The 61,820-nt window shown below is 39.4% G+C and overlaps 1 pseudogene; it reads left to right on the top strand.

Annotated features, from left to right (window-relative positions):
* Nucleotides 1-35,375: 35,375 nt before the first annotated feature.
* LOC127667416 (vomeronasal type-2 receptor 116-like) lies at nucleotides 35,376-59,013 on the top strand (annotated as a pseudogene).
* Nucleotides 59,014-61,820: the final 2,807 nt, after the last annotated feature.

Genomic DNA, 61,820 nt, shown 5'->3' with positions numbered 1-61,820 from the left:
CTGCATCCCTGGATCCTGAGGGTCCCAGTTAAGCCAGGTGTTGGGGCAGGTGTTGTGGCCATACCTGTGATCCTGGGTATCATGGAGCACCTGGGACTTGAGCATTCTCTGGGTGTTGTACCAGTGAGTGTACCAGGTGTGCTCTTGACACAGGTCCCTGTATATTCACTTTTTGATTACTACATCAGGCAAGAACTAATCTTCTGTCTAGATCTCAGTATTTCTGATTCTATATTACTTCACCAGTCTCATATTTTGTAAATGTTTGTCCTTCCTGCATTGTATATTGGATGCTATAAAGACCTGAGAGCAAAGAGATGGACAGAAAGTGGAGGGTGATATTTCAAGGAAAGAGAGGGGAATGCTTGGAAGAAAAGACAGGAGATTCATCAGTGGGACATAAGTGAATGCATGTATGTGAACAGAAATAGAGGTAGAGCTGACCACATGGCAGGACATAGTGCTAGGTTTAATCAGATTAAGCTAGAAAGGTGACTGGGATTCTGCTCATGTAAAATGTAATATAAAGAAAAAGGAGTCAAAATAGCAGGTCTTCACTATTAAAGAGGAAAGATCTGTGAGTCGGGATGATGTATGACATCGGCATACATTAGAATCATGTGATTCTTTATGGAGCCATGAGAAACATGCAGTGGGGAGAGCAGATTTTTTTCCATGAGATGTTGGGAAATACAGAATGTCACACATAAAAAACTGTTGTTTTTAAATGTTTTTCTTACAGAATGTAAAGTCTTCCAAATTTATCTCAAATAGCTAAAAGAAAAACATGAAGAAATGCAGCATATGCAGGATATTTATGGAGTCAGAGTTTGCTATTTGATTCATATTTAAAGAAGAAGCAATTCTGGGTACATAGTAAGACAGCAAACTAGAACCCTGTGTCTAGTCACAGAAGAAGTCACACCTGCTAGATATGAAAGACCACAGCTCATTATTCACCTACTAAATAATTAATACACAAAGTACAGTTACAGGAGCCAGTTACCAGATTCACAAAATAATGCAAATAAAAGCAGAGTTTATTCTAAAATATCAGTATTAGATTTCCATTTGTGCTTCTATGAGAAATTCCATAAAGTGAGTAACAGATGAAAAATACGTTATTTCATCTTACAATTTACATTTAATGACTGAAGGAAGTCTAAGCAGGAACTCAAGGTAGAATTTTGGAAGAAGAGACTGAAATATAAAGCACAAAGAAATGCTGATTGCCAGCTTGCTTTCCAGGCCTTGCTTTGCTTTCTTTCTTATATAACCCAAGACTACCTACCCAGACGTGGCAATAAACACATTAGGCAATTTCTCAGTTGGGTTTTCCTCTCCTCAGTTCACTCCAATTTCTGGGAAGTTGACAGAAACCAAAAGCACTGTTGCATATTAAAAAAAAAAATTCCAATATTCAAAATCTTTTAGAATATTTGCCCAATTTCTTTGTCAGGGAAACACATTTCATAACCACAGTGAGCAATCATATGTCCTGGGATAGAGCGATCTGAATGGACTGACTATTTCTGGATGGGAGGGATTGTTAAGACTGAAGTGATGGCACTTGGTCTCCAGGAAGTGCGGGAGACCTGGTGTGCACCCAGAGGCAGTCTGGGAGCTCACAGCACAGCTCGTTCCTGTGGCACAGAACTTAGGCTTCAGTCCTGAGGCCTCTGGCGGAAGCCCTCAGACCTCTCCACTTCCAGATCCAGATCAGCCTGGGTGGCAACACCACATCTCCAGGTCCTGAAAGAGGCAAGAGGGGCTTCCGGGCGGCCAGCAGGGGGAAGTCAGTGTGCTCCAGTGAATCCAGCGGGCCCCAGCAGGAGCCTTCAGGTGTCTGCTTCGGCATCTGAACAGCCTGGGCAACAGCACCCTGTCTCCAGGCAGTGCAGGAGGTAAGCTGTGAACCAGATGCCACCTGGGAAGGGGCAGCTTGCATTGGTGAGTCCAGTATTGACTAGACCAACTAACACCAGTGAGAACTAGATGGCAAAAGGCAAACGCAGGAATGTCACTAACAGAAATCAAGGCAATATGGCAACATCTGAACCCAATTCTCCTTTACCAGCATGTCCTGGATACCCCCATCACACCAGTAAAACAAGATTTGGATTTAAAATCACTGGTCATGATGTTGGTACAGGAACACATGAAGGACATACTTAAAGAAATTCAGGAGAAAATGGATCAAAAGTAAGAAGCCCTTGCAAGGGAAACACAAAAATCATTGAAAGAAATCCAGGAGAATACAAAAGCCAATAATGAGGAAACGCAAAAAAAAACACTTAAAGAAATACAGGAGAACTTTGGTCAACAGGCTGAGGTCATGAAAGAGGAAACACAAGGTTAGCCTGGCCGCCCAAGCCCTGAGTCCAGGCAAAAGCCTGGGAGGCCAAGGTCCGAGCAAAGTTCCCCTAGGGCAATGACTGTTAATTGGGTCTGCCAGGTGACCAGGATGGCGGGCATGCGTGCTTGCGCTCCCCGAAAGTGCAGGGAGAGTGTGCTGTGCTAACAACCTCCTGGGCAGGTTGACACACAGATGGCCCACCAAGCCGCCCAGTTCTTGGGGTCAGTCCTGGGCCTTTTGGGGCCTAGATCCCCACTTTGTTAGCCTCAGGCTGTGCCTGTTACAGCTGTGCCCGCCAGAGCTCTCTGTCATCCTGTAGGCAAAATGGCAGCACGTGCGCAGGCCAGGGCAAAAAACCTCCTGGCTGGGTTGGCACCCCGATGGCCCCTCGAACAGCCCAGGGCCTGGGTGCAGGCCAACGCCCGTAGGGCTCAGACCCCCGTGGTGTTGGCCTCAGATTATGTTTGTGTACCTCAGTCTGTCTGATATCTCTGGAGTCTGAAACCAAGATGGAGGTGAGCCTCTCCTGACTGGTGGGAGGCCGAGTTCTGAAGTTGCTTCCGTGCACTGAAAGGCGCCGCAAAACTGCAGCTGCTTGTAGCCCGGCTGGTCAGTGAAGGTCAGTTGTCATGGGCGCAGGGCCTAGGACCCTGTGTCGCCTTGGTTCCACTGCTGATGGCCCTTCAGCTGGACCAGCCACTACTACACTGACGCCGCCGACGCCGCCTGGGTGCTCCTCAGATTAATTTTTGTAGTTGTTATCCATCTAGGAAATTGTCCATTTCATCCAGATTTTCCAGTTTTGTTGACTATAGCCTTTTGTAGTAGGATATGAAAATTTTTTAGATTTCCTCAGTTTCTGTTGTTATTTCACCCTTTTCATTTCTGATTTTGTTAATTTGGGTACTGTCTCTCTGCCCTCTGGTTAATCTGGCTAAAGGTTTATCTATCTTGTTGATTTTCTCAAAGAACCAGCTCCTACATTTGTTGATTCTTTGTATAGCTCTTTTTGTTTCAACTTGGTTAATTTCAGCCCTTGGTTTGATGATTTCCTGCCTTCTACCCCTCTTGGAGTATTAGCTTCTTTCTGTTCTAGAACATTCAGGTGTGCTGTTAAACTGCTAGTGTATGCTCTCCCAGCTTCTTTTTGTAGGCACTGAGAGCTATGAGTTTTCCTCTTAGCACTGCTTTCATTGTGTCCCATAAATTCGGGTATGTTGTGCCTTCATTTTCATTAAATTCTAAAAAGTCTTTTGTAGGGAGCTGCTTGCCAGTTAACTGTCGTTAACTGTCATTAACTGTTAACAAGTCCTTATTTGGGTGGAGCCTGTTGAGTCTTGTGCCTTCCACGTGGATACAACCTATCAGCAATGCCCACGTGGCTAAGCCTGATTGGCTGGCTATTAGTATTTAAGGGCTGGGCTGATTCTCTCGGGGTCAGAAGAAGAAGAGGGAGAAGAAGGAGAAGAAGTACAAGGGTCCCGAGTAAACTGCTTGAAGAAGATCTTCCTGTATTGCGTCATTCCTTGCCGGCGAGGGTGGACGCGACAACTGGCGCCGAAACCCGGGAAAAGAAACTCTCCTCGTTTGTGGGTATTGAAGATCAGAACTTCTCGCAGTCAGGGTAGCGCGCTGGTAAGTTCCCGGTTAAATGGGACAATAAAGTTCTTGGTGAGAGACAATAAAGTTCCCAGGCAAGGTGGGACAAAAGGGACCGTTAAAACTGGCAGCCTGTTCCTCTCTGTAAACAAAGAGGGAGGGAAAAGTTTGCGGAAGGCAAACCGAAAGTGAAAGTAAAGTCAGTGGAGGTTTTAGTTCTCAGATTAGCAACCTAGTGAAAAGTAAAGAGTTACAATTTATGGACCCTGCTCTGATAGCAGTGTCCTACATTTTTTTCTGCTTTCTTTTTGTAAAAGGACTTAGAGCCTTAATTTTGAAAATGTGGACCTCACAGACAGTCTCATCCAATTTTTCTGGCTCTTCAGGAGCTGCTTTTATCAAAGAATTTAAAGATCAAGAAATCGACCTTAGAGAGATTTCTTAATGAATGTAATACCGTGGCACCCTGGTTCACTGTTTATGGCAGCCTAACGGTCGACTGCTGGGATAGGTTAGGGAAGGATCTGGACTTAGCCTGGGATCAGGGCACACTCAAAGGAGGAGTAAAACCTATTTGGAAGCTTGTTAGGGGCTGTTTAGAAGATAAAAAATGCTGTAAGGCCGTAGAGGATGGACAAACTGCTTTAGAAATCTTACAAGAAGAAAGATCAGAAAAGGCAGAGAGTGTTAAGGAAAAAGGGGCAAAGTCTCTCTACCCTGCCTCAGAAGGGTTAGGAGATTTCAGTTCGGAAGATTCTGATCTTGAGGAGGAGGAGATACATGCTCTGGTTAAACAGTTGGAGGGAGCGAGCCTAAAACAGAGGAAGAAACTTAGAGATAAATCAGGGGTGGCAGCGCCATCAATGGGTGTGGCCGTCTCCACCCTGCTAGCACCTTCCACTTCTACACCTAATCTAGAGACTACCCAGTATACAGGGAGTTCCTTTTGTCCACAAGTTTGGTCACAGGTTCGCACCGAGCTCTCTTTAGCTTATCCAGTGTTTCAGAATCCACAAGGGCAAAGGAGTCATGAGCCTTTAGACTTTAAAGTTATTAAATTTCTGGCCGAATCAGTTCGAAATTATGGAACATCCACTGCCTTCTCGGTGGCTCAAGTTGAGGCTCTCACTAGGCACTGTATGACTCCTGGGGATTGGAGTTCATTGGTTCATGCCTGCCTAAGCCCAGGACAATACCTTGATTGGAGAGCATTCCTTATAGAATTTGTAACTGAGCAGGAGGCAGTTAACATAGCGGCGGGCAACCCACAATGGGATAGGGATATGCTCCTGGGTCAAGGAAGGTATGCCAACCAACAGACTGGTTATCCGGTGCAAGTACACAATCAAGTCAATGATATTTCTATAAAAGCTGGGAAGTCCCTCCCCAATGAAGGGGAGGTAACAGGAAATCTTACTAAGGTTATTCAAGGGCCTATGGAGCCTTTCTCTGATTTTGTTGCTCGACTCCTCGAGACTGCCACCAGAATTTTTGGCAATGTGGATTTGGCAGGGCCCCTAATAAAGCAGCTTGCTTTTGAACAATGCACAAAGGAGTGCCGTGTAGCTATAACCCCGTTCAAAAACAAGGGGATAGAGGAATGGATGAAAGCGTGCAGAGAGTTAGGAGGGCCGCTGACTAATGCAGGTCTTGCTGCGGCTGTGGTGCAATTAACAAATTTTTCTACACCCTAGACAACCTGGGTTGTGTCCCAAGTGCAAAAAGGGAAATCATTGGGCTAATGAGTGTAGGTCCTTTAAGGACATACATGGACAGCCCCTTCTGTCTGGCTATCGAGGTGCTCGGCCAAAAAACGGCCAGCGGGGCCCTTGTTCCCAGGGCCCACAAATATATGGGGCAATAGAGGAACAAACCACCAGTCCCACATCAGAGAGATGGCCGTCCCTTCGCCATCCAAGGGACCGCGGAGAGCCACTGCTGGTTCTGCAGGATTGGACCTCCGCTCCACCTCCAGGCTCGTATTAACTCCTCAAATGGGAGTCCAAATAATTGATACTGATTTTAAAGGACCCCTTGACCCTGATACCGTGGGCCTACTCATTGGTAGATCATCCACTGCTTTGAGAGGCTTAATAGTGCACCCTGGGATTATTGATCCAGATTTCAAAGGAATAGTCAAGATAATGGTAGAGTCCCCAAAAGGAATTACAGTTATTTCCCCAGGAGATAGAATAGCTCAGCTCATTGTGCTTCCTAGTTTGCATGCAAAGTTTCCAGCTCATAAAATAAATTGGGGGAAAAAAGGGTTCAGATCCACTGGCAATGACCTTACATTTTTGGCACTGGATTTAGACCAGCACCCCATTGTAGAATTGAAAATTGAAAATAGACAAATTCAGGGACTACTGGACACTGGAGCTGACAAAAGCATAATAGCTAAAAAGGATTGGCCGGCAAGCTGGCCAATCCAGATCTCCTCTCAAACATTACAGGGCTTGGGTTATGCAAAGGCCCTGGATATTAGTGCAAGACAGCTCAAGTGGCAAGATCAGGAAGGACACTCTGGCGTGATACAGCCCTATGTCCTAGATTTGCCAATCACCCTATGGGGGAGGGATTTGCTGAAGAATATGGGCTATAAATTAACCCATGAATATTCGGAAGTCTCGCAACAACTCATGAAGCAGATGGGGCATTACCCCGGAAGGGGCATTGGGAAATTTTTACAAGGAAGAACTAGCCCAGTTGTTGCTCAACAAAGACCCGATTGGCAAGGTCTGGGTTTTTCCTAGGGGCCATTGAGGAGGGTATTCCCATCACATGGAAGACAGAGGAACCGGTGTGGTTTCCTCAATGGCCCCTTTCCTCTGAAAAGCTTGCAGCAGCTCATTCCTTAGTAAGTGAACAGCTCTCCCTTGGGCACATTCAAACCTCAGTATCTCCTTGGAAAACACCCGTTTTCGTTATAAAAAAGAAAACGGGAAAATGGAGGCTGCTTCATGACCTCCGCGCTATTAATCAACAAATGCAAGTGATGGGTCCAGTGCAGCGAAGCCTTCCCTTGTTGTCTGCCTTACCTAGCCCTTGGCCAGTCATAGTAATCGATATAAAAGACTGCTTCTTTTCAATCCCCCTCTGCATTAAAGACAGGGAGCAGTTTGCATTTACCATCCCTTCCTGTAATCACGAGGAACCTGATAAGAGGTATGAATGGAAAGTGTTACCCCAAGGCATGGCTAATAGCCCCACTATGTGTCAAGTATTTGTGAGTGCTGTCATCGCTCCTCTAAGAGAGCAATATTCCAGAGTAAGATGCATCCACTACATGGATGATATCCTTCTGAGTAATAAAGATGAGACGGTTTTGGATCAGGCCTATGAAGAGCTAATAAGATTATTGAGAAGAAAGCAATTGTTTGTTGCCCCTGATAAGGTTCAAAAAACCAGTGTAGTCTCTTATTTAGGAGCAAGATTGGATCCTCTTACAGTAGTTCCACAAAAGATTGAAATTAGAAAGGATAATCTCAAGAGACTTAATGACTTTCAGAAGTTGTTGGGTGATATTAACTGGATCCGAAGCTATTTGAAAATACCTAATTATGAATTAAAGCCATTATTCAATCTTTTGGCCGGTGACTCAGCCCTGGATTCTCCTAGACAATTAACTAAGGAGGCTCGAGTGGCCTTGAGGAAGGTAGAGCAAGGACTACAGGATGCAGTACTATATCGTTGCATAGAGGACTTGGATATTATCCTGTGCATTCTGCCTACCTTTTTGCAGCCTACAGGGCTGTTATGGCAGGCAGGACGCTTATTATGGATTCATCCTAAAGCTGCACCAGCAAAATACATAGAGCATTACCCCACTGCTGTTGCAAAATTGGCCTTTAATGGAATACAACAGTGTGTGCAGTTTTTTGGGAGATATCCAGCCTCCCTGATTATTCCATATACTACTTTTCAAGTGCAAATATTATGTGGAGCAATTGATGACTGGGCCATATTGTGCTGTAGTTTCCATGGTATTATAGATAATCATTATCCCAAGCACCCTTTGCTTTCCTTTTTAAAAGAACATCCTGTAGTGTTTCCAAAAGTAACTGCACAAAATCCTTTGCCAGATGCTCCCAATATATTTACAGATGGATCAAAAACTGGATGTGGGGTGTATATGGTAGAACATCAGAAACCAGTCCTGTATCAATTCCAGCCAAATTCTCCACAGGTGGTTGAGTTGCAAATTGTCTTGGAAGTCTTTAAAAAATGCCTTTTTCCCTTTAATTTGCTTTCCGATTCGGCATATGTGGTAAATGCTGTAAAAATTCTAGAGGTGGCCGGACCTATAAAACAAAGCAGTACTGTTTGTCAATTACTGAGAGAGTTACAAAAGATCATTTGGCTGAGAGAGTAAAAAATTTTTATACAACATATTCGAGCTCATACAGGCTTACCTGGCCCATTAAGTGAAGGAAATGATCTGGTTGATCGTTGCACTAGAATGGAATATGCCTTTTTGAATTCTGTTTTGGAAAATGCCCGAATTTTTCATAAGCAATTTCATATTCCTTCAAAGACCTTGCAATGAAGGTTTGGATTATCCCGAGCAGATGCCAGACAAATTGTGCTCGAATGTCAACAATGTGCTGTTTATAATCATCCCCCTAGTTTAGGAATTAATCCAAGAGGTTTGCTACCTTTAAAAATTTGGCAAATGGATATTACTCATATTTTTGAATTTGGAACTTTAAAATATGTTCATGTTTCTGTGGATACTTGTTCTGGCATCATTCATGCTACAGCCTTGAGTGGAGAAAAGACATGTAACGTTATTACACATTGCCTTGAAGCATGGGCGGCTTGGGGGCAACCTCAACAGCTTAAGACAGACAATGGCCCTGCCTATATAGCTCAGTCTTTTCAATCCTTTTGCAAGCAAATGAATATAATCTTGAATCATGGTCTACCCTATAATCCTCAGGGCCAAGGCATTGTTGAACGTGCTCATCGTACCCTTAAGGAATGTTTAACCAAACAAAAAGAGGGAATTGGGTATGGTAGAACACCCAAAGAACGACTTTCATTGGGATTATTTACTTTAAATTTTTGGAATCTGGATAATGATGGTTTGGCTGCAGCTGATCGGCACCAATGCCCTAATAATACCTTGAAGGGTTATGTTAAATGGAAGGATGTGCTTACTGGATTATGGCATGGCCCTGATCCAGTGTTGGCGTGGGCAAGAGGTTCTGTTTGTGTGTTTCCTCAGACTCAACAAGATCCACTGTGGGTGCCTGAGCGGCTGACCAGACACTGCAATAAAAATGAAGATCCTCCTGCTGTTACTGACTCTCGACGAAACATTGATGCTGGTGTAGATGGAGCCAAGATGGGCGATCTTGTCGGTGTTCCCGAGACCCATGCCGATACGCCATGATACTAAGCTGTTTCCTTGTCTTTCTAGTTCTAACAAGTCTCTTGATATACCTTATTCACCTTTAAAGAGGAGGGAAGTGTAAATGAAAACTATGCCCTTGCCATCCTTTTGATAGTACTTTCAATTGTTTGCCTGTGGTGCATCTGCAGGATGAGGTGTATCCAACAAAGACAGGTTGCAATGATGGTACAGGCATTCACAGCCATTGAAGCTGGACAGTCCTTCTAGGCCTGGCTGGCAGCCATGAAGGCCTAATAAGATGCTTTCCACGCTCAGGATGCGAGGCTAAGCACTGCACTCAGGGGCCCATGATTGGAGAGCCCATGAGAGGAGCATGTTTGACTGCACACGGGTTGGTACCCCAGAACCCGTCTCTGAGCAAAATGTACCGGACAGGTTTGATGAAATCCACTGGGCTGATGGCTCAGAAGGGCATCGAAACAAGGACCATGGGTCCACCCGATGGGCAAATGATATATCAGAGGTCAAACCTCTACTCTCGCCTGAATGCGTGTTTAAAAAGAAAAAGGAGGAACTGTAGGGAGCTGCTTGCCAGTTAACTGTTGTTAACTGTCGTTAACTGTTAACAAGTCCTTATTTGGGTGGAGCCTGTTGAGTCTTGCACCTTCCACGTGGATACAACCTATCAGCAATGCCCACATGGCTAAACCTGATTGGCTGGCTATTAGTATTTAAGGGCTGGGCTGATTCTCTCAGGGTCAGAAGAAGAAGAGGGAGAAGAAGGAGAAGAAGTACAAGGGTCCTGAGTAAACTGCTTGAAGAAGATCTTCCTGTGTTGCGTCATTCCTTGCCGGCGAGGGTGGATGCGGCAGTCTTTGATTTTCCTTATTTCTTCCTTGACCAAGGTATCATTGAGTAGATAATTGTTTGGCTTCCATGTGTATGTGGACTATTTGTTGTTTTTGTTGCTATTGAAGACCACCCTTATTCCATAGTGATCTGAGAGGAGGCGTGGAATTAGTTCGATCATTTTATATCTGTTGAGTTGTGTTTTGTGACCAATTACATGGTCAATTTTGGAAAAGGTACCATGAGGTGCAAGCAGGGGTTGGAGTTGGTGAACTGAGGGTCAGGAGGGGAGACAGTTGCTCCAGGGCCTCCTGAGGGAGTGTCCCATGTGCAAGCCTTCCCTCAGGTTAAAAGTTGTTTCTCAATTTTAGTTTTATTTCATGTGTATGGGTGGTTCACCTGCATATTTCCGTATACCACATGCATGGCCTGTAATTGTGGAGGCCAGAATTGAGAACCGGAGTTACAGATGGTTGTGAGCCACCGTGTGGGTGCTGGAAATTGAACTGAGGTCCTTTGGAAGAGAAGCCAGTGCTCTTAACAGTTACACCATCTCTCCAGTTCCCCTTGGGTTAAATTTTTATTTTTATTCCAGGGGATCTGTATTAGATTCTGAAAACCCACAAGGTAGTCCACATACAACAGTTTGCAACTTCAGTTCCAGGGGATCTGATGCCTCCTACTGGCTTCTGCAGGCATTGCATGCATGTCAAAACACCCATACACACACAATAAAAATAAGTCCTAAAGACAATTTACTTTTATTACTTTTAAGTGTGTATGTGTGTGTGTGTGTGTGTGTGTGTGTGTGTGTGTGTCTGAGCTTGGCAGTGGTGGCACACGCCTTTAATCCCAGCGCTTGGGGGGCAGAGGCAGGTGGATTTCTGAGTTCGAAGCCAGCCTTGTCTACAGAGTGAGTTCCAGGACAGCCAGGGCTACACAGAGAAACCCTGTCTTGAAAAAAACCAAAAAAAAGTGTGTGTGTGTGTGTGTGTGTGTGTGTGTGTGTGTGTGTGTGTGTGTGCATGACTACAGGTACCCTCAGAGGTCAAAGGTATCATATTTCCTGGAGTCGGAGTTATAGGCAGTTGTGAGGAGTAGGATGTGGGCACCAGGAACTGAACTTGAGTCCTCTGCAGAAGCAGTCAGGGCTCTTAACTGCTGAGCCACCTCTCTGGCCCTGTTTGCCTGAGTTTCGAGTTGCACTCCTCCGTGGCTGCCAGCTCCACAAGGAGCTTGCTGCTCTGCCTCTGGGTCTCCCTGACCTGAGCTTCTGTCCTTTCTCCCAGGCTGTCCTTCTACTCTGCCCACTCCTCCTTTGGCATGTACTGCATGATGTTCCTGGCGGTGTCTGACCACAAGCACCACTGGAGTGACATGCTCGTTGGCCTCCTGCAGGGAGCCCTGGTGGCCTGCCTCAAGGTGAGTGCTGCTTGCCTGACCTACAGGATCTGCTCTGCCAGCCTCAGATGCCCCAAGAGCTCTGCCTGCTGTTTGACTTCTTCCTTTCCAATTTGTATCCCTTTGACCTCCTTATGTTGTTGAATTGCTCGAGCAAGTACCTCAAGTACAATATTGAAAAGATAAGGAGAAAGGGGGCAGCCCTGTCTAGTCCCTGATTTTAGTGGGATTGCTTCAAGTTTCTCCGCTGCTAGTGGGGTTGCAAATTGGTACAACCACTCTGGAAATCAGTCTGGCGGTTCCTCCGAAAACTGGGCACCTCACTTCCAGAAGATCCTGCTATAACACTCCTGGGCATATACCCAAAAGATTCCCCAGCATGTTATAAGGATACATGTTCCACTATGTTCATAGCAGCCCTATTTATAATTGCCAGAAGTTGGAAAGAACCCAGATATCCCTCAACAGAAGAATGGATGCAAAAAATGTGGTATATATACACAATGGAGTACTATTCAGCCATTAGAAACAATGAATTCATGAAATTCTAAGGCAAATGGATGGAGCTGGAGAATATCATACTAAGTGAGGTAACCCAGACTCAAAAGGTGAATCATGGTATGCACCTAGAAAACTGGAATACCCAAAACATAATCCACACATCAAATGATGTACAAGAAGAATGGAGGAGTGGCCCCTTGTTCTGAAAAGACTCAGTGAAGCAGTATAGAGCAAAATCAGAACAGGGAAGTGGGAAGGGTTGGGTGGGAAAACAGGGGGAGGGAAGGGGACTGATGGGACTTTCGGGGAGTGGGGGTCCAGAAAAGGGGAAATCATTTGAAATGTAAATAAATATATCAATAAATTAAAAAAATAGAAAAAAACCAAAAACAACAACAACAAAAACAAAAACAACAACAACAAAAAACAAACAAACAAACAAAAAAAAACAGGCGTTTGTCCGCAGCCTTCAAGAGCTGCTCCAGGAGAAAGGAGTAGGGTTTGAAAAACAATGGTTAGAAGGTTTTTTAGATCAGATAGATTCTTGTTGCCCATGGTTCCGAGGAAAAAATAACTTTATATAAGAGAACCTGGGAAAAAATTGGAAAAGCACTAAGAGCCACTGAGGCAGATAATACTACCCTCTGCCTCCAGATGCTTATAAAAGATGCTACTGATGAAGCGATCTCACAGGCACCAGATATCACACAGGGAGAACATGAGGAATCTCAAGAAGGAAGCCTGCCAAAGAGGACTTCCTCAGAAAAGAGTCTTCTCAACCCTAACTTAGAAAGATATAGAGACACTACTGAAGAGCTAACATTAGAGGAGGAAGCTCATTCAGATGAGGGAGCTGCCTAATATTATGGTGAGGATTGGCCTCCTAGCACACCTTCTGCTCTGCCTGTGGCCTCTACTGTAGGAGATGATACCAAGATGGACATGCAACTACATAAATTGGAGTTTGAAATTAAGTTGCAGAAAGGGTATCAAGTGTAGGAAGGAGCAGTGATCCTGAGACACACCAATCGCCACTAGAAAGAGCTGTAAGTCAGGTTCACAGGGAAAGACAGGATACATCTAACATTGTCGTTGAGATCATAGGCCAGCAGAATATAGTTAGACAATATCAGACCTTGGAGTTCAAAGTGATAAAGGAATTAAAGACAGCTGTGGTACAGCATAGCCCTAGCTCCTTTTCCACAAGCTTTATTGGATACTGTGATGCAGTCAAACTTAACCCCACAAGATTGGAAGATTCTATGTGAGGCTACTTTGTCAGGAGGAGATTTCTTGCTTTGGAATTCTGAATGGCGTGAAGCTAGTAAGAGAACTGCCTGGATGAATCAGGTAATCCAGTTTGGAACACTAACTTGCTACTAGGAGAAGGTCAATATGGAGGCAATGCTAATCAGATTGGGTTCCCTGTTGGAGTGTGTGCACAGGTTGCAATGGCTGCCCACCACTCGTGGAATCAATTACCAACTAAAGGGGATCGCAGTGGAAGTTTAGCAAGCATTAGACAGGCACATGGTGAACTTTTTCAGGATTTTGTGGATAGGCAACTGAAATCAGCTAATAGAATTTTTGGAAATTCTCAAGCAGAATCTTTGTCACACAATTGGCTTATGAGAATGCTAAAGCAGCTTGTCACACCACCATTAGACCTTACAAGGGACGGATAGACTTAGCTGGGTATATTTGCCTTTGTGCAGAGATTGGGCCTTCATACAATCAAACTCTATCTATGGCTACAGCTTTGCAAGGAACCACCATGCAAGCAATACTCTCATAGAGACAGAGAATAAAATGTGTTTTAAATGTGGAGGTTTGGGTCATTTTAGAAGTGATTACCCTAGGAACAGAGGCGCTGTAAGTGGGCAATCATGTTATCCCTAGGAGTTTATCCTAGATGCAGGAAAGGTAATCACTTGGCCAGGGACTGTAAATCTCAGATATATTCAGGGCTGTACCGTGTTGGGAACCAGGCAGAGGGGCCAGCCTCAGGCAGAGGTGCCAACCTCAGGCAGAGGGGCCAGCCTCAGGCAGAGGGGCCAGCCTTCCCCCAGATACCCACAGCAAGCATTTTGTAGGGCCATGAAGCCGCTGCCAGGCCAGGGAAATCCGTTTTTGCATTTTCAGGGCAACACCAGGCAGCTCAGGATTGGACATCTATTCCACCTCCCATGTTGTATTAACCCCAGAAATGGGAGTTCAGACCCTGCCTACAGGAGTTTTTGGATCTTTGCCTGCAGAAACTTGTGGATTGCTTCTAGGACGAAGTAGTACTATTGTAAAAGAACTGCAGAGTTATCCAGGTGACATAGACAATGATTATGAGGGAGAAATTAAAATTATGGCTGCTTCCCTTCATGGTATTATAACTATACCTGCTAACCAGAGAATTGCTCAACTTTGTTCAACTAACTACCTTCCAGATTCCAGTAAGAGAGGACAGAGTGGCATTGGTTCCTCTGTTGTATACTGGGTTCACTCTATTACTAGTAAGAGACATAACCTTAAATTAACAATTGAGGGAAAAAACTTTGAAGGATTAATAGATGCTGGAGCTGATGTGACAATTATTAGAGGACAAGACTGGCCTTCAACTTGGCCCTTGTCAGATACTCTCACTCACCTCTGAGGGATTGGTTATGCCAATAACCCAAAGCAAAGCGCTAAACTTCTAACCTGGAAAGATGAAGAAGGCAATTCAGGACAAATTCAGCCTTATGCCAAATTTGCCTACTACACTTTGGGGGAAGAGATCACTTTTCACAGGTTTACCTTATAATGTGTAGTCCTAATAAGGTAGTGGCTACCTCTTTACAGTAAATTGCTTTCACTATGTTTGGGTATGGGCCTTGAATTCCTGATCTCTCCAAGACTTTTATCATGAAGGGATGCTGAATTTTGTCAAAAGCGATTTCAGCATCTAATAAAATGACCATGTGTTTTTTTTTTTTTTAATTTTGTTTATGTAGCGGATTACATTGATGGATTTGCATATATTGTACCATCCCTGCATCCCTGGGATGAAGCCTATTTGTTGATGGTGAATTATTGTTTTGATGCATTCTTTGATTTGGCTGGCCAGAGTTTTGATGCATATTTGATATTTGCATCAATGTTCATAAGGGAAATTGGTCTTAACTTCTCTTTCCTTGTTTGGTCTTTGTTTGGTTTAGGTATAAGCATTATTGTGGCTTCATAGAATGAATTGGCTGGTGTTCCTTGTGTTTCTATTTTGTGGAATAGTTTAAAGAGTATCGGTATTAACTCTTCTTGGAAGATCTGACAGATTTCCCCACTAAACCCATCTGGTCCTGGGCTTTTTTTTTTTCCCTTGGGAGACTATTAACAACTGCTTCTATTTCAACAGGATTTATATAACTATTTAGATGGTTTATCTGATCCCGTTTTAATGTTGGCACCTGGTATGTGTCTAGAAAATTGTCCATTTTGTTCAGATTTTTCAATTTTGTTGAGTATTAGCTCTTGTATTAGTATCTGGTGATTTCTTAATTTCCATAGTTTCTATATATATATATATATATTTTCGAGACAGGGTTTCTCTGTATAGCCTTGGCTGTCCTGGAACTCACTCTGTAGACCAGGCTGGCTTTGAACTCAGAAATCCGATTGCCTCTGCCTCCCAAGTACTGGGAATTAAAGGCGTGTGACACTACTGCCCAGCTTGTTTCTATTGTTATATCTCCCTTTTCATTTCTGATTTTATTAATTTGGGTAGTGCCTCTGTGCCCTCTGGTTAGTCTGCTTAAGGGTTTATCTCTCTGGTTGATTTTCTAAAAGAACCACCTCCTGGTTTCGTTGATTCTTTGTATAGTTCTTTTTGTTTCTATTTGGTTGATTTCAGTCCTGAGTTTGATTATTTCCTGAAGTTTACTCCTCTTGGGTGTATTTGCTTTTGTTTGTTCTAGAACTTTCAGGTGTGTTGTCAAGCTGCTAGCGTAAGCTCTGTCCATTTTTTTTTTTTGAGGCACTTAGAGCTATGAATTTTCCACTTAGCACTGCTTTCATTGTGTCCCATAAGTTTTGGCATGATGATGTGTCCTCATTTTCGTTAATTTCTATAAAGTCTTTAATTTCTTTCTTTATTTCTCCCTTGAGCAAGCTATCATTGAGTAGAACACTGTTCAGCTTCCCTGATTATGTATATTTTCTGCCGTTTTTGTTTGAACTAAAGTCCAGTCTTAGGCCGTAGTGATCTGATAGGGTGCATGGAATTATTTCAATATTCCTGTATCTGTTGAGACCTCTTTTGTGACCAATTAATTATACGGTCAATTTTGGAGAAGGTACCATGAGGTGCTGAGAAGAAGGAATATTCTTTTTGTTTAGGATGGAATGTTCTATTAATATCTGTTAGATCCATTTAGTCCATAACTTCAGTTAGTTTTGCTGTTTCTCTTTTTAGCTTGTGTTTCCATGATTTGTCCATTGCTGAGTGTGGGGTGTTGAAGTCTCCCACTGTTATTGTGTGGGGCCTAATGTATGCTTTGAGCTTTAATTAAGTTTCTTTTATTAATGTGGGTATCCCTGCATTTGGAGCACAGATGTTCACAACTGAGAGTTCATCTTGGTAGATTTTTCTTTTAACCACTATGAAGTGTCCCTTGTTATCCTTTTTTGACAACTTTTGGTTGAAAGTTGATTTTATTTGATATAAGAATGGCCACCCCAGCTTGTTTCTTGGGACCATTTGCTTGGAAAATTGTTTTCTAACTTTCGACTGTGAGGTAGTGACTGTCTTGTTACTGAGGTGGGTTTCTTGTATGAAGCAAATTGTTGGGTCCTGTTTACATATCCAGTCTGTTAGTCTATGGCTTTTTATTGCGGAATTGAGACCATTGATATTAAGAGTTATTAAGGAAAAGTGATTGCTACTTTCTGTTATTTTCATTGTTAAAAGTGGAATTCTGATTGTGTGGCTATCTTCTTTTGGGTTTGTTGAAAGAAGATTACTTTCTTGCTTTTTCTAGCGTGTAGTTTCCCTCCTTCTGTTGGTATTTTCTACTTTTTATCCTTTGTAGTGCTGGGTTTATAGAAAGATATTGTGTAAACTTCGTTTTGTCATGGAATGTCTTGTTTTCTTTGTCTATGGTAATTGAAAGTTTTGCTGGGTATAGTAGCCTGGACTGACATTTATATTCTCTTAGGATTTGTATGACATCTTCCCAGGATCTTCTAGCTTTCATAATTTCTTGTGAGAAGTCTGGTGTAATTCTGATAGGTCTGCTCATATATGTTTCTTGACCTTTTTCTGTTACTGCTTTTAATATTTTTTTTTTGTTTAGTGCATTTGGTGTTTAAATTTTGTGATGGGAGTGGTTTCTGTTTTGGTCCAGTCTATTTGGAGTTCTGTAGCCTTCTTGTATGTTCATGGGCATCTCTCTCTTTAGGTTAGGGAAGTTTTTTTCTATAATTTTGTTGAAGCTATTTACTGGCCCTTTAAGTTGTAAATCTTTTCTCTCTTCTATACCTATAATCCTTCGGTATATAATCTTCTCATTGTGTCCTGGATTTCCTGGATGTTTTGGGTTACAAACTTTTTGTATTTTGCATTTTCTCTGATTGTTGAGTCCATGTTTTCTATGGTATCTACAGCCCCTGAGATTCTTCTTTCTCCTGTATTCTGTTGCTGATGTTTGCATCTATGACTCCTGATTTCTTTACAAGACTTTCTATCTCCAGAGTTGTCTCCCTTTGTGATTTCTTTATTGTTTCTACTTCCATTTTTAGACTCTGGATGGTTTTGTTCAGTCCCTTTGCTTGTTTGTGTTTTCCTATAATTCTTAAGGAGTTTTTGTGATTCCTCTTTAAGGGCTTCTACCTATTGACCCATGTTTGCCTGTATTTCTTTAAGGGATTTTTGTGTTTCCTTTTTTAAGGACTTCTTGTTGACTCATGTTCTCCTGTATTTCTTTAAGGGAATTATTTATGTCCTTCTTGAAGTCCTCTGTCAGCATCATGAGATGTGATTTTAAATCTAGATCTTGTTTTTGTGTTATGTTAGGGGTATCAAGGATTTGCTGTTGTGGGAGAACTAGGTTTGGATGGTGCCATGTTGCCTTGGTTTCTGTTGGTAATGTTCTCCTCTTTGCCTTTTGCCATCTGGTTATCTCTGGTGTTAGCTGGTCTTGCTATCTCTGACTATGGCTTCTCTGTCCTGCAAGCCTGTGTATCTATACTCCTGGGATTCCCGTTCTCTCTGTGCACACTGTTATGTAGGCACTCCTGGGAGACCAGCTCTCCTGTGGTGGTGTTTGTGGATGTAGATCTGTGGTCCAGGATCATCACCATGTTCCCAGGCCTCTCCACACTCCTGCAGAGGGACCAAATACCCTGAGTGAAGTGGGCTCTTTATGATGTATCAGGAGCCGTTGTCTTCACTATAGCAGACAGAAAGTCCCTGAGTGCTTCTGGTTCTCAAATGCTCTGAGTGCAGCTGATTCTCTAGAATGTATCAGAAAATGGTGTTTTCACTATGGCAGACCTTGGAAGAGTCTGCCCCAGCAGAAATGACAGGCAGCAGCGGCGCATATTATCCTTTTATCAGATGTAGGGTTGGTAAAGATCTTTTCCCATTCTGAAGGTTGTTGCTTTGTCCTATTGACAGTGTCCTTTGCCTTACAGATAACAGGAAGGTCACGAAGAAGGAATATCAATCTGCGGATGCTTCACTTCTATTTAGAAAAGAGAACAAAATAATCACAAGAGGTAGAGGGTGGGAGGGACTTTGAAGGAAGAGAGGAGGGTGAGAAAAAAAGATGGAGCAGGATCAGGTGTGGGAGGAGACTGGGGATGTGTACAGAGGGTCAGAAAATTGAACAGAGGTCTGTAGCAATGGCGGTAGGAACTGGGGGTTTCCAACAGGAAGTCCCAGAGAGAGGAAAGCAAGAGGCTCCCAGGACCCAATGGGGATGACTTTAGCTGAAATATCTAACAAACTGGGGAGAGAGAAACTATACAGACCATATCCAGAGGTTAGGCACAGCCCCTGGTTGAGGGATGGGGTCACTCACCCTTCTTAAAATTTTAATGTGCAATTACTCCTGTCTAAAGGAAATACAGGGACAAAGAATGGTACAGAGACTGAAGGAGAGGCCATCCATAGACTGCCCCACTAGGGAATCCATCCCATGTACAGCCACAAAACTCATTCACTATTGTTGATGCCAACAAGTACTTGCTGATGGGAGCCTGGTATGGCTATCTCCTGAGAGGCTCTGCCAGACCCTTACTGATACAGGCATGAATGCTTTCAGCCAAATATCAGACTGAACACGAGAACCCCAGTGGAGGAGTTAGGGGAAGGATGAATAAGATGATGAGGGTTGCAACCCCATCGGAAGTACAACAATATCAACAAACCAGACCCCCCCCCCCAGAGCTCTGAGGAATTAAACCACCAACCAAAGAATACACATGGAGGCACCATGGCTCCAGCTGTAGCAGAGGATGGCATTATCGGGCAACAATGGGAAGGGAGGAACTTGGTCCTATGAAGGTTTGATGCCCCAGTATAGGAGAATGGTAGGGCGTAGAGGCAGGAATGAGTGGGTGAGTCGGGGAGAATGGTCATAGAAGCAGGGGGAGGGAGGGTGGGATAGGGTTTTTTTTTAGTTTAAACTGTGAAGGGGGATAGCATATGAGATTTAAATAAATAAAATAACCAATAAAAAATTAAAAAAAAAAAACAACAAGAAGAAAGAAATACCAAAGTAGACTGGGAAAGACAAGGATACATCAACACATCAAAATGAAATGTTTCTTTTTGAAACTTTTTTGTCTCCAAACTCAACTAAGAAATAATCCACCCACTAGAAATGCCACACCAATTATTTGTCTAATAAAAAAGATTGAGACATGAAATGCACATGCAAACAATGTGAATACATTACTTAGCCTAAAGTCTTTCTATTTGCAATATATTTTATATACGTATATGCATACGAGTGTAACAAAAATTCATGAAAAGTAGCCTGTAAAAGTAAAAGAAAGCAAGGATTGTATTTCAGAAATTTGGGAAGAAAGTAAGGGAAGGAGAAGGCAGAAAAATATATTTACTGCATAATAATCACAAACTATAAAAGAACTATTTAAATGGAAAAAGCAATTTTCAATAAATGTAAGTTTTAAAAACACTGTACAGTCAACCATACTATCCCTCCTCACACAGCAACTAAAGCATTTCACTCAATGTATTAGCCATGGTTTTGGTTACTATATATGTTATTGAATTGTATTCATACCTGTGTCCACCAAAATGATGTTATCCTAATTTGACTACATGAACATAAAACAAATTTCCAGATGGAAACTAACAGCTATCAATTCCCAAATACTTCATTAGCCATTGAGAAGAAACAAGTCAAAGAATTCATGTAATTTATCTCTATGTAGTTCCTGGGCTTTGTGTACCAGTTGATAAGGTTGCTAGTATGTACGAGTTTTATTTCTGACACTTGGTGTTAGATAATATGTAGAGGCTTCCTCCTTAGTGAATACTGATTCAACTTTTTAGCAGTCCTTGCATGCCTGTGTCTATTTACCTTGGGCTGGATCTTGTGAGGTTAACTCTTATACTTTGTGATATCAGCCAGTGTTGTCATTATAAAGATCTTGTTTAGGCACCACTCTGGAAATCAGTTTGGCAGTTCTTCAGAAAATTGTACATAGTACTGAGGACTATATATGTATATGTATATGTATATGTATATGTATATGTATATGTATATGTATATGTATATGTGTATATATATATATATATATATATATATATATACACACACACAATGGAGTACTACTCAGCTATTAGAAACAAAGAGTTCATGAAATTTTTAGGCAAATGGATGGAACTAGAAAATATCCTCCTGTGTGAGGTAATCCAATTACAATAGAACACACATGTTGTGCACTTGCTGATAAGTGGATATTAGTCCAAAAGTTTGGAATACAACAAGATACCATTCACAGACCACATGAAGCACAGGAAGAATGAAAACCAAAGTGTGGATACTTTGGTCCTTATTAGAAGGGGATCAAAATACTCCTAGCTCACAGTCAACTAATGGACTAGGGTCCCTAATGGAGGAAATGTAGAAAGGACGCAAGGAGCTGAAGAGGTCTGCAGCCCCATAGCAGGAACAATATGTACCAACCAGTAACCCCAGAGCTCCCACGCACTAAACTACCAACCAAACGTTACATGTGGAAGGACCCATGGCTCCAGCTACATATGTAGCAGATGATGATATTTTCAGACATCAATGAGAGGAGAAGTCATTGGCCCTGTGAAGGATTGATGCCCCAGTGTAGGAAAATGCCAGGTCAGGAAAGTGTGGGGTTGGTAAGCACGTAGAGCAGTGATGGAATAGGGTGTTTTCAGATGGGTATGAGGAAAGGTGCTAACATTAGAAATGTAAATAAACCAATCGAATTAAAAATTCCAACCTTAAAAAATAAAACGCTTTAGAAGGGCAAAACAAATTTTCAATATATAGAAGTTTTAATAACAATGTATTGTTATCCATATTAGCCATGCTCACACTGCATCTGCAGCAGGTCATTCAATGTCTCAGCCACGTTGTGGACTACTATATGTATTATAGAGTTCTATTAATATTTTTCAGCCAAAATGACATAATCATAGCTTGATTACATCAACAACAAAAGATTTCCAGAAAAAATTACCAGATATCAATGCCTAAAGAATTCATAAACAATTTAGAAGACATGCTTCTTTAATTTTGCCCAATGAAGTTCTATGTACCAGTTCATAAATTTACTGGTATGTATCTGTTTTTTCCTGACCTCTATGGGTTAGATAATAAATATGGCTTCATCTCCATGAATTGTGATTTGCTTTCTTTACAGAAGTTCTTGTTTATCTGTATCATTCAGCTACACGTGTGGATTTAGCCATTATACATTGTTTTTATTGTTAAGGAATTATTTAATATATTTACATTCCAAATTTTGACCCTATCCCAAGTTCCCCCTCCCAGAGTCTTCAAGCCACATCCCCTCCAGCTTTATTCTAGGAGCGTATTCCCCACACACCCTACCCACAACCACCACATCACCCTGGTCATCACCCTTCCTTGGGGTCAAGTCACTGCAGACCTTGGCACATCACTTCCACTGACCCCAGACAAGGCAGTCCTCTGACATTTAAGCACTAAGGGAGATGGACCAGTTGATGTTCTCCTTGGTTGGTGGCTTAGTCACTGGAACCTCCCAGGGATTTTTGACACTCTTGGCCTTCATATTGGGATGCAATCAATCCCCTGCAGCTTCTTCAATCCTTCCCCTAACTCTTCCATAGGAGGCCCTGATCTCAGTTCATTGGTAGTCTCTAAGTATCTGCATCTGCCTCAGTCAGCTGCTGGTAGAGTCTCTCAGAGGACAGCCATGCTAGGTTTCAATCTGCAGGTACAACATAGAATCAGTAATAGTGTCAGAGTTGTATACGTGCGCAAGGGTCTGATCCCAGATTCGCCTGGTTCCTGAATGGCCTTTCCTTCGGTCTTTGCTCCAGGTTTGTCCCTGCATTTCTTTAAGACAGGAACAATTCTGGCTCAATTTTTTGAATGCTGATTGGTGACCCATTTCCTCCTCTGAAGGCCCTGTCTAACTACAGGAAGTGGTCTCCTCAGGTTTGATTGCCCCACTGTTGGTCCTTGTTAGCTAAGATCACCCTTATTGACACCTATGAGCCTTTCACCTCCCAGGTCTATAGGATTTTCTAGAGAAACACCTTGATCTCTGCAACCCCCAGCAACTGCACATCTCTATTCCTTCTTCTGACCCTCTGGGCTTATCTCTTGTCTCTCCCTATACCTGATCCTGCCCCATTTTCCACTCCCCCTCTCCTATTAAACAAATAAAAATAAAACCTTGGGTCTAGCACTGGGGTTATTTGAGCATTTAAGTGTTCATGCTGCTGTTGCAGAGAACCTGATGAAGAGCCTCTAGAATATACTTAAGTAAACTCAAATACATCTTAAACGATAGATCAGAGGATCATGATCCTCTGTCCATAAGACATTCCTGAAGTTATGCATGCACGAGCACACATGCACACACACATACTTACAAATAAAGTATTATTTACAATTAGCCATAGATTCTTATCATGGAACAAATAAAAATGTATGATTTATGTAGTAACCATGTGTATTCCTGGAAAATGAGACAAATAACTAATAGTTTCTGCTTAGCACATTGCCTCTTTAGAACAGATACAATGTAACTATTCACTACACATATGGTATTGGTGCACTCATGATGACAATGGAGTTGACTCTAAAATTCAACAGGTATTTTCTTATGTCACAGTCAGAATTAAAGAAAATGTGGAGAGAAAACACAGCAATATGCTCATAGTAACAAAACGTCCATTACTATATTACCTGTGTTCCTTTCTTGTATTACAGGTGCAGGAGACAACATAATGTATCAAAATTCATTGAAGAAAGTCATTACCTATACATTATTTTAGTTATTATGTTGTACAACCTTCATGGCAATCAAACTAACAGGAAAATGCAAGCACGTCTACACTACAGAACAATGTATTTATTCTGCCTTAAAATGGTTTTATTGATTGAAAATAGTCCCGGCTTATGATACATTTGTTGAGTAACTCCATGAAAGAAACATAGAGACCCCCTCAGCATATGATATGTTCTTTGGAGAAATGGGGGGAATTTCTCTAATACCCTCATGTCAAAAAAATAAAAGGGAATGAGTAGTTAAGAGGGCAATGAATTATATATATATATTTTATATATATTTTATATATATATATTTTATATATATATTTAGTGTTCCAGAATGGAATAAGATCAAATTATTAACCTGATTTCTACCTTGAAATAAAGTTATGCATCTGAAGTAATAACTTCACCTTGGTAGTAGGTTATACAAGAAGGTGATACAAATGTGACACAAAGAGTATGCAGGAGTAAACTGGCCAAGTATGGGTATGTAGACATGCATGTATGAAAGATAGAATTGTCTCACAACCCTAAGAACCATAGGAGAGTAAAAAGTGAACTTAAGACCAATACTATTAAGTTTTGTGGAGCATGGTGCACCTTTAATTAAGTTCATCAGTTCTTGGTATGGGTCTTTAATGTGTCTTTATATTTTTCCAACAATGATTTCCTTTGATGTGATATGTGGACATTATCTTGAAGGGCTCTCGAATAAATTCTTTCTTGGTAAACATTTTAGGCCATAAACACAGAGGCAGAAAGCAACACTGGGTTGTTTCAGTCTTGGAGTAATTATTGTGATTCCTAGTGGAAATGAAAGTATGTCCTTTGATGCTGTAACCTGTTTGTCACTGAGTGAGGTGACTCATATGAATAGCCTGAAGGATAAAGTGCCATAGAACTCTCAAAGGGTGAACGGAAGGATCCTTGCACATATCTCTGGCTGATTAGAGTGAAATATTCTCTCATCATGTCAACAACAACAGTGCAAACACACACACACAGGCACGCACATGCCAACACATATGATCACTGAATATATATATGTCACACACCATAGGTTGTACCATCCCATGACTTAGATCTTGGCAGAAACATCTCTTAATATGCTCTTCTCTTGGATTTTTGTCTTCTGGTTTTTACAGATGCGAACACCCATCTGGATCATTGCAGCCCCATTCGACCTAACAGAATCAGAACATGTACTGCACCATGATGGGTCTGTGGTCATTGGTGCATTTTTTCCTCTCTTAAGTGACTCTACTTCAAGTTTCACAATAGATTGGAAAACATTACCTTTGGGCACATCTAAGGGTTTACGGTAAGTGATTTGTATCAACTCATTTTTAAATATTCATTTGTACTACGTTAAGTGTGAATTTGAACACTATTCCAAGAACTTCTCCTCATGAGGTTTCCTTCACATACTCCATTCCAAGATCCTCTGTTTAATTTTCTTTTCTTGGTGACTCCTTATGTCCTCTCAAGTAAGAAGAGAAATATGTCATTACAGAGTTTTGTGTTTCATATTTGGTCATTGCAGTTTGATCACTTTTCACCATGCTGTCTGTAATTCCTCAGACTGTGAGCACGTATCATGCCAGTCCTGTACTACAAGGGATGTTGGCAGTAGCCTGACACAACACTTCAGAGAATCGGGGAGTTTCATTTGTGATTGTATTAGAGCAGGTAATACCTTTGAAATCTGTGACATTGTAATACCTCCTCAGGTTCTAGAGTGATCATTGTTGCTTGTGTCAGCTGACACAGATTTGAATGCAGTGATGGCAGAATTAGAAATTTATCTCTCTTCACTTTTATTTTCTATCCTTAACATTTTGCAGAGTATTGAAAGCTAATATTTTTTAATTCATATGGTTTCAGATTTTTATCCATTACAACCTATTTAATTTATAAATTTACACTATGCAATACTTAATTTCATGAATTTATTCACACAGGAATATTCTGAGATTATGTCACTGAAGGCTCTTTCCTAGACAGTCTAAAATCTGCAGGAACAACAGATGTAGACAAAGTTTGCTTCAACTTCCTTGGTAATCTCAGACATAAATAGCAATGTACAATAATTTTTCAAGGAAATAAAGTATATATTGTACCATGCTGAAATTTCTATCAGGGTATATGTAAACTAAAGAACTGAAATAGAGAAACAAAGTACACACTCAACTCTGAATTCAACCTGGGGAAGGAAAACTGTGCAATGAATGTCCTGCTTCTGGTTAGTTGCTGGAAAATTCCCGAATGCCTAAGTGGATTTAGTCTAAGTAGAAACATTGCTAACACTTTGCTTGCAAATTGGTATGGTGGTAAATTGTTAGGTCAAGACAGTGTAGAAGGGAAATGATTCAGAAATAAAACATCATTAGGTGAAGAAGACATATTTTCATATTTTGAAATAAATTTTAATATTAAAGATGATCAGATTAATCCAAAATTTACAAATAGCTGAAATATTTCATGTGGCTCTCTAAATGCTCCAGGTATATATCTTTTTTAACTTTGCAAGAACCATGGATGCACTTGATAAATTTTTTACACTGTTGTGCAGTTGCACCACCTCAGGAACCACTTTGCACTATGCCCCATGTCTGTCCAGACAGTGTAGTGGGAGCAATTTCACTGCAAAAGCACATTTGCAGTAGAACAGCTCATCAAATACTAACAAGTGGAAAATGACTTGTCAGATGATTTAACAGGATATGAAACAAGAAAACAGCATTTAGGAAGTGATTTCTTTTTTCCTGTATGATAAATATATTTATATATTAAAGTATACATATTTAAATATATTTATATTCACCTTATTTAATGTAATTTAAAAATATCTAGTTTTCTACAAGAAAGGGTATCTGAATATAAAGTATTCATATAAAGTAAATATAGAGTAAGATCTATTAAATTTCATTCATGCTTCTGATTAAATCTTTTATATTAGAGTGATGTGGAGCACAGTCATTTTGAAAAAGGATCTTTCTGACATTCTTCCTTTTCCGTTTCTATGTGCACAAGTACAAGTGTCAGGATCACAATGAACACAATGATCATGTGCTTTAGAGTGGCTAGAATTATGAACCTTAACACTGGAGTTTCAATTTACGTGTGTGTAATTGAACTCATTTTCTGATTTTTTATTATTAATCCATTTTGCAATAGTTTAGTGGAAGGTATTTTTTTAATCAAAAAAATTTGGACTCATAAACAGCAGGCAAGCATGAAAACCCCAAGCTGAAGTGTTTCCCAATAAAATGAAGTCTGCATGTTTGATCCATTTTACATACTGGTGTTTATAAAACTATAACTTTTTTCAGCAAAAATATTGCTAGTGATGCCTTCAGTTACAAGGATATTTGGTGGATATCAAACCACCCAGAACATCCTAATCATTAAACCGTAGTATTTTTGGTGTAAGGTGATTTAAATTAACAAAATAACATGACAATAGTACTGTGGAAGTGAAAGTACATGGTAATAAACAAAAGAACAAGTTCTTTTTTTTGTTTGTTTGTTTTTTTTTTTTTGTTTTTTTGGAGACAGGGCTTCTCTGTATAGCCCTGGCTGTCCTGAAACTCACTCAGTAGACCAGGCTGGCGTCGAACTCAGAAATCTGCCTGCGTCTGCCTCCCAGAGTGCTGGGATTACATGTGTGTGCAACCACAGCCTGGCAAAGAACAAGTTCTTTATACACACATGACACTAATATTTGTTACATTATGAATATTCTTGCATTGTCCCTTAAGGCCTATTTCTTACTCACTGTCTCAAAATCTGTACCTCAGAGCTAATCCACTTGTCAGTGAGAACATGCCATGTTCATCTTCCTGGGTCTGAGTAAGCTTGCTCTGGAGAAGTTTTTCTAGTTCCAAATTCCATGATGCCCTATTAAAGAGTTGTGTACTATGGCAGTATGTAAACTTAACACATTTTTGTCTATTCTTTGGCTGAGGGATATCTAGATTGCATCTGGTTTCTGGCTGTTATGCAGTAAGTTGCAAAGATCATGGTTGAGCAAATGTCCTTGTGGTATAATGTAGAATATTTTGATGTAAGCTCAGCAGGGCTATGGCTGGCTATTGAGTTGTTGATGAACAAGGTCTCTGTAAAAGTTTGTCATGAATGGAGGAGCAAGCACATCCTTTCCTTGAGGTCCTCACCAGTGTCAACTGTCTCTTTTGTTTCTGATCTTAGCCAAGCAGACATATGTAAGATGAAATCACAGAATCATTTTGATTTACCTTTTTCTGATGAATTTTGAACATTTATTTCCTTAATATCTCTTAACATCAATGGACTCAATTCCCCAATAAAAAGACATAGACTAACAGACTGGTTAAGGAAACAGGACCCTACATTTTGCTTCATACAGGAAACACACCTAAATGACAAAGACCAAAACTACCTTAGAGTAAAAGGCTGGAAGACAATTTTACAAGCCAATGGTCTCGGGGAAACGAGCCGGAGTAGCCATTCTAATATCAGATAAAATTGACTTTCAAGCTAAAGTCATCAAAAGAGACACAGAAGGACACTTCTTGCTGGTCAAAGGAAAAATCCACCAAGAAGAACTTCCAGTTCTGAACATCTATGCGCCAAATGTCTTCTGTTTTCTTATACAAATACATTATTTATCATTTTTGTTTATATTTAAAATGAGAATTCCCTTCCCAGTTACACTTCCACAAAGCCCCCCATCACATTGCGCCTCACCCCCATACTCCTTACCTCTATGAGGGTGCTCCTCCACCCACTAACCCCCTCCTGCCTCACCAGTCTACCATCCCTTTACACAGAGAATCATGCCTCCTTCCCCTCCCTTGATGTCAGAGAAGGTCATCCTCTTCTCCATATGTATCTGGAATCATGTGTTGTTTCATGTACAATCTTTGGTTGCTTGTTTAGGCCCTGGGAGGCCTGGATGGTCCAGTTACTTTATGTTGCTCTTCATATGGGGTTGCAATCCCCTTCGGCTCCTACAGTTCTTCCCCTTCTCTTCTATTGGGGTCCCCGTGTTCAGTCCAGTAGTTGCCTGTTAGTTTCTCCATTAGTATTGATCAGTTGCTGGCATAACCTCTCAGAGAACAGTCATACCAGGCTCCTTCCAGCAAGCCCTTGACATCAACAATATTGTGGGGGTTTGGTTCTACAGGTAGGATGAATTCCTCGTTGGGGTGGCCTCTAGATGGCTTTTCCTTCAGTCTCTCTTCCATTTTTGTCTCTCTCTTTCCTTTGGACAGGAATATTTGTGGGTTTAAAGTTTTGAATTACATGGGTGGCATCATGATTCAACTTGGGGTCATGACGATCTACTGGAGGTTGTCTGTACAGGTTTTGTATCTCTTTCTTGGGTATTACTACTAAAGCCATCCCCATTGCATCCTGGGAGCTTCTCACTTTTCTGGAGTCTGGGACTGTCTTTTGGCTACCCCCATTTTCCCATCTCCACTGCTACTTGTTTCTGTTTTATTTTCTGTCTTCTCCCCTGTCTCTTCCATTACCTGTTCATGCTCCTCCTTTTTGCCCTCCTACTCCTCTATCCCTCTCCGGTTGCTCCTGTTCTCTAACTCTGTTGGTGTGCTTTATAGTTCTTTAATTATGTTTAGGTATGGAATTGAATTCCGGATCTCTCCTATACTTTTAGCATGAGGGGGTGTTTTATTTGGTCAAAATTTTTTCAGGATCCAATGAGAAGATCATGTGGGTTTTTGTTTGTTTGACATTGTTTATATAATGGATTAAGTTGATGGATTTCCATGTATTTAACCATCTCTGCAACCCTGAGATGAAGCACAATTGATCATGGTGAATAATCATTTTGATGTGGTCTTGGATTCATTTTGCTAGAATTCTATTGAATATTTTTACAGCAATATTCATAAGGGAAATTGTTAACAGTTCTGAAGTTCTCTTTCTTTGTTGGGTCTTTGTGTGGTTTAGCATAAATGAGGCTTTACAAAGCATAAATGAGGCTTTGTAAAATGTATTCGGTAGTGTTCCTTCTGTTTTTATTTTGTGAAAGAGTTTGAGATTATTGATATTAGGACGTCTTTAATTCTGATAGAAATCTACCCTCAAATCTTATGGCCCTGTGCATTTTTTTTATTTTTTTATTTTTTTTGTTGGCAAAGTTTTAATGACTGCATCTCTTTCTCTTTTTTTTTTTATTTCGTATCTTCTTCATTTACATTGCCAATGGTAAAACCTTTCCCAATTTACCCCCTCCCAAAAGCCCCACTCCCCAAAGATTCCCTACCCCTCCTCCCACCCCCTGCCTCCATGTATATACCCCTCTACCTGACACAGTCCTACCTTCCCCCCCACATTCCCCCTGTTCGTTTCCCTTTGTTGAGGCCTTTATTGAGCCTTTACATGACCAAAGACCACTCCTGTCACTGATGCCTAACAAGGCCTTCCTCTGACACATTTTTGGCTAGAACCATGTGTACCCCTTTCTTGATAGTTCAGTCCCTGGGAGTCTTGGGGTGTCTGGGTATCCGAAGTCATTGTTCTTCCCATGGGGCTATATACTCCTTCAGTCCTCTGGACCTCCCTCCATATCCTCCGTTGGGGACGCCAAGCCCAGTCCAATAGTTGGTTGCTAGTTTCTGCCTCTGTATTTGTAAGGCTCTAGCAGGGCACCTCTGGAGAGATAGCCATGGCATGCTCCTTTTGGTACACGCTTGTTGTCATAGTATCAGGGTTTAGTGACAGTTTATAGGATGAATCTCCATGTAGGGCAGTCACTGGGTGGCCTTTACTTCAGACTCTGCTCTACACATTGCCACCCTTATTGCTCCTGTGAGTATTATGAATACAGAAACTGTGGTATATATACACAATGGAACACTATTCAGCTATTAAAAACAATGAATTCATGAAATTCTTAGGCAAATGGATGGAACTGGAAAGTGTAATGCTGAGTGAGGTAACCTAGTCACAAATGAATGCACATGGTATGCACTCACTAATAAGCGGATGCTAGTCCAAAAGCTCAAAATAAACAATTTCCAATTCACCCAGAACAGGAAGCTCAAGAAGAAGGAGGACTTAAGTGAGGGTGCTATGGTTCCTCTGAGAAAGGGACTTCCAGTTTTGTTGCGTATAAGCTATGGTATTAGGACCTGATAATTTCTTTAAATTTCCTCCATCTCTGTTGCTATGTCTCCCTTTTCATTTATGACATTGTTAATTTGGATACTGTCTCTGTGTTGTCTAGTTAGTTTGGCTAAGGATTTCGACTATCTTGTTGATAAAGACACAGCAACTGCTTTTGCTGATTCTTTATATAGTTCTTTTTGTTTTTACTTGGTTGATTTCATCCTCGAGTTTGATTATATCCAGCTGTCTACTCCTCTTTGGTGTATTTGCTTATTTCTATAAGAGAGCTTGCAGGTGTGCTGTTAAACTGCTACTGTATGGTCCCTTCAGTTACTTTTTGGAGGCACTCAGAGCTATGAGCTTTCCTCTTAGCACTGCTTTCACTCTGCCCCATAAGTTTGCGTATGTTGTGTCTTTCATTTTCATTGAGTTCTAAAAGTCTTTCATTTCCTTCTTTATTTCTTCCCTGCCCAAGTTACCATTGAGGAGATAAATGTTCAACTTCCATGTGTACATGGTCTTCCTGTTTTTGTAGTTATCGAAAATCAGCCTCATTCTGTGGTGGTCTGGTAGAATACATGGGATTAACTCAAAATTCTTGGATCTGTTGATGTTTATTTTGTGTCCAAATTATATGGTAGATTTTTGAGAAGGTACCATGGTGAGAAGAAGGTTTATTATTTTGCTTTAGAGTTAAACCATCTGTAGTTATCAGTTAAATCCATTTGTTTCATAACTTCTGTTAGTTTCACTGTGTCTCTCTCTTTAGTTTCTGTATCCATGATCTGACCATTGGTTAGATTTAAGTATTAAAGTGTCCCACTGTTATTGTGAGGTTCACTGTGTGCTTTGAGCTTTAATAAAATTTCTATTATGAATGTGGGTGCCCTTGCATTTGTAGCACAGATGTTCAGAATTGAGAGCTTTCCTTGGCAGATTTTTCATCTGATAAGTATGAAGTGTTCTTCCTTATCTTTTTTGAAAACTTTTGGATGTAAGTAGATTTTATTCAATATTGGAATCGCTACCCAGCTTCTTTCCTGAGACCATTTGCTTTGAAAATTGTTTTTTAGCCCTTTATCCTGAGGTAGTTTCTGTTTTTGTCTGTGAGGTACGCTTCCTGTATGCAGCAAAATGCTGTATCCTGTTCACATATCCAGTCTGTTAATCTATATCTTTTTATTGGGGAATTGAGACTATTGATATTAAGATATGTTAGGAAATAGTGATTGTTGTTTCCTGTTATTTTTGTTGTTAGAGATGAAATTATGTTCTTTTCTTTTGGGTATCTTCTTTGGGGTTCCTTGAAAGAAACTTACTTTCTTCTGCTTCTAGGGTGTAGTTTCCTTCCTCCTGTCGGAATTTTCCATCTGTTACACTTTTTAGGGCTGAATTTGTAGAAAGATAGTAGCCTGGGCTGGCATTTGTCTTCTCTTAGGGTTTGTATGATATCTACTGAGGATCTTCTAGCTCTCATAGTTTCTGTTGAGAAATCTGGTGTAATCCTGATAGGTCTGCCTTTATATGTTACCTGAACTTTTAAACTTACTGCTTTTAATATTCTTTATTTGTTTTGTGCATTTTGTGTTTTGTCTATTATGTAATGGGAGAAATTTCTGTTCTGGTTCAGTCTGTTTGGAGTTCTGTAGGCTTCTTATATATTCATGGGCATCTCTTTCTTTAGGTTATGGAAGTTTTCTTCTATAATTTTATTGAAGATATTTACTCTCCCTCTCTCTCAGGGATCTTTGTTCTATTCTATGCCTATTATCCTTATGTTTAGTGTTCTTATTGTGTCTTGGATTCCCAGGATGTTTTGAGTTAGGAACTTTTTTCATTTTGTGGTTTCTTTGATTGTTGTGTCAATATTTTCTATGGTATCTTCTGCCCCTTAGATTCTCTCTTCTATCTTTTGTATTCTGTTGGTGGTGCTTGCATCTATGAATCCTGATCTCTTTCCTAGTTTTTCTATCTTCTGTGTTGTCTCCATTTGTTTCCTTTGTTGTTTCTATTTCTATTTTTAATCATGGATGGTTTTGTTCAGTTCCTTAACCTATTTGGTTTTGTTTTCCTGTAATTCTTTAAGGTATTTTTGTGTTTCCTCTTTAACACTTTCTACCTGTTTTCCTGTATTATCCTGTATTTCTTTAAGGGAGTTATTTATGTCCTTACAGTCCTCTATCATTATCATGAGATTTGATTTTAAATGAGAGCCTTGATTTTCTGGTTTGTTGGCATATCTAGGGATAGCTGTGGTGGGAGATCTGGGTTCTGCTGATGACAAGCAGCCTTGGTTTCTGTTGTTTATGTTCTTGCTCTTGGCTCTTGCCATCTAGTTATCTCTGGTGTTAGTTGGTATTCCTGTCCCTGATTGTGGCTTGTCCCTTCTGCAAGTCTGCATGTCAGCACTCCTTCGATATCAGTTCTCTCTGGGAGGAATTCTCTCTGTGGCCCAGGGTCAACTCTGGGCACAGACAGAAACCCAAAGGATCCTATCTCAGACTTCTCCTTGGTTCCTGTGATCAGAGGGCTCTGCTCCGGTCCCTCAGAACAAATTGGTAGTCTTATCTGTGCTCATAGGTTTGTCATCAGTACTTGGAGACTAACTCTCTATTGGCAGTATTTTGGTATAGAGAGCTGGTACACAGGTTCAGCTCTGGGATAGAAACCAGAAGTGAAACTAGATGTTGTTTTTGGGCAGTGAAAATATCCTGTCCATGTTGCAGCTTCAGAGCTTACTTGGGCTTCCATGAGTGCTCATCAGTGAGGAAAAGCAGAAATCACCGAATCACTTGAGCCTTGGCATTCATATGTTATTCTGACCTTCAGACCTGACTGTCCTCTTTAGCAGTGAAGTCCTACTATGTTGACTCCTTTCTTTCTCCTGTATTTTAGAATTATTTAGTGGAGAGCATCTAACTTAGCCAAATGGTCAAGAAGCGATAACTTAGGTACTTTTAACAATATTTGTGAATTCACAGTGGAATTTTTCACTTTTTCATTTTCTTTGAGATAGGATTAATGTATATCCAGGGTTGTCTGGAAGCAAGATATAGGCAGACTCATTTGGAATTTACAGATAGGCCTGCTTCTACATGTTTAATAAGGTTGTATGCAGTAGACTTATGCACCCACCAGTGGTATAGATAATGACAGATGCTTTTCAATATTTTAAAGCATAGGAGTTTTAGGTGGGCAGATTGCCAGAAAACTTTGAATCTCTCCAAAGTAATACCTGCCACTATGTCCTGGATGTGGTCAACTCTACTTCTCTGCTCATCTTCAGGTCCATCCAGAAACCACAGTGTCCTGCTAGCAAGACTCCCACCTTTGATTTATGCTTTGAATTATCCCTATATCTCCTGGAAGTTTTGCTATTCACTTTCTTCAAAGCTATTGGTAGTCAGATATATCTTACATCCAAAAGGCAAGTGAGGAAGGGTGTATGTTCACAAAATATCAGGCCAGTGATGGTCTGTAGAAATATCAAAACCTAGAACTGACAACTAAGCTAGTGTTTTACACCCTGAAAGATTAGAATTCAGGAATCCAATAATAGTGACAAAACATCACACAATGTGCCCCAACATAGAAACTTGCCACCAATCTTGATCCTCTTCCTAGTTTTCTTTCTTTCTTTCTTTCTTTCTTTCTTTCTTTCTTTCTTTCTTTCTTTCTTTCTTTCTTTCTTTCTTTCTTTCTTTCTTTCTTTCCTTCTTTCTTTCTTTCTTTCCTTCTTTCTTTCTTTCTTTCTTTCTTTCTTTTTTTTGGTTTTTTTTTTTTGAGACAGGGTTTCTCTGTTTTGTGAGTGAGAGTTCCCTGGCTGTCCTGGAATTCACCCTGTAGACCAGGCTGGCCTCAAAATCAGAAATCCGCCTGCCTCTGCCTCCCAGAGTGCTGGGATTACAGTCGTGTGCCACCACCACCCAGCTCCTAGTTTTCTTAAGGAGATGAGTCTGTGATAGTAGACAAAGCCAGAAACCTAGTAAGCTTGAGTATGTCTGAGACCACGGCACCCTGGTACCCAGGCACCCACCAGAGATTGTAGGCATCTCCTAACTCCCTACTACATTCCTGAATTGGATATTTGCCATATTTTCCAAATAAGGATATAAGACATGTGATCACATACCACAAAACATAGTTTCCTTGCAAATGAGGTACCTAGTGGCTCTGAGGGTTTACACAATATGATTCCCTTTCTAGCCATTCCATCTTGTCAAAGGTATTTAATCTCTGGCCCACACAGAGAAGGTTGCATCTATCTATTTTCCAGGGTAAACCAAAAATGAACAGTTTGTTCAAAAGCCAAATCTTGCCACAGATAGACTGAAATCAGAAAGTGAGCTCTTTCATAATAGTATATCACATGAATCTGGTGGCTTCATGGAAAATAAACTATTTTACATAGTTTGGCATACTGGAAGATAAGAAGAGTGGATAATTTGTGAAGAAATATATTTCATTCTACGATGGAATTATGTTATATTTCCACATCTGGAAGTCAGAGAAAGCAAACTCTTGGATATATAATTAACAAGTTTTGCTTTTCAGTATATCATTTGAAATGAAGAATTTGTTGAAGGACTGTGTGTTCTAAGCAAACACAAGCTTTCAGAATATAAAAGCCATTGCTCTAAAGTTATAGGTATAATATTTATGAGTTCCCAATATGAATGCTGTGATACTTCTATGCAGGATTGATATAGGAAACTACCAACTTGTTTTGGCAATGTTATTTGCCATCAATGAAATCAACTTGAACCCTCATGTTTTACCAAACACGTCTCTGGGACTTGAGATATATAATCTCCCAGATGCTGAAAGGAACAAGCTGAAGAGTGTATTCCATTGGCTCACAGGTTTGAGCATATTTATCCCTAATTACAATTGTAGAAAAAAGTGGAAATCGGTTGCTACACTTACTGGAATATCATGGAAATCATCTGAAATCATTGGGACATTGTTGGGTCTTTACAAATTTCCTCAGGTAAGTGCACATGATGTGAGTGGTGGGAAGCCAGATTTCTTTTCTCCGAATTAGCTGTTTGCAAAATGAAAAGGAGAGATTTTGATTAATTGACATTAAAGAGCAAATACAAAGACAATTACGGACACAGTCTGTTATTTTTTACTTTGATGTAGAGTAAGGAGGGTGAACAGTACACATGGAAATTTAAAACTTTAATACTTTTCAATAATTTTTATGGAAACACTCAGGAGATGAGATGTGACATTAAGAACTATTGAGCAGAGTATCAACTTTATAACTTAAATCGGGTTTTTAAGACTAAGACTATTTAAATGGCATTTATTGTTCTACTTTATAAATACTGTATTCCTTTCAGGTTACTGTTGGGCCTTTTGATCTCGCAAAGATTGACACAAATCAGTTTACATCTCTGTACCAGGTAGCCCCCAAAGACACAGCTCTGTTCTGTGGTATTGCCTCTTTGATGCTTCATTTCAGCTGGACCTGGGTGGGACTGCTCATCACAGATGACCACAAAGGTTCTCAGTTTGCATCAGATTTAGAATGGAGATGGAAAAGAACAAAACCTGCATAGCTTTTGTGGATACAGTATCGTTTGTGGGACAATCAACATTTTATTCACTAACCTATTATCAGATGAATAATCTAGGGTCATCAGCATATGTGATTGTATTTTATGGACCCATTAATTTCCTATTAACTGTAATAGTAAATATCTATAGAAAGTACACAATGAATAAAATCTGGGTTATGAATAAAAAATGGATTAGCCCAAGTATTCATGCATATACAGTGTTACATTTATCCCATGGGGCTCTTACTTTTTCACCCCATCATGGGGAGATTGTTGGTTTCACAAAATTTATGCAGGAAGCCAATCCTGTTAAGTATCCAGAAGATACATTTCTTCATATCTTGTGGATGAATTTTTTCAGTTGCTCAAGATTGCATTCTGCACGTAAAAGCATCGAATACTGTCTGCCCAATGCCTCTTTGGGATTTTTGCCAAGGAATCTTTTTGAAATGGTCATGACTGAAGAGAGTTGCAATCTGTACAATGCAGTGTATGCAGTGGCCCACAGTCTCCACGAGAAGAATCTCAATCAAATACAAGTTCAACCACAGGAAAATATTGATAGGACTCTGTTATCACCCTGGCAGGTAATGTGCCTTTCTTTGTATTTTAAATTCACCAACATGACACAGATGCTTTAAAAGCTCTCAAACTAGTAATGCTATATTATTTTTCCATTCAATAACCTATAAGACATAGTGCATATTTCAGTGCTTAGATATCAACATAGTTCAATGTCTATGTATATGATGAGTGGCCTGTAGAAGATTCTGTTCAACAGACTAATTCTTCTTTTTGTAGAAATAGCAGAGATAGCTGGGCATGGTGGCACATGCCTGTAATCCCAGCACTTGGGAGGAAGAAGTAGGCATATTTCTGAGTTTGAGGCCAGCCTGGTCTACAGAGTGAGTTCCAGGACAGCTAGGACTACACAGAGAAGCCCTGTCTTGAAAAAGAACCAAAAACACCCAAGCAAACAAAAAAAGAAATAGCAGAGATATTTGTCTTGCTAATTTCTCAGTAGAAAAACCAAGATTTTCATTAAGGTGACGATCCAGGAAGAATCTTCATGTCTTAGAGTTGGGAATACCCAGGGGATGCCCAACCATCTCAGAGAAGTTGATGGGGGTTGGGTGGTGAGATGGATTAGTCTAAAAAGAGGAACTGCAATCAGGATGGAACTGAATAATTACATTGAAAAGCATACAAAAACTATCAAAAAGGAAATGTAGATCCAAATTCTAGAGTAGATTTAGAAAGTAGAATGGGAATTGCCAAGAAAAGGTGATTAGAGGGTAAAGGCAATGAAAATGTTGTTTAGAGGATACCCCACTTTAGATAAATAAGAATAATTTGTTGTTTCACAGAATGACATACAGTTAGTTGTGATGGGTAGTCATAGTTGTCAATGTGACTGCATCTGCAATCCAAATCCAAGTGCCAAGCTGCTGTGTCTCCTGGAGTTACCCTGGTTAAGCTGTCTTGAGAGGCACGTGTCAGGTGACTTTGAGTCATTAGGTCATTGGATCTAGGGAAATTTTGTGTGACTTTTTATTCATAGGAACAATAAGCACTCTTTAAGTCAGTGAAGCATACAGGACAACTGTGTACCTCTGGGCTTCATAGAAGTCAACATACATGTAAATCATGGCTACCAATTCATGTTAGGCTATGCTTTCTAGTTTGAAATCTGCCATTGTATTCTATGTTGGTAAGTTAATAAAATATTTGATTGTTTGAAATGCATGTTCTCATTCTTGCAAATAAACCAGAACAAAAAGAAAAAAGAAAAAAATCCAGGTTTTCAAGTTCATTTTACACAAAATATATACAAAATTCCTGTATGCCATTAGAATAAGTATGTACTCTAAATCAGCCCACTCCTGATTATCCACCAAACTCAAATAACCTCATCTTAAACATTGAGGCTGTGAAAATGTCAGGAAATATAAGGATATACCTAGTTTTTCAAAGATGTTGAGATCCGTTCACTCCATAGTCCTTGAACATTTGGTAGTACTTGGAATAGTAATAAGATAGTTTCTTTAAACCATAGCGAAGTAATAGGCTCTTTTGTAGCATTTTATAGATTCTTGGAATTATATTTTATTCTATTAGATAATAGTGATAGAAATGAAGTAGTTTCAATTTTTTTAAAAGGGATAAAAAGTTGTGACTTGTTTGCTATATTATCTTTGATCATTTGGCTCTTCTTGGCCTGGCATATTCTATGCAAACTGACATTTAAGAAAAAATTATATTTATTTTCTCCTAAGCTTTCTTTTGTTGTGTTCAATCCCATATATAATTTATTAAAACAGTGATAACATCATACATTATTGTCAGGAAATAACTCCTTATTCATAATTAAATTATAAATCCATAACTTCATCATAAGATTTCTCATATCTTTTAGCTTCACCCTTTTCTGAAGAATATTCAAGTCAAAAACTCTGTTGGTGACCCTGTGGTTCTGGACTGGAAAAGGAAGGCTGATCCAGAGTATGATATTAACAATGTTTGAAACGTTCCATCAGGTCTTTCATTATTGGTGAAAGTGGGTACATTTGTTCCTAGTTCTTCCAAGGGGGAACAGCTGATGATGTCTGAATAAATGATTAACTGGCCCATAGGATTTACAGAGGTGTGTTTCTAAGTAAATCTTATATGCTTCTTGATGTAGTAAATCTTGGTTGCTAATAATTTTCCCATCAATACACTCATAACTATTATTATTAAGAGTTTTACTGATCGCTCATTCTTGTGGAAGTGTTTTAAATATTTTTAAATTATCTAATCATTTTGACCTTTAAAGAAAGGTTATCAATTACTACTTTCTGACATCATTGTAACAAAAGAGATATCAGGCTGTTTACATTAACTTCTAGAGTCCAAGGTAAATTTTTTTCAAAATAACATAAATTGAACTTCCCTGAGAAGAGGAATCTTAGTATAGATAGTATTTCTGAACTTCTTCCATCAAGGAAAACCTGTCGAGTATTATCATAAAACATGGTAGTATGAGGGACCATTAATATGGGAGATATTTCCCTAATTTATTAAAAAATGGGATTAGAAAGATATTAGTGAAAAAACACCCTTACCAATAATAACCACAAATAATGTAAACTATTTTGGTGTAACTCTAATCAAGGAAATCAAAGACGTGTATGAAAACAAATTCAAGTCCTTGAAGAACTAAATTGAAGAAGATGTGAGAAGATGGAAACCTCTTTTATCCTCATGGATGAATTTGATTAACCTAGTGAAAATTGGAAATTTAGAGTGTTACCTAAATTTTACAAATTTAATAAAGGAATCTACAGATACAGTGTAATTCCTATGAAAATTCTCACACAATTATTTACAGACCTTCAAAGAGCAATTCTCAACTTCATATGGAAAAACAAAAACCAAGGACAGCTCAATGAACCTGACCAATAAAAGAACTTCTGGAGAAATCACCACCCTTGCCCTCAAAATGTAATACTGAGCAATGGTATAAAACCTTTATGGTTTCCTATAAAATGAAAGTTGTTGATCGGTGGAATGAAATCAGTTCCCTGTAGTACATTTACGGACATTTGATTTTTGACAGAAGCCGAACCTTACAATGGAAAAAAAAGAAAGCATCTTCAACAAATGATGTCTCTCCTACTGAATATATGCTTGTAGAATAAGGCAAATAGACCAATATTTATCACTCTGAAGACACCCAAGACCAAGTGCATCAAAAACCTTAACATAATACCAAGATACACAGAGTCTAATAGAAGAGAAAGTGGGAAATAGCTTTGAACCCATTGGCAGAGAAGACAATTTCCTGGACGGATCATGAAACCATTGATAACTGAACCTGAAACGCTTCCATAAGGCAAAGGACATTATCAATAGGACAAAAGTGGCAGCTGATAGACTGAAAAGATCTTCATTAACATTAAATTCAGTAGAAGTCTAATATTCTAAATAATAAGTAATTCAAGAAATTAGATTTCTTAATTTGAAAAGCTAATAACATTTTTTTTTAAAATGTGGTAAAGAACTAAATAGAGAATTCTCAAAAGAGGAGCCTTGAATGTCTTAGAAGCAGTTAAAGAAATGTTCAACAACCATAGTCATCAGGGAAATGCAAGTGAAAATGACCCTGAGAAATCATCTTACACCAATCAAAATGGCTAAGATAAAAAGAAATGCTCAAGAGATAGCATATGGTAGTAAGGATAAAGAGAAACGGCAGCACTCTGCCATTGCTGGTGGGATGGCAAACTTGTATAATCACACAGGAAAACAATCTGTCATTTTCTCAGAAAACTGGAAATAGTATTACGGGAAGACGTGTATATATACTGCTTCTAGGCATATAACCAAAACTGCTCTACCATATCAGAAAGACACTTGCTCTACTATCTTTATAGCATCCTTATCCATAATAGCCAGAAAGTGGAAACAACCCAGATAGGCCTCAATGGAACAATAGATTCAGAAAATGTGGTTCATTCACATAGTGGTCTCCTATTCAGCTATTAAAACACTTGGCCATTATAAATTTTCAAGGAAAATGGATGGAACTAGAAAATATCCTCCTCAATGAGGTAACCCAGACCCAAAAGGCATGCACTGTATTTGCTCACTCTTGAGAGGACATTAGTCATAAAGTACATGATAGCCCTGATTCAATCCACAGACCCAACGAGGCTAAACAAAGCAAGATACTGAAGCGAGCATACTTGAATCTCACTTAGAAGTAGTTTTTAAATAGTCATAATTGGTAGATGGATGAAGGTCCTGGGTGTGAGAGGGAAGGTGGTAAGGAATGGTGGTCTCAGTATCAGGTGTTGGGAAAGTTAGAAGAATGAAAGGCAATCTGTAGCTGCCAGCAGTGGAGGGTTTGGGGAAATGACAAGAAATGTCTGAGACATGGCTTTAGGAAGGGTACCAGAAGAAAATTCAGGTGACCATAGCTGAGAAAAATAGCAGTGGAGACTTGTAACATTAAGAGGACAAACAACTCCTATCGCCATGCTGGTCCTGCCTTGGGGGGATAAGGACAACAACACAGACACAAAAATTTTGACCCAAAATTTGTCCTATTTAAAAGAAATGCAAGGATGGAAGAGAGATTGATAGAATGGCCAACCAATAATTGGCCCAATTTGAGATCCATCCTGGGGCAATACTCAATCCCTGAAACAGTTAATGAAATTTTGTTATGCTTGCAGAAAAAGACATAGCACAAGTGTCATCCAAGATGCTTCACCCAACAGTAGACAGACACAGATGAAGAGATCCACAGCCTAACACTGGGCAGAGCTAAGGGTCTCTTATGGAAGGATTGAGGCCCAGAATAGTTGAGGAACTCCACAGGAAGACCAAGAGCCTAGGAACCTCAAACCTTGGGGGCTCTGACAAAATAATCCACCAATCAAAGGCCATACATGAGATAGACATAGTCTCAACACCCTCAAAATATGTAGTAGATGTGCAGCTCAAACTCCATGTTGGATCCAAATAGCTGAAGTGGGGGCTGTCCTTAAGCTATCTGTGGGACTCACTCCACAACTTAGCTACCTTCCTTGACCAGAGTGGGAGAGTATGAAGCTAATCCTGTAGAGACATGATGTGGCAGAGTGGCAGTAATTCCAGGGGGCCCACACCCTCTCAGCAGAGCAGGGCAGGGGGAGGAGTGTTAGGGTGTGGACCAGGAGAGGAAGTATCCTGTATGTAAACTGAATACAACAATTAGTGAAAAAAATTACCTCACAATGACATATAAAATGGAGTGGTGTCAGGTGGTCCTTAGTTGTTTAAGAATCATGGGTGAGAAACCCACGATTAGCAGGATAGTAAACAGAAATACTGCAAGTTCTCCATTTCTAGTAATTTTCCAGTTTTCTGCTTTAACTCTAGTCCTTATTTTCATTGATGAGAAACATGTCTGTCCTCAGTTTGCTTTTGGTATGCTGTTTGATCACAATAGAAACCGGAACTAAGATAACTAGAAAGGCAGTCACAATCAGTTTTTAGGGGGCCTTTGCTTTTAAGCCTTTTGCAGACACACAACAAACTGAGAGGATGTCCTTTAATTTTTAAGTCTCATCTTGAAAAAAATGGCAATAAAACCAATGCGAGGAAAGTACGATTCTCTTCAGAATGTCACAGTTGGAGGGTGAAGTTCATCATGGCAGGGAATCAGAACAGCAGTGATTTGAAGAAACTGGGCAGATTCTGTCAACATTCAGGAGGAGGAAAGCGATGACTGTTGCTGGCCAAATTTCATTTCCACTTTTCATTCAGTAGCCAAGTGGGGTAAAACAGCAAGTTTGTACAATTTTAAATATAAATTTTAATTAATATACCTTCTATTATAAAACATGTACTTGGGCATTGATTAAGAGCTAAGCATTTGGTATCTTGTATTAAATATTTTTCAGATTCCTCGGTCTGTCTGCAGTGAGAGCTGCAGCCCTGGATTCAGGAAAGTTGTCCTGGAGGGAAGGCCTAATTGTTGCTTTGACTGCAGTCCTTGCCCAGACAATGAGATTTCCAATGAGACAGGTGAAGGACAAGTCTCTCAGAGGGTTTTACATCCTCTCTATGGTGCACTGACAAAACTAAGTAATGGAAAAAAATTAAACAAGAGAACTACATGACAATTACATTACTTCAGATTTGCAACTAAATCTTTAAGTCTATGCTCTTTCTTTAAATTTATTATTGTTTGTTTTATTTGTTTACATTTCAAATATTATCTCCCTTCCTGTTTTGCCCTCAGCAACCCCCCAATCTTATCCCTCCTGCTTCTATGATGATGCCATCCCCACCCACACAACACCTTCCTACTTCAGAGCCCTAGCATTCTCCATCACTGGGTCATCCACCCTCCACAGGACTAAAGGGCTCCCCTCCCACTGATGCCAGATAAGGTAATCTTCTGGTGCATATGCAGCTGTACCCATGGTTCTCTCCATGTGTTCTGGTTGGTTGATAATGTTCTTCCTATGGAGTTGCAACCCCTTCAGCTCCTGCAGGCCTTTGTCTAACTCCTCCATTGGGATTCTTGTGCTCAGTCCAATGATTGGCTGTGAGCATCCCCATCTGTATTTCTCAGCCTCTGTCAGTAGACACCTGTATCTGCCTCCTCTGAGCAAGCACTTTTATTGTTATTAGTTATATTCTTTATTTACATTTCAAATGTCGTCCCCATTCATGATTTCCCCCCCGAAAATCTCCTAACTCATCCCCCCTCCCCCTGCTCTCCATTCCACGGACTCTCACTTCCCTGTCTTGGGGTTCCCCTTGGGGATGCCCCTGGGGCATCTAGCTTTCTCAGGACCAAGGGCCTCTCCTCCCTTTGATGTCCAACAAGGCCATCCTCTGCTTCATATGTATCTGGAGCCATGGGTCCCTCCATGTGTACTCTATGGTTGATGGTTTAGTCCCTGGGAGCTCTGGGGTAGCTGGGTGGTTCATATTGTTGTTCTTCCTACGGCGCTGCAACCCCTTCAGCTCCTTGGGTCTCTTCTCTAGCTCATCCATTGTGCTCAGTTCAATGGTTGGCTGAGAGCATCCACCTCTATATTTGTCAATCACTGGCAGAGCCTCCCAGGTGACAGCTATATCAGGCTCCTATCAGCAAGCACTTGTTGGTATCCACCATACTGTCAGGGTTTTGTAACTGTATATGAGATGGATCCCTAGGTGGGGCAGTCTCTGGATTATCTCTCCCTCAGTCTCTGATCCACACTTTGTCTCTGTATCTCCTCCTGTGGGTATTTAGTTCCCCCTTCTAAGAAGGACTAGAGTATCCATAATTTGTTCTTCCTTCTTCTTGAGCTTCATTTAGTCTGTGAATTGTATCCTTCCCCTCTTTTCCCCTCATCCTCCGCTCTGTCAACCAATTTTCTCCCTCTAGCTTCCATTATTATTTTCTTCTGTCTTCTAAGTAGGACTGAAGGATCCACAATTCGGTCTTCTTTCAGCTTGATCTTCATAGTTTGTCCATTGTATGGTAGGTATTACAAGCCTTTTGCCTAATAGCCACATCACTATGAGAGAGTAGTACATATGTTTCGTGTTCTTTTGCTGCTCGACATCCTCAGTAAGGATGGTATTTTCTACTTCCATCCATTTGAATGCAAAACTCAAAGTTGCCATTTCTAATAGCTAAATAGCACTCCATTGTGTATTTGTATGATAAGTATTGTATCCATTCTTTCATTGATGGGCATCTGGGTTGTTTCAAGTTCTGGCTATTATAAAAAAAAAAGGCTGATATGATCATATTGGAGCATCTTTTGGGTATATGCCCAGGAGTGGTGTAACTCGATCCTCAGATAGTACTATTTAAAATTTTCTGAGAAACTATCAGACTGATTTCAAGAGTGGTTGTACCAGCTTCCATTCCCACCAGCAATAGAAGAGTTTGCCTCTTTCTCCACATCCTTACCAGCATTTGCTGTCACCTGAGAGTTGGATTTTAGTTATTCTAAAGGGTGTGTGGTGGAATCTGAGGGTCATTTTGATTTACATTTCCCTGATGACTAAGAATGTTGAACAATTCACTAGGAGCTTCTAAGCCACTTGAGATTCCTTATTTGGAAAGTCTTTTATTAGCTCCGTATACTATTTTTAATAGCATTACCTGGTTCTCTGGAGTCTTTATGCTAACGTCTTTGATCCACTTCACTTGATGTTTTGTGCATGGTGATAGATATACATCTATTTTCATTCCTCTACATCAGACATCCCATTAGCTCACCACTATTATTTAGATGCTTTCTTTTTTTCCCCATTGTATGATTTTGTGTTTTTGTCAGAAATGTAAGTGTGTGTAAGCATGTGGCTTTGAGGATTGATTCCATTGATCAATATGTTTCTTCCTAGACTAGTATCATGCAGAGTTTATTACTATTACTTAAGGTCAAGGATGGGGTTACCTCCAAAAGTTCTATTATAGTTCAGGATTCCTTTAGTGATGCTGGAATTTTGTTTTTCCATATAAAGTTAAGATTACTATTTCAAGGTCTGTAAAGAATTGTATTGTAATTTTGATGGGAATCAGATTGAATATGTAGATTACTTTTGGTTTGGTAATCATTTACATTATGTTAATTTCGATTTCAAGAGCATGAGAGATCTTTCGATATTCTGATATCTTTCTCAATGTTTTCTTCAGTGATTTCAAGATAATTTCTTATAGGTTTTCAGTTGCATGGCTAGAATTATATGAAGATATTTATATTATTTGTAAATATTGTAAAGTAATCTGTTTCCCTAATTTCTTTCTCAGCTCATTTATCATTTGTTTAAAGAAGGAATATGGCATTTCTTAATGTTAATTTTGTATTCAGCCACTTTTTCCTGATTTTTAATATTTCTTTTATTATTATTTCGTTTTTCTTTTTTATTAATTTTTTTATTTTATTCGATATATTTTTTATTTACATTTCAAGTGATTTCCCCTTTTCTGGTCCACTACTCCCTGAGTGTTCATCAGTTGTAGGTGTTCTCTGGTAGAATTTTGGAATTATTTATGTTTATTATCATATCATCTGTCAAAAGCAATACTTTGACTTCTATATTTCCAATTTGTAGCCACTTGATCTGTTTTAGATCTCTGACTGTTCCAGCTACAACTTCAACCTCTGTATTGAATAGATTGGTCAGAGTGGGTAACATTGTCTTGTCCCTGATCATAGTGGAATTACCTAAGTTTCTGTCCATTTAATTTGATATTAGCTACTGGCTTTCTGTATGTTGGTTCTGTAAAATTTAGATGTTTGACATATATCCCTGATTTTTCAAATACTTTAAAAATGAATTGATGTCACATTTTCTTTCTTTTAATTAATTTTTTACACTCCATATTTTATTCACCCCCATCTACTCACCAAATGTTCAACATCTCATACTTCCTTCACATCCTCTGTCTCCACATGGAGGTCCAGACGCCCCACCCTGCCTGACCTCTAAACTCCCTGAGGTCTCCAGTCTCTTGATGGTTAGGTGCATCATCTCATAACACTGGCCCATCAGTCCTCTACTGTATGTGTGTTGGGAGCTGATATATGCTGCCTATTTGGTGGTCCAGTGATTGAAGGATCACATAAGTCCAGATTAATTGAGACTGCTGGACCTCCTACAGGATCGCTCTTCTCCTCAGCTTCTTTCAACCTTCACTAGTTCAACAACAGGGGTCAGCTGCTTTTGTCAATTGGTTGGGTGCAAATATCTGCATCTGACTCTTTCTGCTGCTTGTTGGGATTTCCAGTGCTCTGTCAAGCTAGAAGGTTCCTTTTTGTGAATGAATTGGTATCACATTTTCATAATGTCTCTTTCAGCATGTAATGAGATGATCATTATGTTTTTTTCTTCAGTTTTTTAATATAGTGAATCAGGCAGAAGGATTTTCATGTATTGAACCATCTTTGGATCTCAAGGATGAATCCTACTGAGTTATGGTATATGACATTTTTGATGTGTTCTTGGAATTGGTTTGTGAGTTTTGATTTTTATAGATTTTTTTTAGTATTTCTGCATCAATAAGCATAAGATAAATAGGTCCGAAATTATCTTTCTTTGTTGAGTCTGTGAAATTTGTGTATCAGTTTGACGGTGGACTCATAAAATGAGTTTGGCAGTGCTCCTGCTTCTATTTGGGGGAATAATCCATGAAGCATTGGTTTTAGCTCTCCTTTAAAAGTCTGGGAGAATTCTGAAATAAAACCACCTGGCTCTGGGTATTTTTTTTATTTGATATATTTTTTATTTACATTTCAAATGATTTCCCCTTTTCTGGTCCCCCACTACCCAAAAGTCCCATAAGCCCTATTCCCTCCCCTGTTCTCCCATCCACCCCTTCCCACTTCCCTGTTCTGGTTTTGCCCTATACTGCCACACTGAGTCTTTCCAGAACTAGGGGCCACTTCTACATTCTTCTTGCACATCATTTGATATGTGGATTATGTTTTGTGTATCCCATTTTCTAGGGTATTTTTAATCAAGAGACATTTCATGACTGCTTCTCTTTTTTTTTTAGGGTTTTAGAGATATTTATATAGGATACCTGATCTTGATTTAACGTTAGTAAGTGTGGAATTTGTTTAGAAATTCAGCCAGTTCATTAAGCTTTTCCAGTTTTGTGGAGTATAAGTTGTGAAGTAAGGTAACACTTTTTTTTCTTGTCTGTTTTTTGCCTCCCTTTTCATTTCTGATTTTATTTATTTATAATTTATTTGTATATATTCATTTATGTTTGATTAGATATTTTCTTTACTCACATTTCAAATGTTATCCCCTTTCCTCGTTTCCCCTCTGAAAACGCCCTATTCCATTGCCCCTCCCCCTGTTCACCAACCTACCTACTCATGCTTCCTTGTCCTGCCATTCCCCTATACTGAGGCATCGAATCTTCTCAGGACCAAGGGACTCTCCTCCCTTTGATGTCCAACAAGGCCATCCTCTGCTACATACGAAGCAGGAACCATGGGTTCCTCCATGTTTACTCTTTGGTTGGTGGTTTAGTCCCTGGGAGATCTGGGGTGTTCTGGTTGGTTCATATTGTTGTTTCTCCTATGGGGCTACAAGTTCCTTCAGCTCCTTGGGTCCTTTCTCTAGGTCCTCCATTGGGGACCTTATGATCAGTTCAGTGGTTTTCTGAGATCATCCACCTCTGCATTTGTCTGGTACTGGCAGAGCCTCTCAAGAGACAGCTATTTCGGGCTACTGTTAGCAAGTGCTTATTGGCATCCACAGTAGTGATTGGGTTTGGTGACTGTATATGGGATTGATCTCTCTGTGGGGCAGTCTCTGGAAGGTCTTTCATTCAGGCTCTGCTCACACTTGGTCTCTTTATCTCCTCCAATGAGCATTTTGTGCCCCCTTCTAAGAAGGACCAAAGTATTCATACTTTGGTGTTCCTTCTTCTTGAGCTTTGTTTGGTCTGGGAATTGTATCTTAGGTATTCTCAGCTTCTAGGCTAATATCCACTTATCAGTGAGCACATACCATGTGTGTTCTTTTGTGATTGGGTTACCTCAGGTGGGATGACATCTTCTACTTCCATTCATTTCCCTAAGAATTTCAAAATTAATAAATTCATTGTTTTTAATAGCTGAATAGTGTATTCTATTGTGTAAATGTACCACATTTTCTGTATCCATTCCAGTGTTGAGAAACATATAGGTTCTTCCCAGCTTCTGGCTGCTATGAACATAGTGCAGCATGTGTCCTTATTACATGTTGGAGAATCATCTGGGTATATGCCCAGCAGTGGTAGAGCTGGGTCATCAGGTAATACTATGTCCAATTTTCTGAGGAAACAGCAAACTGACTTCAGAGTGGTTGTACCAGCTTGCAGTCCCACCAGCAGTGGAGGGGAGGGGTATTCCTCTTTCTCCACATCCTCTCCAGCACCTGCTGTCACTTGAGTTTTTGATCTTAGCCATTCTGACTGGGGTGAGGTGGAAATTCAGGGTCGTTTTTATTTGCATTTCCCTGATGACTAAGGTGTTGAACATTTCTTTAGTTGTTTCTCATCAAGAGAAAGAAATTACAAAAATGACATCCTTCACAGTAGTCACCAAGAGTATGATGTATCTTGGTGTGATTCTAACCAAACAAGTCAAAGATCTGTATGACAAGAAATTCAAGTCACTGAAAAAAGAAATTGAAGAAGACCTCAGAAGATGGAAATATCTCCCATGCTTGTGGATTGGCAGGATTTTTTTTTTTTTTTTTTTTTTTTTTAGAGCTGCTCATTTCTTTTTTTTTTTTTTTGCTCTTTTTTTTCTTTTTTTTTCTTTCTTTTTTTTTATTCGATATAATTTATTTACATTTCAAATGATTTCCCTTTTCTAGCCCCCCCCCACTCCCCGAAAGTCCCGTGAGCTCCCTTCTCTTCCCCTGTCCTCCCACCCACCCCTTCCCACTTTCCCATTCTGGTTTTGCTGAATACTGTTTCACTAAGTCTTTCCAGAACCAGGGGCCACTCCTCCTTTCTTCTTGTACCTCATTTGATGTGTGGATTATGTTTTGGGTATTCCAGTTTTCTAGGTTAATATCCACTTATTAGTGAGTGCATACCATGATTCACCTTTTGAGTCTGGGTTACATCACTTAGTATGATATTCTCTAGCTCCATCCATTTGCCTAAGAATTTCTTGAATTCATTGTTTCTAATGGCTGAATAGTACTCCATTGTGTAGATATACCACATTTTTTGCATCCACTCTTCTGTTGAGGAATACCTGGGTTCTTTCCAGCATCTGGCAATTATAAATAGGGCTGCTATGAACATAGTAGAACATGTATCCTTATTACATGGTGGGGAGTCTTCTGGGTATATGCCCAGGAGTGGTATAGCAGGATCTTCTCGAAGTGAGGTGCCCAGTTTTCGGAGGAACCGCCAGACTGCTTTCCAGAGTGGTTGTACCAATTTGCAACCCCACCAGCAGTGGAGGAGTGTTCCTCTTTCTCCACACCCTCTCCAACACCTGCTGTCTCCTGAATTTTTAATCTTAGCCATTCTGACTGGTGTAAGATGAAATCTTAGGGTTGTTTTGATTTGCATTTCCCTAATGACTAATGAAGTTGAGCATTTTTTAAGATGCTTCTCCGCCATCCGAAGTTCTTCAGGTGAGAATTCTTTGTTTAACTCTGTACCCCATTTTTTTTCTTTTTTTTATTCGATATAATTTATTTACATTTCAAATGATTTCCCCTTTTCTAGCCCCCCCACTCCCCGAAAGTCCCGTAAGCCCCCTTCTCTTCCCCTGTCCTCCCATCCACCTCTTCCCACTTCCCCGTTCTGGTTTTGCTGAATACTGTTTCACTGAGTCTTTCCAGAACCAGGGGCCACTCCTCCTTTCTTCTTGTACCTCATTTGATGTGTGGATTATGTTTTGGGTATTCCAGTTTTCTAGGTTAATATCCACTTATTAGTGAGTGCATACCATGATTCACCTTTTGAGTCTGGGTTACCTCACTGAGTATGATATTCTCTAGCTCCATCCATTTGCCTAAGAATTTCATGAATTCATTGTTTCTAATGGCTGAATAGTACTCCATTGTGTAGATATACCATATTTTTTTGCATCCACTCTTCTGTTGAGGGATACCTGGGTTCCTTCCAGCATCTGGCAATTATAAATAGGGCTGCTATGAACATAGTAGAACATGTATCCTTATTACATGGTGGGGAGTCTTCTGGGTATATGCCCAGGAGTGGTATAGCAGGATCTTCTGGAAGTGAGGTGCCCAGTTTTCGGAGGAACCGCCAGACTGATTTCCAGAGTGGCTGTACAAATTTGCAACCCCACCAGCAGTGGAGGAGTGTTCCTCTTTCTCCACACCCTCTCCAACACCTGCTGTCTCCTGAATTTTTAATCTTAGCCATTATGACTCGTGTAAGATGAAATCGCAGGGTTGTTTTGATTTGCATTTCCCTAATGACTAATGAAGTTGAGCATTTTTTAAGATGCTTCTCAGCCATCCGAAGTTCTTCAGGTGAGAATTCTTTGTTTAACTCTGTACCCCATTTTTTAATAGGGTTGTTTGGTTTTCTGGAGTCTAACTTCTTGAGTTCTTTATATATATTGGATATTAGCCCTCTATCTGATGTAGGATTGGTGAAGATCTTTTCCCAATTTGTTGGTTGCCGATTTGTCCTCTTGATGGTGTCCTTTGCCTTACAGAAACTTTGTAATTTTATGAGGTCCCATTTGTCAATTCTTGCTCTTAGAGCATACGCTATTGGTGTTCTGTTCAGAAACTTTCTCCCTGTACCAATGTCCTCAAGGGTCTTCCCCAGTTTCTTTTCTATTAGCTTCAGAGTGTCTGGCTTTATGTGGAGGTTCTTGATCCATTTGGATTTGAGCTTAGTACAAGGAGACAAGGATGGATCAATTCGCATTCTTCTGCATGCTGACCTCCAGTTGAACCAGCACCATTTGTTGAAAAGGCTATCTTTTTTTCCATTGGATGTTTTCAGCCTCTTTGTCGAGGATCAAGTGGCCATAGGTGTGTGGGTTCATTTCTGGATCTTCAATCCTGTTCCATTGATCCTCCTGTCTGTCACTGTACCAATACCATGCAGTTTTTAACACTATTGCTCTGTAGTATTGCTTGAGGTCAGGGATGCTGATTCCCCCAGATTTTCTTTTGTTGCTGAGAATAGTTTTAGCTATTCTGGGTTTTTTGTTGTTTCAGATGAATTTGATAATTGCTCTTTCTAACTCTGTGAAGAATTGAGTTGGGATTTTGATGGGTATTGCATTGAATCTGTATAGTGCTTTAGGCAAAATGGCCATTTTAACTATATTGATTCTACCGATCCATGAGCATGGGAGGTTTTCCCATTTTTTGAGGTCTTCTTCCATTTCCTTCTTCAGAGTCTTGAAGTTCTTGTCATACAGATCTTTCACATGTTTGTGTACCCCATTTTTTAATAGGATTGTTTGGTTTTCTGGAGTCTAACTTCTTGAGTTCTTTATATATATTGGATATTAGCCCTCTATCTGATGTAGGATTGCTGAAGATCTTTTCCCAATTTGTTGGTTGCCCATTTGTCCTCTTGATGGTGTCCTTTGCCTTACAGAAACTTTGTAATTTTATGAGGTCCCATTTGTCAATTCTTGCTCTTAGAGCATACGCTATTGGTGTTCTGTTCAGAAACTTTCTCCCTGTACCGATGTCCTCAAGGGTCTTCCCAGTTTCTTTTCTATTAGCTTCAGAGTGTCTGGCTTTATGTGGAGGTCCTTGATCCATTTGGATTTGAGCTTAGTACAAGGAGACAAGGATGGATCAATTCGCATTCTTCTGCATGCTGACCTCCAGTTGAACCAGCACCATTTGTTGAAAAGGCTATCTTTTTTCCATTGGATGTTTTCAGCCTCTTTGTCGAGGATCAAGTGGCCATAGGTGTGTGGGTTCATTTCTGGATCTTCAATCCTGTTCTATTGATCCTCCGGATTGGCAGGATTAATATAGTAAAAATGACCATCTTGCCAAAAGCAATAGACAGATTGAATGCCGTCCCCATGCAAATTCCAACTAAATTTTTCAGAGTTAGAAAGAGCAATTCTCAAATTCATCTGGCATAATAAAAAACCCATGATAGTAAAAACTATTCTCAAAAATAAAAGAACTTCTGTGGGAATCCAGCATCCTGGACTTCAAACTGTACTACAGAGCAGTAGTGTTTAAAAAGTGAATGGTAAACTGGTACAGTGACAGGCTGGTAGATCAGTGCAATGGAATTGAAGAACCAGAAATGACACAACATACCTATGGTCACTTGATGTTTGACAAAGTAGCTAAAACCATCCAGTGAGAAAAAGATAGCCTTTTCATCAAATGGTTATGGTTTAACTGATTGTCAGCATGCAGAAGAATGGAAAATGATCCATTATTATCTCCTTGTACAAAGCTCAAGTTCAATTGGATCAAGGACCTCCACATAAAACCAGATACACTGAAAGTAATAGAAGAGTAAGTGGGGAAGAGCCTCAACTACATGGGCACAGGGGAAAATTTACTGAACAGAGCACCAATGACTTATGTTCTAAGATAAAAAATTGGCAAATGGGACCTCATAAAATTACAAAGTTTCTGTAAGACAAAGGACACTCTCAATAGAACAAACACAATGGCAAACAACAAATTGAGAAAAGATCTTTACCAAGCGGACATCCGGTAGAGGACTAATATCCAATATACACAAAGAAATTAAGAAGTTAGATTACAGAGAACAAAATTAACCTATTAACAATGGGGTACAGAGCTAAACAAAGAATTCTCAAGTGTGGGTTTTATTTATTTTGATACGATTGCTATGTAGTTAATATGGTGAGGTTTTGTCTATCTTATTGATTTTCTCGATGAACTAGTTCTTGTCTTCATTTATTAATTTTATTCCTTTTCTCTAACTGATTGATTTCAGCCCTGACTTGATTATTTCCTCTTTTTGCCTCCTCTTCCTGGTATTTCCTTTTTCTAGAGCTCTCACATATATGTTTAAATTACTCTTTCTAGAATTTTCAAATTAAATTCTTTATAAAGACACTCAGTGGAATGAGTGCAATGAGCACTATTTTTACTGTTTCCAAGAATTTGGGTTTGCTGTGCTATGTTTTTATTGAAATCTAAAAAATTCTTTATTTCTCCCCTAATCCAGAGTTCATTGAGTTTTCATGAGTGTTTAGTTTTCATGGTATTTCTGTTGTTGAAGTCCAAATTTCCTCCAAGGTTCTCTCATAACAGAAAAGATGATGTTTCAATTTTCTTTAGGACTGATTATCTGGTAAACTTTGGGGGGAAGAATCCATTAGGTTCTGAGAAGACAGTATATTCTTTTGTGTTTGTGTGAAATATTCTCTAGATGCCTTTTATGTTCATTTGATTCATAATGTCTGTAAGTTTTGTTAATTCTCTGTTTCGTTTCTGACTAAATAACATGTCAGTTGGTGAAAGCAGGGTTTTGAAAATAACCACTAGTAATGTTTAGAGTTTGACATGTGGTTCAAGCTTTATCAATGTTTCGTTTACAAATGTTCGTGCCTTTGAACTGGAGGCATGCATGTTGAGAATTGAAATATCATCTTAGTAGATTTTTCCTCTGCTGAGTATGAATTATCCATTCCCATCTCATTTTATTAATTTTAGTTGGAAGTTTATTTTAATAAGTATAAGAATGATTATTTCAGCTTACTTCTAGGGTTTTTTGTCCTTGAAATTTTTTGCAGAACTTACTCTAAGTTAATGTCTATTGGTGTTGCTGAGATGTTTGTTTTATACAGCAAAGAGAAAGCATCTTAGTCAGGGTTTCTATTCCTGCACAAACATCTTGAGCACGAAGGAAGTTGGGGAGGAAAGGGTTTATTCAGCTTACACTTCCACACTGCTGTTCATCACTAAAGGAAGTCAGGCCTGGGACTCAAGCAGGACAGGAAGCAGGAGCTGATGCAGAGGCCATGGAGGGATGTTACATTTGGGCTAGCATCCCTGGCTTTCTCAGCCTGTTTTCTTATGGAAAGCAAGACTACCAGCCCAGGGATGGCAACACTGACAAGGGGCCCTTCCCTGTAATCACTATTTGAGAAAATGCCCCACAGCTGGATCTCATGGAGCCATTTTCTCAAATGAAGCACCTGTCTTTTTGGTAAGTCCAATCTGGGTCAGGTTGACACACAAAATCAGCCAGTAAAGATAGTTCCTGTTTTTCTACTTGTTCTGTTAGTGTGTGTCATTTATTGAGAAATTGAATCCCTAGATGGTGAGAAATATTAATGGTCAGTGTTTGTTTATCCCTATTATTTGTTGTTGGTGTATATATGGGTTTGTGTGTGTATAAATTGATTTTCCTTGTATGGAATTACCTATTTCTTGTGTTTCCTTCAAATTAGCTATCATCTTTCTGTTTGAGTTTTCCTTCTAGCATTTTGTTGTAGGAATGGATTTTTGGATAGATATTGTTTAAATCCAGACTTGTCTTGAATTATGGTTGTTTATTCTGTCTGTTGTGATTGACAGTTTTGCTGGGTATAGGACTCTAGGTTGGCATGTGTGATTTTTTCATAGGTTTTAAGATATCTGTCCAGGCCCTTCAGTTTTTAGAGAATCTATTGAAAAGACACAATTCTAACAGGTCTGCCATGGAATGATACCTGGTCTTTCCCCTCAGTGCTTAGTCTTTCTTAGTTCTCTACAATCTGTATTTTCATTATTTTGTTGAGAGAGGACTTTTCTGGCCCACTCTATTTTGTGTTTCACAACCATCTTTTATGTTTATAGGTATTTCTCTCTTTACATTGTGATATTTTTCTAATATAATTTTGTTGAAAATACTTTCTCACCCTGGGATCTGGGACTCTTTACCTTCTACTATTCCTATCATTCTAAGGTTACTTGTTTTCTTTGTATTCCAGATATCTTGGCTGTTTTGTTTCTAGGATATTTTAGTGTTAACATTTTCTTTTACTGATGTGCCAGTTTCTATTTTTGTATGCCTGATATTCTCTCCTACATACTTTTATCTTATTGGTGATACTTGCATTTCTTATTCTGTAAGCTTATCTGCAGTTTACCCTCAGTTTGTATTTTCATTCTGGCTTCTATTTGCACGTTCATTTCCTGAACAGCTTTACTTACTTCCCTGGTTAACTGTAGTTTCTGCTATTACTTTAAGAGATTTATTTGTTTCCTCTGTAAAGCCCTATATTTGTCTGATTGTGTTTTCTTTTTTTTTTTTAAGCGTTTTATTCCTTTCCTCTTTAACGGCCTCTATCATCTTCATAAGACTGGATTTAAGGGCACTGTGGTTCAGTTGTGTTAAGATATGCAGGGCTTGCTGTTGTAGAGTAAGTTTGCCCTGTTGGTGTCATAATATTCTTGAATTTTGTTGTTTGAGTTCGTTTCATGCCTTTAGCCATCTAGATGTCTTAGTCACTGCATGTTCCTGTTATGATATATATTGGGATGATGGCTAACCACCGTGATCTTAGTGTGACAGGCCCCTGATGTATATTTTTGGGCTATATGGTTCTGGAATAGCAGGTCTTAAAAAGATGTCAAGAGACTTGGAAGAAAATTTTATATCTGGCAGGGACGATCTCCTCAGAGCCATGCCTGACAAAGTTCTTTGGGCAGGGACGATTAGTGAAGGAAAGAAATCTAAGTATTTTGGTTCTGGATCAACAGGCTTATTGAAGCTGGGCAGAGAGGTAGTGGGAGAATAGAAGTCTGGTGCAGATTTCTGGATAATTATATTTCCTCATCTATTAATTTCCATTATTTGACTGTAAAATATTTTATATAAGGTATTTCTCTGCTACATATAGAGCCAGAACATAAAGACTACCTAATTGCCTGTTAATTCAGTTATAGTTCCTGTATGCAGATTGAAGACATATAAATTTCACTTACAAATTTAATGTGGTTGTGGAAGGACCACTTCAACTATCTCCCCAAAATGCTTCCTTTATTACAGACTGAAGTTCAGACACTTTAGAGATATGTACATTCGGAGGGATGGAATAGAATAAAGGTTTTGACCTACATCACAGTATCAGATTGTATTGATTAAAAATACAGCTACATATATGTTGAACACTCAAAAGTTAAAGAAATTACTCATCAAAGGAATTTGAATACAGGGAAATATAATAAACATATATTTCAAGACAAACCATAAGCCTTATACAAAATAAATTTTGTCTTATAGATCAGTTGCCATAAATTAATGAATATTGTTTATAAGATACAATATTAAAAGCTAGCATAACACAGCAACAAAAATAATCTAACAACAGAGCAGAACAGATTTATGTAAAAGTTTTACATTAGCATGAATAGTCACAGTGAGAAAATGTTAACTATTTGACAGGAGAGTTTAAGAAAGCATAAGAAAGTTACACAAATGTAGAGCTGACTGTAAAAAGAAGTAAATCTAGTCTTTCTGTATCTTTTAAGGAAAAGTGAAACTAAAATAGTTTTTGAAATGAAGCCTTTACATAAATACGGAAAGTCATTTGTGACAAGAAATATGTGATTAAATAATATTAGGAGCATTCATTTTTCTCCTCTGAGTTTTATTCACAAAGATTTAGTTCTTAAAATCTATTCTGGAGGAACAAAGAAAACATAAATTTAACTATTAAGTAGTTGTTTTCCTGAAAATCTTTCAAAAAGTTTTCCAAAACAGTAAACTAATAGCCACGAAATTATCTCAATATGAAAAGGAACTTACATCCCCTACTCTACCCTTAATTTCATCACAGAACCCAGAAGTAGTTAAAAGAGAAAAGGCCTACTAAATTTTCTCAAACATCCATATATTCACTATAACACCTGTGAGAACTTCCTTCCATCAAAAATGAAAGGAGCTGGGGAAAGATAAGGAATGCTTTGAACACATATTTAGTAGTTTCCAACCAAGATCACATGAGATGAAAACATTTTCAAACTGAAAGAAATTTATAAATAAAAATGAATTTGTGTCATACATCCCAGACTAAAATATCATTTTACATAAGAAATTCAATGAAAAATGTTTATTTCCAAGTTGAATTCGCATCTTCTATTGGAAATTTAGAAATTTTGAGAACTGGCATAAAAATTGAATTAGTTATTGCCATGTAATTTGGTGTTTTCTAGTTTGAAAATATGTGCTTCAACTGTATTACAAAATATAAATAAAAGAGAGGTAAATAGCAAAAAATAAGAATACTTCAATATACAACTAAAATAAATAGGCTCTAGTTATGCGATTTTATGGGTGTTTTAATTGTCAATTCGACACAATCAAGATTTATGAAATCAAAGAAAAACCACAATTGAAAATCCTTTGAAGGGCTCGACTGTCCAAAGAGTTTTGTACATACTCATGTTTAGTGGTTGCTGTGGGCTGCACTGCCTCACCGGGTTGGTGCACCTCTGAGGAGGTGATCACAAGCTACATAACAAAGCAGATCAGAGGCAGAGCAGGCAGCACCACACCCCAGTGGACTCAGCTTCAGTTCTTACCTCCTTATCCTACCTTCAGTTCCTGCATGGTTTCCTCAGTGATATATTTATAATGTATAATGTGAAAAATACCCTTTTCTCCAGAAAAGGATAGTCTTCATGGGGTTTTTGGAAAGAAGTATAAACCTTAATTTGTGTGATTATTCACTTTAGAATACTCATATCTCCATACCAAAAGTGACAAGGGAACATGGTTGTAATAACAATCCAATGAGTTTGAAGCATAAAATGTAGTAGGGTAAAGGGAAACTTGACTGTGCATTCATGATCAACTTCATTTCTACCAGGTATGGATCAGTGTGTGCACTGTCCAGAAACACATTATGCAAATGCAGAGAAGACACACTGCCTGGAGAAAACTGTCACCTTTCTGGCTTATGATGATCCCTTGGGGAAGGGACTCACACTCGTGTCCCTTGGATTTTCTACTCTCACAGCTCTTGTTATTGGAGTCTTTGTAAACCACAGAGACACTCCAATAGTCAAGGCCAATAACAGATCTCTGTTACATCCTGCTCATCACTCTGACCCTCTGTTTCCTCTGTCCATTGCTCTTCCTTGGTCTTCCAAACACAGCCACATGTATCCTGCAACAGAACGTGTTTGGACTTCTGTTCACTGTGACTCTATCCACTGTGTTGGCCAAAAACCATCACTGTAGTTATGGCCTTCAAGATTACAGCTCCAGGAAGAAAGATCAGATGGTTGCAGATATCACAGGTCCCTAAGTGTGCCATTCCAGCTTGCATTCTGATACAAGTACTTCTCTCTGGCATATGCCTGGGAACATCCCCTCCCTTTATTGACATTGATGCTCACTTTGAACAGGGACAAATCATCATTCTTTGCAACAAGGGCTCAGCAGTTGCCTTCCACTGCGCTCTGGCCTACCTGGGAGTCATGGCCTTGGGTAGTTACCTCATGGCTTTCTTGTCCAGGAACCTTCCTGACACATTTAATGAATCCAAGTCCATGGCTTTCAGCATGCTTGTGTTCTGCAGTGTATGGGTCACGTTCCTCCCTCTCTACCACAGCACCACTGGGAAGGTCAGGGTAGCTATGGAAATGTTCTCTATCCTGGCTTCCAGTGCAAGCATTCTAATTGTAATCTTTGTCCCTAAGTGCTACATTGTTTTGTTTAGGTCAGAATTAAACCCACTTCCTCGTAACAGGGATGAAAGACACCACAGGAGCAAATATTTACTTAAAACATACTTCACATGATTCTTCATGTAAACTGAATTTCACTGGATCTCTACCGTTCTGACCATCACATTTTTTTTCCTGTGATGGCTTTGTGGGTATGGCTTCTTCTCAGCAGATATTATATTCTGAGCTTAATTCCCTGGAACCCCATGATGAAGTAAGGAATCGATTTTCTGAAGTTGAACTAGTGCATTTCCAGTCCCTAAAATAAGTAAACATTTGTAATATAACTTTAGAAAACCTTTTTGAAAACAATCATAACATTGAGATATGATAGCATGAGCTTTCATTGTTTACACTGACATAAAATATTAATTTTTCCTCTTGAAATCTGTCACATTTTGCAATAAGGACACTCTATTCATCAAATCATGTGATGGTCCTGGGGCTTTTTCTCTAAATTCTTATTTCTAAATCATATTAATTACTTCAACCAGTGGTGTTTTTTCCTTAAAGGACCTTTTCATTTCTCCCAGTGCTGACAATGCAATGTCTTTCTGGTGGCATTGATTTCTAACAGTTTCACATGTCATGAATTTCACACAGTTTGACTGCCACATATAACTTCATACCACAATATTCCTCATAAATTTTCACATTTTCAATTCTTTCAGTACTGTTCTTATTTCAACTGAAGTCCTGAAACAGCAATCAGCAGAAAACATGGCATAGCTAAATGTGACCATCTTGATGTCTGTCCTGCTAAATAACCAATTAGTTCTCTGAGTCTGAGGTCAGCATCATGTGGGCGAATCCCTGACACTGCTTCACATTATATACAATGTGTAACATGATTATATTGACCAATAAAATTCTTGTTCCTCTGGAACCATAAGTTAATTGTGACATCACTCTAACCATTATTCTCTACCTTCTTATCCAAAATTATGAAAAGTGTCCTTTAAATGCTTCCCAACACATTTTGAAAGTTTTGTGTATCTCAAAATCTAAAATTATTGCTTGACACTATATAGGGATAACAGTGGATTAAATCCTGAGTCTTTGCAAACAATCAATGTGCTCTAAAATTATGCATAATTTTTAGCACATAGAATTCTTTACTTTTAAAATCTATTCAAAATGTGGGCATGTAACCCCCATTTTTCAGACTAAGTTAGCAGACCACTTGCCCAAAACTCACAAAGGTATTGGTTTGCTCCTAACATGAATTATAATTTGCTTGACCATCTTAAATCTGTGGTTCACAAGCTCTATGACTCTTTGACCCTTTAATATATTCCCAAATATTCTGGTTACTCCAATAATAATATTATTTTCATGGATAATTCATTACAATAATTCTGCTACCATTATGAATCATTAAATAATTATCACCTGATTCAAAGGTATTTGGTGACTCTTGTGAAGAGTCCTGTGATCACAGAGGGGACATGACTCAAGGGTTGAGAACCACTGCTCTCACTGAATTTACAGTAACTTCAGAACTTCAAAGGCATCTTTCTTTACTTTCAAGGGAAAATAAACTAACTCCAGTATACTCTCGTTTTCTTCCCTCCTTCTTCCTTCTTTCCTTCCTTGACTCCTTCCTCTCTGCTTCCTCTCCTATATTTTTCCTTTTCTACTGATAAAATCTTCCTTGAAGCCAAAATTATCTGTCTTCAACTAAAAGTTACTTGTCTAGATAACCATTAGCAGCTTTGGCAGTCTAAATCTTTTAGGGGAATATTTTTTATTCACTCTGAACCAAAGACTGCTATTAATAGCTATAATGGACTCATTTATTTAATGTAATTTAATTCAGTTTAAACATTTATTACCAACTCACATATTCACCAACCATGGGCAACTTATCCCTTTTGTTAAAAAATGATTCTTCTCTTAAACAAAATATCCTGATTACAGTTTTATCCCACTCTAATCTCCCCAGTTTCTCTCTACACTCATCCCTTCTGGATCTAGTCCTTTTCTGTTTCTCATTAGAAAAGAATAGGATTCTGTAAGATAATAACAAAACATACTAGCAAATCATATAAGAAAAAAAAGCCCATTTCATTGAACTAGGACAAGGCAAATCAACCTAAGCAAAGGAGACTAAAAGAATTCTTTTTTACATTAATTATTTTAATTGTAAACACAGATATTTACAGTTAAGGGTCTTTATGGACTGTAGAGTTTCATGATATTTAACAGATGTCCAAGAAAGGTTGAGACTCAGTCTCATATCTGCTTTATGATATAATTAGAAATTGTACTTAGCAAGTCTCTTTGTGATTAATTGTTCTAGTGGTAAAGCTACCAATGATACTTCATATTTTTTATTTATTATTATCAGTATTATTACTAATTCCCAATTTATTTTTACAGTTTAGTCTCTATCCCTTTCCCTCTTTGCCCTCTGACCTTTCCTCACCCCATTCCTCCACCACAGTCTCCAAGGGAATGGCCCAACCTCCAACACTCCCAGCCCCACCACACACCACCAGGCCTATGCATTTCCTGGGACCTCAAGTCTCTCAAGTGATAGGTGCGTCTACTCTCAGTGAGGCCATTTCAGTGAGTCCTCGTGTATGTGTGTGTGTGTGTGTGTGTGTGTGTGTGTGTGTGTGTGTGAGGGGCCTTGGGCCAGCTAGTGTATGGTGCCTGGTTGGCAGTTCATTGTCTGAGAGGTCTGGAGTATTCACGTTTATTGAGACAACTGGTCTTCCTATGGGTCGCACTCTTCTTCAATTATTCCAGCCTTTCCCTAATTCAGCTGCATCTTAGGATCAATAATAGTGTCAGGCTTGGAGCCTCCCCGTCAGATGGGGTCCTATTTGGACTTGTCACGGGACCTTCTTTCTCTCAATCTCTTCTCCATTCTTGTG

The sequence above is a fragment of the Apodemus sylvaticus genome, chromosome 17 (assembly GCF_947179515.1).
Source record: "Apodemus sylvaticus chromosome 17, mApoSyl1.1, whole genome shotgun sequence".
NCBI classification, from domain to species: Eukaryota; Metazoa; Chordata; class Mammalia; order Rodentia; family Muridae; genus Apodemus; species Apodemus sylvaticus.
The sequence above is the reverse complement of the archived record's forward strand: the minus strand, read 5'-3'. Positions and strand labels throughout refer to the sequence as shown.